A 72,089-nucleotide genomic window follows, 5' to 3' on the forward strand; every position below is an offset into this window, starting at 1 on the left:
AATGCATGTTTTTCAATCTTCATTTGTTCTCCATCAAAGCCACATAAGGGAGATGTTATCAGTGTAAAATTTTTAATTTTTGGTAAAGTCTTAATGAACAAAAGTTCAACAGCAGATTAACGGATGTTTCTTATTTGTATTTATTTATTTTTTTGCATGGCAGATGTTGGTAAGTAGGCCATAGTCACAGCATTACCCATCAGTACTTGTGCATTTATTTAGTCCAGGGGTGACCAAATCTGGTACAAGAAGGGCACTATCCTGCAGAGTTTAGCTCCAACCCTAATTAAACACACCTGAACCAGCTAATCAGAGGAGAGGAAGGGAGGCCCAGTATCTTGTATTGGGGGCCATTTCTATAGTTGTTTGCTTTGCCCCTGTAAATTATTGGTATTACCTTGCTGAGGCCCTAACTGGCTGCTCTAGGCTCACTAAAAAATATCCATTCAAGATGGTTTCACTCAGAGGTACCTTCAGTAGATCTGAGACAAAACAGCAGGACCGTTTGAACTTGAACACAGTTTATGACGGAAGATGATAAAAAGCTGTCAGTTCCCATCCTTCCGGCCTTTTCCTCCTAAAGAGATGGTCAACAGGGGAATAAAACGTCTCTTAATGGGGAAGAGTGAAGGTGAAAGCCAAGTGGTTATACTGGATCTCATGGTGTTAAACAGCAGGGGCAGGGCAGACAGCATGGTGTACATGTACTGACCAGACAGCTATGTAAAAAACATACAGTCAGTTAGCAACGGGGGTCTTTTGCTCTCAAGTTTCTGTTCATTTGTCAGGGTTGTGGTATATTGGACCTTACACATCCATAGGATCTGTTAGAGCTGTTGCTCATAGGAACCCTGGTTTGAATCTGGCTTCTGTCATGTCTTTCTACTATCTAATAAAGGTAAAAAGATCTGGAAATATCAAATTGTATAGCCATTTAACCTTGATTTAAACTTACTTTAAACAACAAAATGATTTTGGGGCGAATCATTATTATGCCACAAATGCTGCTTATTTAGCTTAAATTGAATTGATCCTGGATTGGTTTGTGTGAGTAATTATTTCAAAATGGCTGAACTATAAGTTTACTCCAGACTTCAGGCCACAGTGACATTAGCCTTTCAGAGTTGAGCTCTGATACGCTGCTGTAGTAAGTAGTGTTGGTAGCATGAAAAAAGCACAGGAAGTCTCCTGGAGCCACCGTCACGCTGAGAGGCAAACTTCATGGGGGCATAAAGAAAAAACAACCCTGTCAATCCAACTACATCACTCACCTTGGTGCTAGCGTCTAACAGCACTAATACTTCAGGAAGAGAATTCATAAATAAAACCCCATGTGCTAAATCTGTAATATCCGATCATGCCTTTGCATGGTAGAGCAAGTAAGGAGTGTGAAGGGAAATGTTAAAGAAAACCCCGGAGGTCCCTTACTATGAAACGGTCAGATGGAGGAGGGAATTATTTCACTAATATCCTAAACAGTGGCATAGCCTAGTTCAGATTTTTGTCTTATTTCATCTCAGTAATCTCATATTCGTGATGGGTGATGTGATGAAATTAAAAACGAAGCGTAAGATATGATTGTTGGATTGAAAATATTGTTCATTTGACCTTTATCTCATTCATGAGGTAGCAGCTCAATTCCAAGCCGAAACCCAAGAATATTGGGCAAAGTCTTCAAAGACGTGAAACCACATGAAAGAGTGCAATCAACAGTAATTAAACTCTCAAAAAAGTGCAGTTGAAAATGTTGGGGTAAAAAGTGCTCAATACAACTTAAACCAATAAGTTACTTAGTTTGCTAACAATGAACAAAGAGTGGAAGAGATTTCTGTTTTTAGAACTGAGGACAGTTGAGGAATACAAACACTCCTGGAAACTGTGGTGGTTTCTGTTTCTGATTTTATGAACAATTCAATATATTTTAATACACCACCATGGAGTGCAACTCTGAGCAAGAGCCATTCAGATGATAAAAAAGTCCGAGGTCAGTTTTCCAGGAATCAATACCCTCGTCTGGCATTGAAGGAAGGAGAATGAAGCATAATTCATTATAAATAGCATTTGGGAGATGATATAAGATATTAGCATCACATTTACCCAGTTCTCTTGGCCCTATTAATGTTGAATTTAATATGTTTGATGGCAAAGGATGCAACTGGAAATTCTGCTTAGCACAACAAATGTTTTTAATAAAATCTATACCTTCATTTGATCTCATTCAGAGGTTTATCCCCCCCCCCCCCCCCCCCCCACACACACACTTCCTCTGTATCTCTTTATATATCTTTCCTTCATGCTCCATTACATTTCTTTCCAACTTGCCATTTTCTGAAATATTGTTTTAGCTTCCTATTCTAGTTTAAGATGATGGCTTGCCAAGTTAAAGTAGTTATTCCACAGTCAAGCTACCTTTCTGAAGAAGCAATAGCTATACTATACAATATGCTACTAACAAAAAGTACTGCAGCTAACCAACAAACCATTGCTTGTTGGAGAAAATCGCTTCTCAATGAACATATACTAAAAAATATTGTTCTACTGTCATATTAATGTAAAAATAGGGACTTTAGTATTTCGCAACACTGCTTTAGTATGAAATTGTGGAATAGGGGCTATTCAAAATAATTTTTATTCTAGTAAATCTACTTTTGAATGGCTGTCAATGGAGAAAGAAATGTGTTTTTCTTTTTTTTTTCTTTTTTTTTTTTACACACTTTGTAGTTACAGCATAAACCAGTAGGAGCACTGGACCACGTTAAGCAGCCAAACCTTGAACTCTTGCTCATAACCTCATGGTTACTGACATATAACATTTGTGACAACTCACCCCTGTCTCCCTAATGTCATTTCTATATTATTTATCTGCAATTTCCGCGATCCATCCACTCTCTCTATCTCTTCCACTTTCCCTCTATCTCTCTCCCTGCAGATATAGCATTGCTGTTTCCTCATTGATTTTGGCTCTGACCTTCCTGTAACCTGCTGTAAATCAATCACCCTCTGTTCCGTGTGGCCCGCAGGCCTGCCGTGCGGATGGAAGAAATAAAATGAGGAAGGGAAAAATAAAGGAGTCGCTTATCCACTGACGTCCACAGGAACTGTTAACACAAGACAATGAGGTCACATGACCTCACAAGGCAAACGTTGAGCAGGTTTCCCATGGGTGAGGGTGTCCAAACAATGCCCAGTCTATAAATACACACCAGCTAACTGATAAAGCAATCTACGCCGTGTCTCAGTCAAGATAACGTCAACCGATTGGATTCGTAAATACTGTGCGCATGACTTTCCATCTCTTTCAGTATTGTTCATGTGGTTCAGTGGTTTAGATTAGAAGTGTGTTTACCAAGTCTCTGATGGTGGTGTATAATCAGAGCTGCATTGTACCTTCATGAGTCTTTATGAATGTTTCAGGTGTGAGCAGGTTATAGCATGTAGCATTTCATGCTGTAATGCAATAAAACTGCTCTATTTAAATATGTCATTCTGGGATCATTTTAGAACACTGATATGATGGAAGGATTTCAAGCTCAGATTACATTTATCAGCGTATTCACATAGTTATCTTTCAGGACATCAGTGTAAGCATTTTCTCTGTTTATTTATTTTTCTGGTGTCTTCACTTTTTTTTGCTTATTTATCATGTCTAAAGGATAAATTCAGCTAACGTAACCAGAGAGAGAAAGATGTTGCCTGTCTATACAGCATCACCTGATGGTTGTCAAATTTAGTAATTTGTTGAGAAGAAGTATGATATTGCTTTTCTCATCTGACTCATGATTGTCATGTTGTAGACAATAAAATGGGTAAACAAAATTCAGTTGTTTGAAACATCGAAAGAAACAACACAGGCTGCCTGGAAAAACATGCCTACATTTTACCTATACCTATAAACAACAATAACTTTTATTCTTTTTTAGCACAGACTATGATTACAGGGTCACACTGTAATCAAATTTCCTTGAACATGTTTTTGTAAATGAATACATTTTGACATGTGCAGTACATATACAGTAACCAGCTCCATATATACTGTATGTATATTCCGATGGCAAACTTGTTTGGTAGCTCATCTGGTACAGTGTTGTACTTGCAATGTGGCATGCTTGGGTACAAATCATACAAAGTCCTACAAGTCATGATTAAAAACTGAAATAAGCAAACCAAAATTTCATGCTGTACCAAAATGTCATCATATGTATTTTAGGGGGGCATATTAATAGGAATTTGTACAAATTACCACCCCTAAAACCTACCCCTCACAGAACTAGTACAAATTTGTATTTGCAAGAATTGGTCTTATCTGTGTTGTATCTGTATTTTCAAAGAAGCCTACTTGGTTTAGTGTTTAAGGAAATGGTGAGTAAACTTAACAAAAAAAGTACAAGTAATTTTATGCCAGGACATATTTTTTTCTTACAGTGAATTAACCTTTTTTCAACCAGTAGGCAACCACCCAAGCAAACTGGCTTTCTCCAGCATTATACTTCAGTCATGCATTATTCATATTTTCATTTAATGCCAGCTTACCCTTACCAAAAAGTAATATACTTCAAGTTTATTTTGCTAATTATACTTAAGTAAAGTTCAATTATATTTTAAAGTATATTTTATGTAGCAAGTGTACAAATATCGGTGTTCTAGTAGTATACTTGTAAGTGTACTGTTTCAATACTCCTTGGGGCTACATTCTAGTATACAAAAGTATACTTTAAGTATAACAGTAGCAAACTTTGAGTACACAACTAGTTTACCTCTATGTTTGTAGTTTGTACTGCAATTACTGTATACTAAAAGTGAGCTTAAAGGTATACTGATAGTTTACTAATTATTATAGTCTCAGTAAACTACTAGTTTAGTAGGTTTACAATGCAAGTATACTCATAAGTTTTATTTAAGTGAACTTTACATCATACTTTAAGTATATTACTATGTCCCTATTTAGGTTTTAATTTGTATATATTTTGTTATATGAATATCTGAACATACAAAACATAAATGGAGTCGATCAACACCCCAAAGCTTGACTGTAATTATTACCTCTTTATCAGTCAACATTTTTTTCCATAACGTTACAGTTTTGATGCTTTTTCATGTCAGATGATTGTGATAGATTACATGTGTTAGTATGGTTGTTTCTTTTTTTGTTCTTCACTTGTGTTTTTTTTTTTTTTTTTTTGAGATTCTGTACAGAAGATGTGTACTAGCACCCTCTACCATATAATAATGAAAACACAAATTCTAGGAGCACAAGTATACCCAGTGTTGGTAAGGTTAGTTTGGAAATGTAATAGGTTACAGATTACAAGTTACCCTGTTTAAAATGTAATAGTACTGTAACTTTTTCAATTACTTTATTAAAGTAATGTAACTAATTACTTTTGAGTACTTTTTGATTACTTTTCTAAATTTGTGAACATTATAATAAATAAAAGCATATATGTCCCCTCAAATACAGTTATCTAATAAGCATGTGTCATATGCTGTTTAATAAACTCCTGAAACATTGGTGTTTTTTTTTTTTTAAACTGCTGTCTCTTTATATATGATATGATGATAGTTTTCTCAAAATAAGTAAAATGCATGAAGTGACAGAGCAGTTCTAGAAATTATGTGTATGTGCTCGTGTACTCATATATTGAGACGGCAGAGGTTGATAACACTGCAAGCTTCAGTAGGCCTATGTTTTCCACTTTGCCACAGTCCATTTTAAATAAGCCTTGGCCAAGAAAAAACACCTGTGCTTTTAGATCATGTTTAGATATGGCTTCTTTTCTGACATATAGAGTTTTAGCTGGCAACGGTGAATGGCACGGTGGACGGTGGACGGTGTTCACCGACAATGTTTTCTGGACGTATTCTTGAGCCCAAGTTGTGATTTCCATTCCAGTAGCATTCCTGTATGTGATGCAGTGCCGTCTAAGGGCCTGAAGATCAAGGGCATCTAGTATGGTTTTCCGGCCTTGACCCTTACGCACAGAGATTTTTCCAGATTCGCTGAATCTTTGGATGATATTATGAACTGTAGATGATGACAACTTCAAACTCTTTGCAATTTTTCTTGGAGAAACTCCTTTCTGATATTGCTCCACTATTTTTCACCACAGCATTGGGGGAATTGGTGATCCTCTGCCCATCTTGACTTCTGAGAGACACTGACACTCTGAGAGGCTCTTTTTATACCCAATCATGTTGCCAATTGATATAATATGTTGCAAGTTGGTCCTCCAGCTGTTCCTTATATGTACATTTAACATGAAATCCAAAATGAGCCAATATTTTGCAAGACATTTCAAAATGTCTCACTTTCAACATTTGATATGTTATCTTTATTCTATTGTGAATAAAATTAACATTTAAAATAAAATTAAGTTTATGAGATTTGTAAATTATTCCATTCCTTTTTTACTCACAATTTGTAAAGTGTCCCAACTTTTTTGGAATCGGGTTTGTATACTAACTTATTTTTCGTAAGCCTATGAGAATTTGTTTACCCATCATTTACTCACCTTCACATTGTTCCAAACCTATATGACTTTCTTTCATAAGTGAAATGTTACAGGGACCCAAAAAGAGAGAGAAAATCACCATGATGTATCATATACATGCTCAGCAGCACTACTGTATTCTTCCAATAGCTTTTTCTGACTAACCAATTTTTTTTTTTTCTCAAAATCTCCCCTCTGGTTACCATTGATGATACCATTGTTTGGGTGAAAAAAACACTGACAAAATTCTCAAAATATATTAATACACAGGTTTGAAACAACAATAAAGTGTAACAATGGCAGAATTTTCACTCGTGTCCCAAGATTTTTAAAGTGCGTTAAAATATTATGTGAGGGAATTTAACCTACCAACTTGCTGGTAGAGAAAGCAAGACATACTGTACTGTATGAGGTAATATGACAGAGACACACAGGGATACATCAATTAAACTTTGATTAAAAACATAATGGAAATGCTACAGAATGCAATAATTTGTAGCCTACATTTCTAACACACAGGCACACACACATCTGGTTTGCCGGTGTCTGGTTCTGGTGGTGTTGTGCCTCAGTGGGGTGCGGGCGGCGTGCTGCTCCTCTGTGCAGTGATGAATGAGTGGAGATTTGGAGAGCGCTTTGGAAAAGAGAGCCGGAGTCCTTTCACATCCACTCCAAACACTGAAAGAGCAGCAGGCGCCCACAGAGAGGTTACAGTCCAAAGAAATCCACTCTGAGGAACCTCTGAGAGACATCAAAAACAACATCTCTCTCGTACGTCTACGTCTGTGTTCTGTTTTCATCCGAGTGTGTTTTGAAGTTTTGTGTTTTCATCGGTGTTTAAATAGAGTTTCCAGCAGAGAACGCTGGGTTTTTAAAACCCTCTCTCAGTGATTTAAACATCAGTTTACCTCAGACTGATTGAGCTCATTTATATGTTGATATAAAAGGAAAAAAATATTTATTTTATAGTGCAGCAGTTCAGAGCACCGTGTCCTGGAAACTTCCTTCTGAGTCAGAAATTGATCTCATTGACTGGATGGTGAAAAGCGGCTGTTCCATACCGGATTCCAGCCAGACCTGAATGTGAGTTTGGAGTCTAAAGGTCAAGAGCATTACTATGTATACCAATGGTAATGCTTCACCAGTCATTTTTATTAATATTATTATTATTATTGCCGCCAGCATAATTGCAATAAATGGCTAGTTCTCTGACCCTCGCGTTGTTCCAAAACCAAAAAACTTTATTTAATTTTAATGAAAATGAGAGCGTGTCCTTCCATTGAAACCCCATCACAACTTCAATGCTTCATAAAGTTCATGAAGACATAGTAAAACTAATCCATTTCACTCAAACGGTTTAATCCAAGTCTTCCGAAGTGAGGACTTTTTGTTTATGCAGTATTTAAACACTGATCAATGCACAAACACCAAATGTCCTTTCAGAATAAACCCTTCTTGCACTTCCTGCATTTCAAGAAAGCATGTCTGCACTTCTGTTGAATATATTTTATGTGTTGTAGTAGCAACAAAATAGATTTTTAACCATTAAAGGTGCAGTGTGTAATTTTTTGACTGTACTAAAGCATAACAATACTATAATATGTTTGCAGATATTTAGGAAAAACTATCATACTTGTTTCACTGCAAAACAATGCTACAGCCAATTATTTTGCTTTGAAACGTGGGTTCTGTGTCAGAACGTCTATTTTTGGTATGGACTGAGTGACTCCGCCTACTGCCAATTTACCCAATAGTATTTCGACAGCTTAGGTTGCCAGTTAAGGTAAAACACAGCGCACTGCAGCCATAGAAGCCAGCAAATGATCTGTGTTAGAGATTGCAGATTCTACCCAACCTATAAAGCGCAGTAAAAAGCTTTATGACCAGAAGAAAAATTAAAACACAGATAAATCAAATCATCAACTTAGAGTTCAAATCTTGTTGCCTTCCATTGTCAATTACACTCATTCTATTGCGTATTGCTCTATCTGGTAACCTGTGTGTTCGCTGAATCTGAGGAGAAGAAGGCAGGAGAAACGACTGTCTCCAATATTTTGAATTTAGACTGCAGTACCCATTTCAACCACTACAATTACATATTATTACATATGACACCTTTAAGCTGCCTGATTCGACTACCAATCTCACCGTCGAATATTCACGCGCTGTTATGGTTGTGCCATTCTGTCTATATGTGAGCGCTCAAATGTCTGATTTCACATAGAACTTGCGGTTTTCTCACAATAAGTTAATATGCAGCCTATTATGATAAAGCCGTGTATAAGAATCTGAAAAGAAAGAAGCTTCAAATAAATATTTTAAAGTGCGTGAATAATTCCAACCACCCCAATAGATTTATGTTTCACTTTTCATAATCCGTGACTGACAGAGGAGCATCTTTGCGGCTTTATTTATTTTTATTTATATATTGATTTAAAACTTAACCAAGACTCAAACTGACACAGACAGAGACTGGATTTTTTCGATCAGGTGGGGTTCAATATCGTGGATATATTATTTATTACCTGATATAAGATGCATTTGGTTCTGAGTCGCGCGCTTCATTGTACCTTTTAGTACTACAGTGATATCTCTTAAGCGCACAGCACAAGCAGGTCAAATGACAATGCAGAATATTAATAACTATGACTGTCACACCCATATGATTATAATGAGAACACACTTTATAATAAAATGCTGTAAATTTTTTGAGGTTAGCTGCCGTGTTTCTGCACATTGTTTTGTCAAGAACGCGTCCACAATAGTTCACATTCAGAGCCCCGCAGATATGTTCATGTACATTCGGCTCTTTTTAGAGATTATAAGTCTATAAGTCTTAATATTAATGTTATGTTGTATAAATAACAAAGCGTATTCTACATGAAATTATGAGTTTAATCCTATTGATTAAAAAGCTTCGACTGTCAGTCGAATATAAGCAAGATTTGAAAATTATGATTCGACTATGAAAATCCTTAGTCGGGGACACCCCTACTCCATTTATTGACTGTTTTTTAAGATTGACGTAAATGTTACTTATGTTTAAAAATCTAAAAGAAAACAAAAATACATTACCCTCTACACATGTTTTATACAAAGAGCTTTTGGAAAACTATATTACATCCACCCATCCTTAACCTAAACTATGATCTTAACACAGACCTTTCAATTACTGCTGCCTAGTTACCACTGTATTATTGAATAGCTCCGAAACCCACCAAATAAAAACACATATAAATTGTGTTACTAGGGCAATGTGTGAGTGGTTCAGACAAGAAAAAAACATACATTTCTGAAAGACACCTTTGCAAACACACTCGTAAATACTTCAACATTGTAAGCTCATATGTCTGGCATATTACTCATTATGTCTGGAGTGACTGAACTCTTTGTACCTGAATATCTCTTGTTTATCTGTTACGCAACCATCACAAACATACTGTTGTGAGACAAGCTTTCTTCCCCCAAGATTAATAGATAAACATGTTATTATCTAGCTTCAAGTTTCTAGGTCATCCTGAGAATGTACTAACAAACAGATCTTCAACCACTAAAAGGGCAGTTTACCCAAAAACTTGCATGTTGTCATACTCTCATTAAACATTTTTCTTTTCTCCTTGTCCACAGTGTGTACGCGTTACCCTTTGCAGTGTTACAGTATCCATGCCCTGAATCCACACCGCCACTGTCAAACTAGATTGGTGTGACAGTGGACCTTCAGCTCAGATGCCTCACAGATATTAAATTACTCTGATTAATGGTGAGTGCTTGCCATTGATTTCTACCTGGTGCTAAGGGTTTCACATCTCTCGTCTCCAGAGAGTGATAAAAATATCTCAAGTTTAAAATGCCATCCTGTGTGTGTCAACGGTCAGTGAAGCACAGTCTATAATGACTGCTTTACTGGGCTTCACCCAAATCACAGTAAGTATGTAGAATAAACGGATGAGCCACAAGAGGCCATGCATTACAGAGATATACCAGGGTTAGGGCATGCAGCAAAAGTGTGGTTTATTGCTTTTATAAAATGAGGGCAGCAGCATTATTCAATAAATAATTACATTCAAATATTTGATAGTCTGGTCCCTCTTCATTGTAAGTCTATGGGACTTACTTCAGCCAAAGTAATATAGTTTATTGGTCCCTCTTTATAGGCTCTACTCAAGTTAGATTAGGTATGTTAATAGATTCGACTAACATTATTTTTTATGGGCCTACTTATACTGACAGGCCTTTCACATTTTAATTTAATGTAATATGGCAATGTGGGAACATTTGAATGCTCTAGATTAGGAGAAAGTATTTTCAATAATTCTGAATGAATTCCTCATGGGCAGCATGGCCATCTCAAACCAGACAGTCAGAAACCCACATTTCCACATCAGAACTGGTGGACATCAAATAAACATCTCAAAGAGCAGCACATGTGCTTTTCTGCTGGAAGAAATTGGACCATTATGAAGTTTCTGGTTCAGAAATTGTCTTTTTTGTCCTCATTGTAAGAAGCAAATAGGATGGACCATGAATAACATAATAGTCCAATATTTTCCAGACATTCAAGGAATAAAAGAATATATTAAAATGAAGAGATTTATTCTTGGGAATGTGAAATGGGAGATTCCAGCCTTCCCTTTCATGGTTAATTAGTTTTCTTTGTCAAAAAATAAAAAAGAATTGATGTGCCCACTCTGAATTCTTTTTCCTGAAGATCTGCCCTGTCATTTTCAAATTCTTACAGAATACACACACTTCATTACCCATAGTTTTCTACCCATATACCGAGGCATGCAATCTTTCCAGAGCATTCTTTAGTTCCTCTGCTATCTGGAATGCAGGGGTCCCTGAGGCAGAGAAACGGTAAACCGCCAGCATCCGTTAATAATACGTTAAACCACCCAGTGCCTATAAATAATCCAGACCTGTCACGAACACAAGCCCTAGGAAAAGCATTTGCCAAAGTCTGAAGAACACTGTTAAACAAATCATCACAAAGCCTGTGATGGTACGAAAACATCTTCTCTGCTGTTATGCAGAGTTTCAGGGTTTCAGAGAGCTGTCAGATCAGTGGGCAGGTCCAATCCCGGAGCATGTCCAGTCTCTGGACTGTACTAAGGCTGTCAGCTCATTAGTGTCACATCTTATCAATCACTCCACAGAAACACAGGACTTGCCATCACTAATTACAATCAACAGATTTATTTCAAAATCTTCTGTGACTGGGCTTAGACAGAGGACGAGAAAGAGAGCCAGAGGATAAATTAAAGGGCGCTGATTAAAGCCCGCTGATGAATGTCCCTCCTGAAGCCATAAACACCACATACTACAACTAGAAACCTGACAAGGACACAAACTTTTACTGATAAAGACACCAGGGGACAGAGGAGATGAGACGACACAAGAAGCATAGAGGATTGAGAAGAGATGGCAAGAGGAAAGGAGAGACAAAGAGAAGGGAAAAAAAGAATAGATGAGAAAAGAAAGGTGAAAATGACAAGAAAAGAGGAGAGGTGTGACAAAAGTAAAAGAGTACAAGAGAAGGTGAAATTACAGAGATGAGATGAGATTTACATTTATTCATTTAGCTGACAATTTTATCCTAAGTGACTTACAATTGCTATATATGGGAGAGGTTGCACACCTCTGGAGCAACTAGGGGTTAAGTGTCTTGCTCAGGGACACATTGGTGTCTCACAGTGGATTCGAACCTGGGTCTCCCACACAACAGACGTTTGTCTTATCCACTGCGCTAACACCACCAGATGAGATGATATGAGATCAGATGAGATGAGATGAGATGAGATGGGATGGGATGAGATGGGATGGGATGAGATGAGATGAGATGAGATGAGATGAGATGAGATCGGATGAGATGAGATGAGATGGGATGAGATGAGATGGGATGAGATGGGATGAGATCGGATGAGATGAGATGAGATGAGATGAGATGGGATGAGATGAGATGGGATGGGATGAGATGAGATCGGATGAGATGGGATGAGATGAGATGAGATGAGATGAGATGAGATGAGATCGGATGAGATGAGATGAGATGAGATCGGATGAGATGAGATGAGATGAGATCAGATGAGATGAGATGAGATCGGATGAGATGAGATGAGATGGGATGAGATGAGATGGGATGAGATGGGATGAGATGAGATGAGATGAGATGAGATGAGATCGGATGAGATGAGATGAGATCGGATGAGATGAGATGAGATGAGATGAGATGAGATGGGATGAGATGAGATGGGATGGGATGAGATGAGATCGGATGAGATGGGATGAGATGAGATGAGATGAGATGAGATGAGATGAGATGAGATGGGATGAGATGAGATCGGATGAGATGAGATGAGATGAGATGAGATGAGATGGGATGGGATGGGATGGGATGAGATGGAATGGGATGAGATGGGATGAGATGGGATGAGATGAGATGGGATGAGATGGGATGAGATGGGATGAGATGAGATGAGATGAAATGAGATGAGATGAGATGGGATGAAATGAGATGAGATGAGATGAGATCGGATGAGATGAGATGAGATCGGATGAGATGAGATGAGATCAGATGAGATCAGATGAGATCAGATGAGATCAGATCAGATGAGATGACATGAGATCGGATGAGATGAGATGAGATGAGATGAGATGAGGTGAGATGAGATGAGATGGGATGGGATGAGATGAGATCGGATGAGATGAGATGAGATGGGATGAGATGAGATGAGATGAGATGGGATGAGATCGGATGAGATGAGATGAGATGAGATGAGATGGGATGAGATGAGATGGGATGAGATGGGATGGGATGAGATGAGATGGGATGAGATGAGATGGGATGAGATGGGATGAGATGAGATGGGATGAGATGGGATGAGATGGGATGAAATGAGATGAGATGGGATGGGATGAGATGAGATGGGATGGGATGAGATGGGACGAGATGGGATGAGATGAGATGGGATGAGATGGGATGAGATGGGATGAAATGAGATGAGATGGGATGAGATGAGATGAGATGAAATGAGATGAGATGAGATGAGATGAGATGAGATGAGATGAGATGAGATGGGATGAAATGAGATGAGATGAGATGAGATGAGATGAGATGGGATGAGATGAGATGGGATGAGATGGGATGAAATGAGATCGGATGAGATGGGATGGGATGGGATGAGATGGGATGGGATGGGATGGGATGACATCGGATGAGATGAGATGAGATGAGATGAGATGAGATGAGTTGAGATCAGATCAGATCAGATCAGATCAGATGAGATGGGATGGGATGAGATCGGATGAGATCGGATGAGATGAGATGAATTGAGATGAGATGAGATCGGATGAGATGAGATGAGATCGGATGAGATGAGATCAGATCAGATCAGATCAGATCAGATCAGATGAGATGACATGAGATCGGATGAGATGAGATGAGATGAGATGAGATGAGATGAGATGGGATATGCGATGCGATAGGGATACAAATGCAAGGACAGGACACTAGACAAGAAACATGGAGACCAGACAAGCTGAGAGGAGACAAGAAGAGAGAAAAGTCATAACAAGGTGAGAAGAGAAGAGCAGAGATGAGAATGAGATTAAATGAAATGGGAAAAGATTAGATTAAACAAGACAAGAGGAAAGATAAGGAGAAGAGAAAATGCAAGGATAGAGAATGAGAGGAGAGGAGAGGAGAGGAGAGGAGAGGAGAGGAGAGGAGAAAGAAGATGAGTGCAGAGACATGACAACATAAAGTGGAGAGTATATATGATGAAAGGAGAGAATGAGATGACTAAAGAGGACAGACAAGATGAGAAGAGGAGAAGAGAAGATGAAAGGAGAGGAAAAGAGTAGGTAAGAAAGGATGAATAAAATTGAGAGGAAAGAAGAGGCGCAGTGAACATTGAAGGTTCCTTGACATTCACAGTTTACATTCACTATTACTTTTCTTATTTACTAACAGGACCTCTGTGAGGGGCGAGGAACAATGCTTCTACTATTTAATCTTTGCCAGTGAAGACACTGTTGAACATACTGCAGGTGTGTGTGTGCAACATGAAGGTAGTGCAAACACAGCTGTTCAAACCAATCAGTGCTCAGGAATGTCTTTGTGTGTAATGGTTCATGGTCGCTGATTCTAAGCTCAATGGTTCAGAGTTAATTATTAAAGATGCAATTGGGTGAAATGTTCTCACCTGGATGTATTGTCAGTATGCGCACACACACACACACACAAACACGTATTGTTGGCTATTGCTACAAACATACCCATGCTACTTATGACTGGCTTTGTGGTTTAAATCTCACAGTATAAATAGCTAAATCTGTTCTTATATTTTCTGATCACTCTGGTTTGGTCAAACATATATTGTTAATGTGACTGATTTAAAGCAACAGCTGGACGATCAACACGAAGACACATAGAGTACATGAAGTGTCTTTAGAATGATCTATTTGACCAAACTATAACTTCAAAATGTGTGTGCATGTCCATCAAACAGATGGAGCTTAGCAGAAAAATAAGCACAATACTTCAGACTAAAATATGTATTTTAATGTATCATACAATTTGTGTATAATATATATATTTTTTTAATTCAGTCAACTTTTACATTAACTTAATAAAATTCCTTATAAAAAAAATAAAATAAAAAAAATGATAATAACGTTATAGAGAGGCCTGCATTTGTGTGTGTTATAAAATAACATTTTACCTCTAACCTGTTAATACTGGTTTACCTTTGCTTCTTTTTTATTTTCTATAATTTAGTGATTTTAAAATGTTCCACTTTACAACTGTGGACAAACAAGCTCTTTATATACCATAACACATACTACACCGTTTTGTCACATGTACAGCATACAAAAATAAATGTTTTTTGCAGAGATGCCACAGAATAATTTTGGGTTCCTAAAATATCCTTTCAGTAAAAAGTTACTGATACCTATTTTCGTTTTAATAATCTAAAGATCTCTTTGTGCAACCAATCAAAAAGTTCTATGGATGTTAATATTTGTGGTGTATGGACTGTATGTTTGTTTGAGCGTCTAAACCTGACCCAACAACCCTGACTCTGAGTTTGGGGTGGGACCATCTGTTTGACTGACCAATTTTTTTTTTTTATAAATTGATTTTGAAATTCCATTTGGTAATTTCCATTTCTGCAGTAGACGTGCAGAAAGTTTCAGCTATGGAGATTTTATAATACGTTAAAATACAAGAATTTTGATGTTTGCCATGTGTTTTAAGGAATTATATTCTAAAGATCTACCAATAGGGTAATATTGTATTACAGCTGTGGTTGCAATTTTTACAAGAACATACAACTGAACAACTAGAAAAAAAGGCTTCATAGAAAGCACATTTCCAGTGATACTATGTTTTTTGAAAATTTGATTGTGTGTTTCTGTAATGGCTGCCTGTACACACTTGTGCCTTTATGGTGGGTTGTTTTAATTTTTAAAAGTGCCTCTTAGCACAAATCTAATGTTTCAAGGGAAAACAGGAGCCGAGTGCAGGAGTGATGACATCAGCAGTATAAACAACAATCTCTCTCTCTCTCTCTCTCTCTCTGCAGGATGAGGTCTTGCCGTGTCCACGCTGCAGTGGTATCAGCTAACATTAATGACATCCTTAATCATTTATATGGGGGAAGTGAGAGGTCACATCCACTGATGGGAGTGTTTGCTAGAGAAAAGCAAATGAGAGCGACAGAGCAAGATAAAGAAGGAAAGAAAGCGAAAATAAGGGCGCATAAGATCTAAAAACAATCAAAATAGTAACAGAGATTAAAATACACTGTCCTCTCTCATTTCGCAGCTGCTAAACACTGTTTTTACTGTTTGCAACTTTAGAGAGAAGGGATAGGAAATTATGATGCAATTTGAAGCATTACAAAAAAGCTATTAAAACATTACTTAAAAAAGTAACAAAGTTCACTTTTTAAAAGTCATGAAAGCTTACTCTCATTAAGCACACTTAAGTAGCCTTTTATTTCAATAATATTATATTATCTGCAAGTACATCTTTTTTTTTTTTTTTAGCTTCACATTCAATACAATTACTGTTAGCACACTTATTTTTCTCAAGGTCAGTTTTGTACAAATTAGCATCAGGACTGAATGCATTAAACAGCATCCTTAATTAGTAAGTGAAGAGTAAAAATTGGTTGCATGAACCAAAGAATAACAGTTTCATGACATTAGACCAAATCAAGCCAAAATTATAAAGAGTTTTAACAATTTTGCTACATATTTGGACTATTAGGGGCTTGATACAAATTCACTCAGGAGCCATCAGACATAAATCACAGTTATGTTAACCAATAATTTGCATAGCCATCATCCCTAAAGTATAGCATTTGAAAATGGCTGATGGATTTTATTTCATTCTAGCATTAAACTTACAATGACAGCTGGTCAAACATGTCTATATTGATATAGTAGAGTGGCTAGTATATGAAGAATTCCCAAGCCAACATCTCCATTAGCTCCTGCGTTTAGAGCAGCCCAGAGCGTCTCCCTGCTTCAGTCTCATCACATCTCTGGATCTACAGGAGTGGAAACCCGGGTTTGTGTGCCAGATTTCTCCTCAGCACTGCATGTCTGCTAATTGAGCGGGTTAGTCGTGGCTAAGGGTCTCTCTGCGATGAGGCCAGAGCGCATAAAGACGGGTGCGGGTGGCCCAGGCCAAGCCAGCAGAAATCCAATGTGCGTCTTCCAAGCAGAGGAGAGCTGCTGAGCTCAGGTTGCATGGAGATGGGAGAACCGGCACACACGCCCAGAGAGACCCGATAACTCACCGCACTGCGTTCCGACGCACTGGCCTCATGGAAGAAAAGCTTATTCAAACTGGAACATGCTTGTTTTTGTTTGAAAGTGAGAATTCAAAGAAAGCTATGTAAATGCCATTACGGACCATGCCTTTTTTTTGTTCTGGTTTTATGCATTTTCCTAGTCCTTTAACATATTCATACAAAGAAGTCACATCAAAGTCAAAGACCATTAGGGGCTTGATACGAATTCACTCAGGTGCCGTCAGACATAAATCATTAACCAATAATCTGCATAGCTATCTTTACCTAAACATATCATTTTTGTGGCTTAACTCAGAAAGCACTTTACTGACCTTTAGATGGTATTTGAACTTGTTTTCATATTAAAATAACTATCAACAGAAATATATTTAGGTATTACAAACGTACTGTACCATTTTACCAAAAGGAAATATTCAGCAGTTCTTATATAAAAAATCAGGCCTGTAATTAATTAATTAGATATTAAAATATATTGCATTAAACTTTGTAAACACCTGCCCCACCCCAGACCTACAGAGGTCATCTTGCATTTAATACAGTTGACTTGTGTAGTAAATTAGCTCAAAGGGGAAATGCATATAAATAATTACAATTAATTAATGATTAATTACAATTATTTGTATGAGCTGCCAGTATTAAATGAAATTCCCATATACTCATCTGTTCGTCCAGTGAACATTTAGCGTAATTCATATCAACTCTAAGAAAGGATATTTTCGTGGCCACAGAAAACAACCTTTTTACATTAGCCTGATAATGCATTAGAGCATGTAGCAAGAATCTAAATCGTAATGAGACCATTAATTTGCCAGGCGGAATCAGAAACTCATGTAATTTGTGCACAAAAGTTAATTTAACTAAATAGTAACACAAATTAGTCTAACAAACAAACGATCACTCATACACGAGAAAGAGCAAATGAGATTTGTTGGATGACACCATCAGGAAACCCAGAGAATGAAGCTATGAAAAGAGTGACAGCCCCAGTAACCAATGCAGTCTGAGCCGGAAAGAGAATTGATTAGTTCATCTCTCGAGTCTTTGGGCTTTTCGAGTCGTTCGCTCATCACGTGACAGCCCCTATCCAGTCTGAGCCTGAAAGACACTTTATAACAACCAACTCTTTATTACCTTTGTTACCACATTCACTGTTGTGGAAAAGAACCGTCATGACATAAATTCACACATTTATAAACTGCTACAATTTGAGACCAGAAATACATCACGTAACAGTAAAAATAAATAACAATTATAATAATTCTAAGCACCTGTTTCTAAGGAAATTAATTTCTCAATCCAATGCTGTCATGTCACGTGACAAAAGAATGAATGGCTCAAAAGATGAACTAATCAATTCTCTTTCCAGCTCAGACAGCATAGGTTTAGTTTATGGGGCTGTCACATGATGAACAAACAACTCAAACCCAAAGACTTGATAAGAGGTGAGGTGAACTTATCATAGACTGAAGACCCAGGTAAAGAATGAATGAATCTTTTCTGTTTCTTATAGCATTATATTTTTGTATTTTTTTGTAGTGTGATAATGCGTTAATTACATTTTGCTAAAATGAACAAAATGACTTGAAAAAAAGATTTTTTCATTTTGCTGAACGAGACTCATAGGTCTGAGTCAGTAAAATCATCCGAATTTCTCATCACTAGATTGGGAGTTTCTTCCCAGTGGAAATGAAAAAGAGCTAAGAGAGATCGGCTGAGATCTTTGGATGATTGGTGAATGGAAAGTCAAGGCCGAAGCCTGGTGCAGACTCAAAGGTTGTAGAAGCATTCTAGCTTACATTCTCATCTTCTCAGAATCTAACAGAACCGCAGACTGAATGATTTTTTTTGGATCCAGAGTTGGGTATAACCCATTACACAGTAATGCATTACTGTCATTGAATTACTTTTCCTGGTAACGCAGTAAAGTAATGCATTACATTTTATCGTATTTCAATTTGTATGAATCAAAATGTTGCACTCTACGTATTTTAGTCTAGCATTTTAGTTATAGAAAATTTCAACAAGTGAATGTGAAACTGTATGTACTGTATGTGTGTATGCAAACAAAAAAAATAATTAAAAGTAAATGACTCATTAGAATGAGATAATCTTCTTAAGATTTATTTTACAAAACTAAAAAAAAAAAATAATAAAAAAAGTTTTGTAGTTATTGGGAATGTAGGGTATTAAAATAACAGGCTACTTGTGTAATTTTCCAGTCATTATTAAATTCATGAAAGAACTATGAGTTTTTTCTTTGTAGTGTATTTAATAGGTTTGATAAAGTAAACTTGAAAGTAACTTGAAAGTAAAGTAATTAGTAATCTGATTACTTTTTAAATGCAGTAATCAGTAATGTCATCAAATTACAATTTTATAGATGTAATTAGTCATTTGTAGTGGCTGACTTTTTTTTTTTTTTTTTTGTAAATTACCAATACTGGTTGGGCCGCAATCAGAAGATTTTAGCAGAAGAAGACCTGGGCAGAACTGTGTGTAAGCCTTTTAAGGTTTGAGAATATCTGCGCCTCTCAGGATGGGCTTGTCCAATGAGAAGGGTGAAATTTGAAATACTGGGGAGTTTTATGACACTTTGTGTGAGAGCATGATAATTTCTATATGGCACTTATTGGGTATTGATGGAAAATTACTAAAGTTTCTTAGAACAATGATATGTTGCATAGGTATAAACATATATTATACACTTTCAATTACATCATCCAAAAATGAATTCATAGAGACCAAACATGGTATATGTAAGGTTACATGAATGCATGGTTCTATCATTAGCATGCATAAAACATATTTAAGTATACAATACAAAAGACAATATACAAGAACAGCAATAATATACACAATTACCTGAAGGATATGTGTGTTAACACAAAGAAATTTTTTCCTATGAACTAATTAGAGAAGAGTCAATTTGTATGGCCATTATGTGTCTGTTTTAGAGGGACTTGAGTAAGAGCTGCTCTGCCCACATTCCTTGGAGCAATAAAACTAGTGTTATCAGATGATTTGTCTTTGGATCCCATGGAACCAGAGGCCTGTTTTGCCCTTTTGAGGAGTTATTTGCATTTCAGTGGAATGGGACCAGAGACCCTTATAGTTGGCCCTTTGGTTAGGTGATATTATTTGTTAAATATAACAAACAGTTGTGTGTGTGTGTGATTGGTTCAAACGCTACTCTGGTGACATAATATTGACTGTTTTTGAATCCAAATATTACCTCACCAGAGCTGGCCGAACCTCCAAGTGACACTCAGTGGTGTTTGGTTTCTGAAAAAAAAAAAAAAACGAACCGTTCGGTTCACCCCACACGGTTCGGCACACGCTGGGACGCGGTTCAAGTTAAACCTTAAAACTATTCACTCTTGATCAATGCGAATGCCATATGCTGGATTATGAGCAGTCATCACCCAGGTGCTGATAGCGCGTGCAGATAAGATCTGAACAGTATACGTTAATATGTGTTTAAACTAAACTCATTTAAGCTTTGCCAGTTTAAACATTTAAGAGTCAAAGGACGCGAGCTTGCGTGCGCAGTTAGAAGATTTGTGCATGCGCTCACCCGAAGCGCACAAACCCGCACCTCTGAACACGCGCAAATATAAGATCTCTCTGAAGTATTATGTTTAAATGGACAAATTCACACAAAAATTATGTCAAAATTCGCGTCTTGGTAAGTATCCTACAGCAGACATAGCATTTTATTAATCGAACAGCAACAACAAAGAAATCACCCACCGCTCTTGATTAAAAACATTTGATAACTTTAATAAAGAATAATCTTTAATTTATACAGTCCAATATACAATGCTTTTTTTTATATTTGATTAGCCTACTTTATTCCCGCAACGACACGTGATATCAGGGCGTGACGTGTAATGTTCGCGTTGAAAACGTTATGGAACGTTATACTTTCACTGAAGCAAGCGAACGATCTCTGCGCCAGCGCAGAAAGTGAGGAACTAACTGATCTCTGCTTCATTACAGTTTGCACATATTTTTTTGTTGTTGCAAACGTTGATCTTCCTTCAAAACAGCCGGTAAAAGAGTCGCTCGATAACGTGCTTCATCACTACGACACGGCATTAGATCTGGCTTTTGTTCACACATCGCTCATTCTGGGACTGACCCCGGCAATGTTACTAGGTCCCCGACCCGGAGACCGAATCATGCTTTCACACAGAAGGTGACCCGGCAATGTTCTGGCAATTTGCCGGGTCTGACATGCAGTGTGAAAGGGGCTTAAGTGTGTTGGAGCAGGGTTAGAATAGAACTCTGCAGGGCTGTGGCCTTCCAAGAACTCAGTTTGATGTATTTAAGTTAATAGTTATAACTTATTAATCTTGAAAACATATTGGTCAAGTTGCCAGACATATTTAAATATGTTGCTGTCCATTGAAAATGAAGAGACAATTTTATGTGTCTTTTAGAATGACATTTTGTCAAATGTTCCTGTAAATACATCCTATATAATTTAATATAATTAAATAACATACAACACAATCTCATATAACCTCACACCAGCTCAAAGGCACCCGTAGTCCAAAATCGTTTGATTTTAATTTATTTTTTTAATATGTTGAGAGTTAAATGCATATGCCAGCTGTGCACTGTTTTCCTGATTCCACAGGGGTAGTAGTGCCACCAGGGCTTGGGCCCGTCGTTGCTGCTTGCATTTTTAGACTGACATTTCATTTTAGGCCTTGACACTGAAACAGTTAAGAAACAGCGCATGTTTTAATACCAACAATCACTAATTGTGGTCAGGCTGTTAGCATGCCAGTGTCAGTGCAGATAGCAGGCCATATCTCATGAATCAAAGATCAGACCGATCATTTTCACCTGGTGGTGAGTCCATGTGCAGAATCTGTCCATTTATCTAGTGGTTTCTTTCTTTCACACGCTGTAAAGAATGTTTTGGGAATTCTCACGTCTATTCATTTGGAGAAATTAACATGTGCTTTGATAGGGGTTTCAGTATGGCCCTAAAGGATGAGGAAGCAGCCATGTTGGCTCTTTGTAAGGGGGGTAAATGCAGCTCTGTCTGTGAGACTCCACCAGTATTCAGAGCTCCACACAAAACCCTCTGACCTCTTTTGTCTACCCAGGACTACCAAGCCCGTTTGATTAGGGCCTTTTCTCTTCCTGCTCTGTTGTTTCTTCTTGTTTTAATTGACCGGTGGGACCAAGAGTAAGAAAAGGACGTCAGGGTGTCAACCTTAGTCGCCTCGTTTTCAGTCAGCATTTTCTTTTCTCTCTTTCTCTGGTGGGAATGCAACGCCCGCTCGTTCTGGTGGCTCTATTCCAATGGGAATCCCAGCTATAGCGTGCAGGGTTTAATAGATGTCAGACCTGCTTCGACCAGACCCCCTGTTCAGATTGTAACAATTAAACTCATTAGAGAGAAAAGCTGAACAGAGACACTGCCCATTTGATGAAGGTCAGCAAATGCGGTGAAATCTTTTTGGAGTTAATCACATAACAATTAAACTGTTCTTAATTCATGCAGATGCATATGTGGTGCCTCATTATAGGATATTGGTATTGATATGAGCACATTGCATCTTCAGTAGATTTTTTAGGTATACAAATGAACAGGATTAATTTTATACATGCTATTTAAGTTACATTCATTAACATAAGATTTCTGGGATTTCATGATGAGATATTGTAGATATTGTTGACTGTCTTTAGTCTGAATGTTGGTTTTACTGAAGGTAATGTGAACTCTAATTGGACTCTCCTAACTAACCTAATTTTCTTTTTATTTTGGATGGGTAGTTGAACTACAAACTGTTATATTACTCAAATATTTGGCAGAAAGGTCTACATAATGAAGGGGCAATTAGCTTTAGTTAGAGTATTCAACAAAAGTATTTGGATAAAAGTAAAAAAAAAAAAAAGAAATTATAGTTTTGTAAAAAAAAAAATATATATATACTAAATACTAAATCCTACTTTTATATATTAAAAGAAAGCCATTTCCAAATTTAAACTATGTTAAAAAAACACTTTGAACTGTGAAAATAAGAAGCAATTTTACATTCTTGTGCCAAGCTTTACATGTGCACGATTTCAAACTGGTCTTTTCAGAAACTTGATTATCTCTCCCTGAGTTTATATTAACTATTCCTCACCCAGTAAATCAAAACTTACTGGAAAATTAAATCCATCTTTTCTACAGAAGTTGGTAGTGGATTCTCTCCTGACGACACTTGACATGTCCAGAACATGACAAATGTTCAATCAGATGTTCTTTAACAGTTCTTTCAAGCCTGCCAGCTCAAGCTTGGCAATTCTTTCAGGATTATGCTGAACCAAATAGTTATTTCCAACCAAAAATAATAAATCATATATTATACATATAGATATGTGCATAAATATATATACACATACATGCAGCCATAACTTTATCCCAATGCCTCATCCAAACACACAACCCAGCAGATCTTTTAAATAATGCTGTAATACATCATATGAACACGCCATATTCAGTTTAGTATGTTTTGCCGAAGTGTCCTGCATTCTTTATTGTTTAGCCAGCAAGAACCACAGTGTTTTATTTATTAACTCATTTGGGGGAAAAAGGATAATGTACTTTTATAGCATGTTGCAACCACGTCATTTTAATGTGCTGTAATTCTTTTTAAATGTGCTCTTTTTTCATATTAATAATTCATCACTACAGTTTTTTCACATCAGAATCAGTTCCATTACACATGCTGTGCAGTAAAGGCACCTGACTGCTGCCTCTGCCCGCCCGAGCATGGTAACAGATGGCGTAAGTACTAATGCATGGCAGTAAATGGCTTTAAGTGACTCTGTGCATCAGGGGGCATAGCTGGCTCTGTCTGAGGTCGTTTACGTGTGTTTTAACGAGGCATTCACTGCCCCCCAGAGACAGACCTGATGGAGAAAGGCCTGAACAGGACCATTGACTACGCCAACTGCAGCTCGGACTAAAATCAACAGCAGAATTACATGCTTTAGTGAGCGAGCCCCCAATAAAACAGTCCTTAGAGACCGCCAGCCTGGCCCTCCTCCCTGTGCGACTCTGTCCCTCCAACAGGGAAAAAGAACCCAGTGTTGAATTCGCTTTCTTCTTTGCATTCCTTTACTCTGAAACCATGGCAATGCAGTCATCATAACCTTGAGCATCCAAAGAAAACAAAAGTCCACTTCAGTCAGAGAAACATAAAAATGCAACGTTTGCAGGAATAAGTCTCAATTAATGCTTCAAATGATTAGTTTATTATCCCTGTCCGTTGAACGTGAAGTCAATTAACGGAAGTTGGACCATGCTTGAGTGGAGCAAGTCCACTGAGACCCACCATTTCAAAACTCCTACTCTTTCTTCTTTGCTTACAGGTCCTTGTTAGGAACCTTGACCGATTCCTTTGGGAATATGTCCATTCTCCCTGATTAGGGTCTCTAACTATTCACGTATGGGTCTTATTTCATCTATAAGTGCGGTCCATTGTTCTTTTGGAAACCTTTCCCGTAGCGAGGACTAATTTCACTATTCTATTTGAGTCTTGTACACTTGCCTTTGAACCCCTTCGTGGTGTCTTTAGGGGGCTTATTAAAGGCCCAAGTCAGACCGTCTCTAGGGTGATCGAAAAAATCTGGACCAATTATCTGTGACCCACCATACAAAACGGAAAGAGGAAGAAAAATACATAAAAGAAGATACAGAGAGCGTGAAAGAGAGGGAGAGTTAATATAAAGCATTTAAAACACCACCAGAGGCTTTCATGATGAAATATGACTCTTGAGTCGAGGTGCTGGGAACTTTGTCTCTGCCTCCTGTGAATGGATAGATGAATTATGTGGTCAGCACTGCATTAAGACTCGATCTAGAGAAAGAAAGAGTGTGGAAAAGAGCACAGTCCTCAGAATGGATCTCCTGGTTTCCTAGTTTTCACACCCAGCAGTACAGTAATTGACTGAGTTTGCTGCTGTTTTTCTGCTCCACTGGGACAAACTAAAACTGTGGTGCTATTGTTATCATTGAACCCTGCACCAGGAGACATTTTGAGCCGCCCACAGAACAAGTCCACTTGCAAGCTAATAACTGATATAGTCTTTTATTGCAACATTGTGTCGTAGTCTTTTTCTTCAAATGGGAGACTCATTGTGTTGAGGATTTGGAATCTCCATGAGACTTGGTGAAATAATAGTCTAGCTGCACCAGGGGGCACATTACAATGACCCCTGAAACACCCAACAGCATCCTTTAGCCAGAATCAGTAAAAAACAAACAAACAAAAAAACTATCCAGGCTCATTGGAAATACGTGTTTCTACAGTACCTACATTTTGCAAAAAAATAATAATTTTAATGATAATAATAAATAAATAAAAATGTAGCTTATACATACAATTCACTGCAGTTTCCCGTTGAAATGAACACTGGGGTCAGAAAAATGCTTTTTATTTCTTTTCACACAAAATATGATTTACAGGACCAGAATTTGACATAGTTTTTGCACAATTCCTTGAACAACATTATGTTAAGACTTCAAAACAATTTAAACATGCTGCGAGACTGAAAACTGATACTTTTAAATGTTAGCGTTACATAAACAGCGTTACATAAACATTTTCAGGGTAGCTCACGCAATGCACTTGTGAGTTAAAGTGCTCCAGTATGAATCCTGTCAAACTATGGTTTGACAAAATGGCTGCAAAACGGCTGCATCAGCAAATATGTTTTTATATGTTTATATACAATTTTGTATTCATTAACACTATCGAGTAGGTTTAGGGTTGGGTTTGTTGTGGGGGTTTGTTATTTTTCCAACATGAACAAGCATTAGTGATGTGTCATTCGTGAACGAATCGTTCTTTTTGAATGAATCTTTTAGGTGAATGAATAGTTCTCGTTCACGTAATCCACTGACTCATATTTCTCGTTCACTGAAATTTCTCCCTCCACAGCAGCGCGGCACTATAAGCAGCGCATGCGCAGCTCGGTGAACCGGATATCTGTGAAATGTTTCCACTGTGTCCATTTCTTTTACTGTCTATGAATGTTTTATCTTGTCAAAGCATTACTCAACCTCGAGCCAATAGCCTTCGAGTGTGTGATGTAACGGAACATGTGATTTGTAGAATGTAGTGAACGAATACGTCCTTCACTGAATGCGTTTCTGCGAGTCTGAAAGAGATCTAGAGATCTTATCATTCATGAATGAAATTACTGATCTGATACCCATGTCGTTCGTGAACGAGCTGAATGATTTAGTAAATCTCGTTCGTGAATGAAATGAACTGGTACATAGAATGTCAATCTCTCAAAATGCAAAGCGCAGTTATAGGTACTGTTTCACATATGCTTGTTTACGTATTTAGCATACAGAACATAACTACACGTTTAATCCCAATTTATGAATGTGAATAAATAATATACGAACTGTCTGACCAATAAATTAAAATTTAATTAAGTGTCCCAAACTAAGCAAGCCAGAGGCGTCAGCGGCTAGGAACCAACATTCCATCGGTGACAGAATGGAGAAAAAACCTTGGGAGAAACCAGGCTCAGTTGGGGGGCCAGTTCTCCTCTGACCAGATGAAACCTGTAGTTCAATTCCAGGCTGCAGCAAAGTCAGATTGTGCAGAAGAATCATCTGTTTCCTGTGGTCTTGTCCCGGTGGCTGTCTAGGAGACAAGGTCTTGAGTGTGGATCTGTCTCTGGGGCTCATCTAGTTGTCCTGGTCTCCGCTGAGATTCAGGGCTGTGGAGGTCCTCTCTGGGTGCTGATCCACCAACTGGGCTGGATGCATACTGGATCCAGGAGACTGCAGTGACCATCTGACCTGGATGCAGACCTGTCTACTGTGACCTCAGAATAAGAGAGAAACAGACTAATATTAGCGTAGATGCCATTCTTAGAGCCATTCTTAGTTTTTAAGTACATAGTGTGTACTATGGGAAGTGTTCCCGGTTCTGGTTTTCCTATTTAATGCAGCCTAAAAAAAAAAGAATGTAAATTTTTAAAACTTTAACGGATTTGAATATTAGAAATGTGTTAGTGTGTTGTGTGTTAGCCAGGTTAAAGAAGGCTGGTCTTTAATCTAGATTTAAACTAACAGAGTGTGTCTGCCTCACGAACAATGTTAGGTAAGTAATCCAGAGTTTGGGAGCTAAGTAGGAAAAGGATCTGCTGCCCCCAGTTGATTTTAATATTCAAAATATTCGGAATTTAAAGGAAAGATTGCTATCAAATAGCACACCTAGGTTCCTAACTGATGACGAAGAACTAACTGAGCAGCCATCCAGTCTTAGACAGGCCCAGACCCCTCCCCCAGGACAGCATGCCAAAATATGTGACCCGTCACGGAAGCCAGTGACACAAGTCGGCAGCACAAATTTCGAGCAAAATGAGAAAAAAGCGTTTTTTTTGCAGAATCTGTTAGTTGAGATCACAAAGAAGCCTCTCCGTGTTTGAGATCGCAGTATTGGTATATTTAAAAGCGTACATTTTGAGGTTGAAATCGGCTTGTTTTTCGGAGATTCTAGCACGCAGTAGGGGCGTTTCATTGTCTGTGTGTATTTCCATACTGGATAAGCCGGCTTTTGTTTCTTTTGTTATTGCCCCCGCCCTCCGAGGGAAGCGTGGCTACTTATTATGCAGCGCTCTGGCCGGCTGTAGCTGATATCAAAATTCAATGAAGATGGACACCACAAAGATGAACGCAGACAAGCTGAACCGTGGCCGTTACACTGAAAATGTTTTGAATTGACGAAATATGACGAATAGAATATCAGACCTCTGTCATATGGCCAAAAATAAATGTAAAAAAAAAAAAAAAAAAAGCTTTTTGCATAGTTGTCTTTGACACATGAAAACTGTAACAATGTATTTTACAAGGTAACACGATGTAACCTTGCTCTCACTCGAAATGTGTCCCCACATTAAGTCCTTGAATTTGAGGATATTGGACCTGGAAAGTCCTTGAAAGGTTCTTGAATTTGAAGTTATCCAAGCTGTGGGAACGCTGTATTAACAACTATCCAAACTGTTTTAGACCTAAAAGAGTCTTTGTAGGCCTATGTTACCCTTAAATGTAAGAGAAAAGAACAGAATCAGAGATTAATTTTTTTTCTTACAGAAAATTGTACTTTGCATATTATACTATAAAAACACATAATTATAGTTGATTTTAGTTTATCATAGTTGATCATAACTAGAGATGAAATGGCATGAAAATTTTATTTCATGATTATAATGACCAAAATGATCACGTTATCACAGAATCCTGTTCAAAAAGTCCTAATGCTACACAATGAAATCAATTCACCAAGTTTTATGTAGAAAACTAGCAAATAGCAAATAAAATTAGCATCAATATGTACTTTTTGTTTACATAAACAGTAAAATAATAACATTAAAAATGATGGCCAGATTTTAAATGAGTGTCTTGCAACATTACCTACACTGCACAAGTTCAAATAGAGTTTTGACAAAAAAAGGTTTTATAAAAAGATAAAACTCACATATTTCAGCCTCTAAATCATTTTTATAAAAGTCAAAAAAGATAAATTACTGACATTTACAATGCACATTCTCCTATAATATTAATAATATGCGGTCCGATTTTTCCCGTTGTGGCTGTCGTTGCTATGCAACCATGCAGCTTTAAGGGGGAGCTTTACAGGGGGTATGGCTTATGTAAATGAGATGTAAATGAGCCCTATTGTCACTCCCAGCAGGTGAGAACAGGTGAGAACTGCACTATCTTTAGAGGCCATTTTTCACACTTTTGAGCTTTTTTGAGTGCCTACCTTCAAATGGCCACAACTTCTCCAAATATTATCAGATTTCCATGTGGAAAGCTTTGAGACTACACAGAATCTGTGAATAACTCAACAATGCCCCAGAACCGACTTGTATCCCTACTTTCCCGTGATTGGTCACATATGCTTACTATTCGCTTTCAAATTAGATGGGTAGTAAATTAGTAAGGGTGAAGTTTCTCCGGGCCATAGAGGAGTACAGAGCTGAGTATCATCAGCATAACAGTGAAAGCTAACACCGCTAACACAAAGTTTTCTTGTCTATTCAAGAAAATGTTGTGGTCAATATCATCAGATGTGATCAGATGATAAGAGCATCTCTAAAGAGAGCAGCCTCAGTACTATGATACGGTCTAAATCCTGACTGGAAATCCCCACAGAAGAAGGAATATAATGGTGAGGATACTACCTTTTCTAGTATCTTGGACAGAAAAGGAAGACTCGAGATCGGTCTGTAATACATGTCCATATCAACGTAATATAAATGTGTCTCGGTCACGTACTGAACATGCATTTTAGCACTACTCACTGGATATATCACTTTGAAACTTGTATGAAACATGCAGTAAGGTATGTAATGCACGTTGGGCAAGTCGTGGCCTAATGGTTAGTGAGTTTGTCTCCTAACACAAAGGTTGTGGGTTCGAGTCTTGCAGCTCAAATGATTGGCTAAAAAAGTTTTGCTGTTCCTTGAGCAAAGATAAAAGATTTCAATGTAATTCCAGGGAGGTCTTGGCAGTTCAGCCACTGCATTGAGATGAATGGGAATGCTGAAAGATAGCAGACCTTCTTGGTTCTTCGAGCGAGCCTCATGTTTAAGAGGACGTCTTCCTTTTCCTCAGTCCTGCTAGAATCCTTTCCGTGAAACATTCCCAATCCAAACACTCTTGAACTCCAGCAAACCATCTCATTCTGAACGGCAACTCTCGCCGCAAGCACCGTGCCATGACAAACACTCGTTTAATACACAGTCACTCCCACCAGCGCCGGCAGGAGCCGAGAGGCATTCTTCAAGATGAGTGAAACACATCCCTGGCATTTGTGAGTACAGCCGGGTCCAGGAACAGAGCTCCGGATGGTTCTGGCTCATATGTGGTTTCTTTATGGAGAAGGGCTCATCTGCCAGGCCTCTCTGTCCAAGCCTACACCAGCATTATGTGTTCATTAGGGAGCTGTCTCAAAGCCAAACGGCTCCTTCCAGGACCACGTGACGTATTGTGCATCTGGCGAGGGGATTTGTCGAAGGGAGTCTCTCTCATTCATCAGATATTTATCGCCTAGATTTAACAGCTTTCATATGAATATATTAATTGTGAAAACCCAGTGGTGGGATTATACATTACAATATTACGTAACTTCTGGCAAACATAGAGAAAGAGGAACCTAACAAGGGATCTAAAGAGGCTTATAAAGTCAAGACGCTCTCTGTGGCTTGTTTGATGGGTAGTGTTTGGGGGGGCGGAATCGAGGGGATGCATGATGTTATGTCTATTATTAGGTGAGAGAAATCTGAACCAGATTTTATGAAACAAAGTTGTGTGATGAGGCATGTCAGTGTGCATGTAGCAGAACATGATGCAGATTAAGTCATTGGCCCACTCCATAAACACACACACATACACACACTCCTCCAGAAGACAAATGCGCTCTTATGGAGGAGAATGGTGTTTATGACACGGTGGGATTAAACCTGGAATCGTTTCTGCTCAGGTTAAGTTGCTCTATTGAATACAGTTTAAAGCAGATTATATAAAGTTATCCAAAAATAAAAAAAACTATGTCATTATTAACTCACCAACATTTTGTTCTAAACCCATTTCACATTTGTTCTTTCATGGAACACCAGTGGAAATGTTTTGAAGATGTTCCCCTTTGCTCTTTTTAGAAAGAAAGTAAATTGGACAGAAAATCCAATATGATCTAAGAAGAATGAGGGGAAAAAAAATCAATAGATTTGACAACATTATCTTATGTATATCTAACTATGCGAAAATGCAAAGGAAAAACTTTTCTGTTTTTAGTACAATTGTTGCTATGTAAACATACTCTAAAATTGTGGAAAAACTTAAATAGAATTCAAATTAAAACAATAATCTAAATAAGTAAAATCAAATTCAAATAATGCACAAAAAATATAATTGTATATAAATAATACAAAAATATCACTGGTGTGCATGTGTGAGATTGCTCACAAAGAGAGGCAACAGAGTGTTGAAAAATAGAAAGTTATAAAAGAATGTGTGTGTGTGTGTGTGTGTGTGTGTGTATGTGTGTATGTGTATTTGTGTGTGTGTATGTGTGTATTGATAGGGTTTTTACCCTCCCCCTCCAATCCTCGAGCCCCACGTCGGCCATAATAAACCTCTACACACTGTGACACTTTAGACATGGAGATTATGACCCCCATAATTAAGGAGCAATGGGGGAGGTGCATATACACACACACAAACTTGAGTCAGTTTGTGGAAAGATTAATGGTATGAATGATCTGCGAATCAACAGAGCTTCTCTACAGGATTTATGGTTGTCTGCATTATAAAATGTAAATGTCTTAAATATGTCTGTGAGTGTATGAAGATGAAATTCCCACAGTAAAATCACACTTGCATCATTAACTGCCACTATAAACGTGTGTTTACAAGTCTGCCATTTCAGTTACCCACATCCATGAGTCTTTCTGATCCGAAACAACCTCTCTGACCTGCCCTCAGCGTTCCCGGTGCAGTGCGGCCGGTTCCCAGTCGCCCTCCTAAGCCATGAATATTGAGTTAGGATCTCACCTTCCTACACAAACAATGACTGAGACAACATCCTGGCCTGTATTTCACAAGTCTCTCAGAGATGCCCAGTGCATGTCACTACTTTTAACCCAACAGCTGGGATCGGAGCATCACTTTTCACCTATGAGCTCATTTCAGCCTCTCATTCCTCTCAAATCTTCCTTTTGCTGCTCTAATCCTCCCAGGGCCGCCGGGGCTGATCTCAGATCAGGTTTGAAGAGATTTTAAGCCTGTAAATGAGAAGTCAAGCTTACAGAGATCAGTGAGATTGTTTTGGGAAAGGGTTCTGGGGTGAAGAGAAGACCAGCTCACATAACTTGTTCTTATTTAATCTAGCCACATGTACTCCACGACGTCTGTTTACATATCTAACACAGAGCAATAATCAGCTAATTATACATATGATTAGACTAGAGATGTTAGTTGTAAAATATTCCATCTTACATTAAAAGTTTCAATGCATGTCTATTTTTTTTCTTACTGCTCCTAATCAAGGGAGTAGCTAACCACAAGTAGAAATGCTACACAGAAAACAAATATTCCCATAATCATATTTCCAAGTAAAATACTTTTTGCAATAGATTTCCAGTGAAAACTTTTTGTAACAACTCGTGGTGTTGTGTTAATGCAGATAGTGTTGGAAAGTGCAAGTGAATCAGTTTGTTTGGAAGCATCAAAGAAAGAAAATGAATGATAGAGTCCCTTCACAGGCATTTATAGTGATGTTACTTTTAACTGATATTTATTTGGTTAATTTTGTGAAAATTAAAAAAAAAAAAAAAATGTATGCATTTTAATAGTAATTGAGATGCTAATTATTTTTGTGGCAATAAATAAATAAATACATACATACACATACAGATAAATACATTTACACCCAAATTATACTTTTCTGATTTTTATTTTTTTAAACTTGTGTACTTTTGAAAGATTTGCTACAAAAAATATACTGTTTATCAATATAAAAATGCAGTATAGATATAACTGTTTTAAATATGAATATATTTTAACATTTATAAAAATAAAAAAAAAACTTATTCCTGTGATGCAAATCTGAAATTTCATCATCATCATTGTTTTTTGTTTGTTTGTTTGTTTGTTTGTTTTTTCAGTATTCTTTGATTAAAGCTGCGGTAGGGAACCTTTGATGCTCTAGCGGTTAATAAACAGAACTGCTTATTTTTTACCGGGAGCGGATGATTTTCTGCAAATGGCAATAGGACACTGGGAGGAGCCAGAGGAGCTTGATTTTTACACAGATTATCTGTCTCATATTATACTGTCAGGACATAATGACAGGTTTAATAAATATGTAAAAAAATATATTTTTACAAAAGTTACCTACTGCAGCTTTAATAGAACAACAATATTTATGTGTAGTATGTATTTATATTCTTTACTGTTACTAAGCAATTTATTATCTATGGTGAATAAAATAATCAATTTATTTAAAAGAAAATCTTATTGAATCCAAATGTTTGTGTACAGTACAGCAAAATATTACATTCAAATATAAATACAAATATTTTACTCCATTAATCATCTGGTGTTGATCGGCCATTTTAGAAATACAATTTAGACATTTTAAAAATCACTACTTCATGGGAATAATGTGAAACTATGTGGCCAATAAAAAAAATGAATGCAAAAAGCTATAAATAAATAAATAGTCACACGTGTTCTTCGTGGTCAAAAATGACTGCCTTTGGAAATTAATGGGAAATACAGAAAGAAAGAAAAAATACAAATCATTTTTTGGCTGTACAATTTAAAAATCATTCATGATGCAGAAAAAAAATGTGCAAAGCAATGAATGTGTGAAACTCTAAAATTTCAAGAGTGCAAAATAGACTCACTCCAACCACCCCCCACAGACACTCATAAATGAACTAGTGTGATGGTAACACAAAGCATGTTTCTGCAATTGCATGAAATAAAATCAATAATTCAGCCACAACGCAGTAAAAACACAGACACCAAGGAAGGGGTTACACTCTAAAACATCAAGAGTACAAAAACAGACACACACTCACTCACACACACTTATAGACAGGCACAAATGAACCGGTGTGGCTGTAACACTATGGCAAATTTGAGCCAGAAGACTCAAGTAAGAGGTTGAAATAAGAGTCAATAATCTCTGATAAAGCATTCCTGTTCATTCTGTTCCTTTTATATTTTTATTTATTTTATTTTAACTTTTACTTTTACACTGATTTGACCTCAAAAATTTGATTTTAGAGGCATTGTCTCTATTTTAACATGAAATACTGCAATAATTGAAAGTAAATTATATATATATTGTATATTTTTGTTTTATTTCCAATGGGAAAACATTTATCATAATTATTGCACACATTAATTAGTACCATAAAATTCTCTCAAATGCAAATGGATATATATATATATATATATATATATATATATGTGTGTGTGTGTGTGTGTGTGTGTGTGCGTGTGTGTGTGTGTGTGTATATATATTACTGAAAAAAAAAAAAAACATTCTAGATGTCCGGTCACTTTTGACCACGCAAATGTGACTAGAGGGTTAAATTGATAGAAGTTATCAAATCATTTCTTTTTATAGTATTCTACATCAAGTAAGTAATTGTTGTACTACATTTAATTTATACTCATAAAAACAATAAGAAACTGAATACAGTGCAAAAGAATGCAGTATTGAGAATCATCAAGAATGAATATTAAATGAAAAATAAATAAAAACGCACTGTAAAATAAAATCACACAAAGTCACGTTTCATTTGTTCGATGCAAAACAACTTCTTAGATACTTTTGATGAATAACTCGCTATCTTTCCTCAGCTCAGCTCACGCAGTGTCTGATATATGAAGTGAAGCTCTGTAACAGCCTGCTAATGCTGGAGGTGACCTCTGACCCCGCTCCTCTTGTCAGGGCATGGCTGGGTGTCGGACAGGGCATATAATGGCTTCCATGAAGGGTCTGGGAGGTCCCGCCGGCGTGCCTGATGGCCTGGCTCAGAGCAGGATGTTCATTTGGTGATGGGAGGCTAATGGCCTCCTGTCACTTGTCGTCAGGTTTGATTAGGAGCGCGGGCTGCTGTGTTGTCCCCGTTTATTAGTTTACAGAGTGATGAAATAGTCTGCGTTTCATTATGAAGGCTTTGGAAGAGATCTGCACGGCAATTTAGGGATGGCTTTCTCAGATGTGTGCACATACGCCGGCAAACGAATGCAGATATATACAAAAAGTTCAGTGCCGGCAAATTTATGATGATATTTAACTGAAAACAACAACGACTTGTTTCTGGATTCAATCCACAGTGGTGTGTAGTAACGCTCTCTCTCTCTCTAAAGATCTGCCTCTGGAAGCAATCCTGGGTAATTTAGGTGTAGCTTACAAGAACATGAAAACCAGGCCTAGCATTGGAGAGGCCATGTCTCATCACGGTCCTCTGTAAGTGGTGAGAACATCTATCGTGTCAAAGAACCAAGCTCCTTAAACCTCAACAGAAGGGAAAACAATCCAAGATGATGGTGAAAACTGAGAGTTTGGGCTTGTTTTTCCATCTTGGACCTCTTGTCTGTGAAATCCGAAGGTCAGATTTCCAATTGTGCAAACACAATTGTGTCGGATACGCAGTAATTTCTCAAAGCTGTGTGGGAGAAAGAGCAGTATGTGGTTTTGGGTTCTGGTACCCAATAAACTCCATATTGATCTTCACCACACATTGAGGAGCGGACATGAGGTCATCAAGTCAAGCCAATTACATTTATATGCTGCTTCGTAGGCCATTGTGAGTTACAAACACGCGATATGTAAGAGGTCATAGACCAATGACAACTTTAGGTCATGAACTAGGGTTAAAAACCTGACAGAACAGCTACGACATAAACAAGAGAAGACCTTCAGGTCACATTCAGTGACATGTGAGAAGAGTGAGAGATGACAAAGTTTTAAGACTCTCCAAAGCGTCCAGGGCATGCACACTGTAATAAATCAGCTTGAATTCACACTGACAGCAATATGCAGTGACAAAACAACTGGAAAACATTTACAATGAACGTCAGCGTTGACTATTTGAATTAACCTAAAGTATAGAAGCAGCAATGCCATGTGGTGACTACCAATGAGAGACAGTGGAGCTCATGTGATCTGCTGCCTGATATACACTCATATATATATATATATACCTCAATCATAGATTTCACTGTCAAAAACATTTCTAAATATATATTTTTAAGGTAAAAAGTAGGTTTTATAATTATAAAGATATTATTTATTTAATTATATATATATATATATATTTTTTTTTTTTTTTTTTGAGACACACCATGACATTTTACTACCTGAACTTACCATGCCTTGTTGGAAAAAGGTCAAATTGTAGAATTTTCCATGAGACTTACTGACTCATGTTAGGAGTGTTTAAGGGGTTACGGTCTATGATTTACTGTTTTATTAATTTATGTTTTCCCCTATTTACTCAGACAGTGACAACTATTAAACCGCATCTGTGTCAATACTCTTCTAGATCGTACGTTTTAACTGAGGTGTTCTATAGGCATAAATGGACATGTCACACATTTTGGCCATTCTGCTCAGGAGCAAAACTCATATGCAACTTTATTTTACCTATAGCTCTATTTAGACTGTGGCATTTGCAAGTTTTTCTTTCAAAATAAGTTACAGTACTTATAAAGTCAAGTCCAGGCAAAGTGATTCATTCAGTGATAATAATGTTCCCTCTGCTGGTTAGAGGAGGTACCACTGCTCCTTTAAAAACCTGAGAAAAAAACAAGAGATGACAAGTGGTAATACAACATTGATTCTGATTCAAAAATACTATATCCAATATCCATATTCTAGGCATATTCATCAATTATTTGCATGTGTGTAAGGCATATTCATGAATTATTTGCATCAAAGATGTTTCATAATTCTGATCCAACTGTCTAAACTCTTCAGGATCCCACGGCTCAAGCAATTTGACAAGGTCAGTTTGTTTTCTATTTCTGGGAAAAAACAACCAATTTCTAATGAAATCGTGCTGCTCTGGACAACAATAAATCCAGTGTGACTTAATATGTGACCTAAAGACATAAAGATCTTGATGATATTATTTGACTGATCCAACTTTTGAAGTCCATGTGTCTGCATCAGTTACGTCTGTGTGTCCCCGGTTTAAGGGCTTTGTTTATCTGTGTCAAACATGGACCAGATTCTGTCCAAGACAAATTCATTAGTGCGGGAGATGACATCAGACCGTCAGCCTTCTGGACTTACTTAGCCAACACATCGATGAGACTGGAGAGTGTTTTTGAAGACTAATGAAACTGTGTGACGTCTGCGGCCTGTATGAGGTAAGCCACTGTGAAGAGAGGGAGCTAGCCTGAAGAAACGTGTTTCCTTCTTCCAGACTTTTCACAAATGAACCCTTAATCACAAACAAACCAGGTCTTATTCCATCATGTTGTGCAGGATTTCACGCATTTAAAGCAGTGACAGAGATGAACGTGAATGTGGCAATGCTTTGTTGCATTGGTTTTTATACATATTGATGAAGTTTGGAAATGAAATGTCTTGTGAAATCTACCACCTATGCTAAAACTAACCAACAGTTAGGTGCTGTAAAGAACAGAAAATGTGAGAGGAAAACACATTTACTGAACCAGTGTATTTAGCTTGATTCTAAAAATAAGACCTTTTTATTTTATTTTTTGTAATCAAGTGTTGTGTCAAGCGTCTCACGAGACTCATACTTAAGTGCTGCAACACCGCACCAGGTGCGCCACCGAGCAAGTTTACTACGTCAGAAAAGTCATACATATGGAGAGGATCATGGGATACCAATCTTACACTGTACAAATGTCTTGAGGTGGTACTGTGCAAGAAACCATGCAAAAATACATTAAAAAACTTAACCTTTGTAGGTCATTTTGCAATTTTGCATTACTTATTTATTTAATTATTTATAGTCTGTGTGAAAAAATAGCTGTGTAACTAATCAGTCAAAAAAGAGACCAAAAATCATGTCTAATATCAATTCCAATTCATTTGTATAGATTGAAGATTGCATGATGGGATACATCTTGTGATCAGTGTGCTATTTTGCAAAATGGGATATTTTATGGACACAGGAAACTAGCATATCACGCACAGTATAGTAGATCTTAAACATTGCAGAAATGGTAGTTATATTAGCATGCTTTTCTGAAATTTGCATCTTAGCACATGTGCTCCATAATGACCTGCTACTGCCATCTGATGGATTACAAAATAACTGCAGAATGCTCCTCATTGATTAAGAGGGTTAATTGCTACTTTAGCTGATAATAAACGTGACAGGGAACGTTCTATGTATGAATGATTGTTTCAGTGAATTCTTAGAGCTCTGTAAGACACACTGGAAACAGCTCACAACCAATCTGCTCATGCATTACCATAAAAACACCATCCAAGCAGCGGAGCAGCAGTCTGTCATTTGCTCTGTAAACAATACAACCCGACCCAGATGGCCAAACCCAACAGCAGCCTTCAGCGAGGCATCAGACAAGAGTTTGTCACAGTCACTGCAAAGTTGGTGCATGAATGGAAGATTTAGACACCCTCGATAAACAGGCAAATTAAACAGGGTTTATTTTGACCGCAGTGTCTGGCGCTGCCAATGCGAACGTTACCGATGCATCTTTCTCAGATTCCATGGGCTATAAATTGGAATATAAAAACTTCTGTTTTGGTTCCGCCCTTGTAAAACACGGCTGGGTGATTCATCGCTGACGTGTCGAGCCTGTCATCGGCCAATCACACTGAGCGAGGCCCAGCGCTTTCACTGGCCAGTTAAAAGACGGCAGGTATTATTTTCAAAGTGAGTGCATGGGCTCGTGGGTCCTTTCTACAGCAGCTGGTCATAAAGGACATGGAGCAAGGGAAGACCAGCCAAACAACTACATATACCAGACGCACTGGACTAGATTTGGAAACTTGCTGTGCACCTATAGCTCTGTTCCAAAATCTAGTGAGCTGCCCTGCTGTCTGGTATTAACATAGGCAGCTGCCTGCTAAGACAGCATCGTAATTGCATTGGAGGCTCAATTTATAAATCAATTAGCAGCACCTTGCTAAGCTAATGATACAATTCTCAAACAAGAATAAAATTCATTAACCAAATATTGGTTTTAATTGACCATTGATTGGTTGATACTCCTATGTCCTGAATGAAATCTAATCTAAACATTTTCTTTGACTTGTTTTTTATTATTATTATTATTATTATTATTATTATTATGTCAAATTGTGGATGGTAGCATACACCTGAAATTCAGAAGATAAAATATATAAAATTCTGTATGTTTAACCCAAAGTTCATATTAGCCATGCATTTTTAAATTCATTGGGGTGTATATTGAATGTCACATGACCAAACCACAAAATTTGTGATATTACATCCGCTTAGAGAACTAACAGTAAGAAGCAGTATGAACAACTAACATCGGTATCTATATATTATCAAGGCAATAATCTAAACTAAAAAGTTTTTGTTATTGCAGTTTTATTTGATTTTAATATACAGATATTAGTGAGAAGGAGAAAAATAAAAAGTTTAGGTATCAGTCTGCATATGAAATGGACAACGGTTATGATCATCTTTGATAGCAGCACTGAAGGCATCATATACAGTAACCCCCAGATCTTCTGCAGATTTTATCTCATTGTCAATACTGAAAACACTACTTGAAGCTGCTATTAATATCTACTGTATGTATAGGATTCCAGATTAACCAATAACAAGGTATACAATAATAATATATTATAAGGCAGCTGTCTGTGAAGCATCTAACAAGCTTTGGAACACTTATCCTCAGATGGACAATATTTGATTCATACTAATCTAAACTTGAAAAAAAAGCTGAAAATCATGGAAAATTTGATGTCAATCTAAAAATGATCATTCCCACAAACTGAAGGCCTTGGCCATGGCATGTCGTTCCTCATAGCTTCTATCAGAGGCCTCTGGGAGAACCGTCACCATGCATCCGTACAAACACCGAGGCATGCAGTGAAATTTCCCTGGAAAAGACAGGCTCTGCACAAACACTGCGCAATTACACAGACAACACTGAATTTTGCACCTGCTCCGGACGATCGGAAGTTGGACAGCCCCGCACCTCTCTCAGCAGGCAAATGTCCTGCATAAACTTCACACCCAAGAAAAGTTTCGAAATAAGATTTGCAGATGGTCCAGATCCAATTATGAAATGAGAAGGGGCCGAGTATCCGCCCCTGAGGGACTGTTCGCTGGATAACCCCATCCGACTCTGATGACAATGAAGAAGGCGTTTTGGTGAGAGCAAAGGATGCTGATCAGCCAACCAGAGCCTGGCATTTCTCCTTTTCATCAACATAGATTTATATCACAACCAATCACCTCATGAGGCTCTGTTTGACACGAGTGGTCCCGGGAACCAGACAACCAAAACATTTGATCATCTTCGAGTGTTGAATACACACTGAAATCACTAGCACATGGTTCAAAGAAACACACACACACACAGGGTCTACAGTATTTCAGAAATCAAGAGCGCCACACACTCATGACCCTGCTGACACTGGGCCACTCAAAGATAGAGTGTATAAATAAACTGAAACCTGAGATGGACTTTGTTCTCAAAGGTACAAAAAAGAAATCATTCTAAGAAATGGATGTTCCATTCACCTCCTTCATATACATGTGTAAAAAAAAAAAAACAATCTTACAAAGATAATAAAAAAAATCTTGCTGTATCGTCTTGCTGTATTAGCAAATAATAAAAAATATTATATTATATTATATTATATTATATTACATTATATTATATTATATTATATTATATTATATTATATTATATTATATTATATTATATTATATTATATTATATTATATTATATTCCCATCAGTGTTTCAGTTTCAAAGACAAATTTAAGTCTAATCTTGTAAAATGCTTTAATATGTTTTGTAAGCTCTGGGAGATTTTTAAATATGTCAACAGCATTACCATGATTTGTATAGTAAATGATAATTAAAAATTCGTATTTTCAGACATATCAACATTAAATTCTATTTTGCATAAATATATTATAGGCCTAACTGTGATGCCAAGTGAAAATGCGAAACTGTCATCCCTAGTAATGTCAAGTTTATATAAGTGTATAAATATATTATATATATTATATACACACACACACACACACACACACACACACACACACACATATATATATATATATATATATATATATATATATATTTATTTATTTATTTATTTATTTTATTTTATTTTTTTTTTATTATTGACCACAAACCTTTTGCGAGTACAAGCTCATATGAAGTCCAGAGCAGGTCGTGTCTGTAAAATCGCAGTGAATTCATTGTGAGGATTCTGCCTGGTGAATCTGAAGCCCAACAGCTGCTGGTTCAGCTCAAATGTGTATTTTTGAATAAGTTACTATGTTTATGTAGGCTGACCTTCAACTACAAATATACAAGTGTATTTAGCTGCACGTTTGACAGATTTAACATCAGATGCACACACCAGAACTATGATTTATATGTTATTTTCACTGACCTATGTAGCTGTCCCTGAAAACCAGATCTTCTTTTATGTTTCACAGAAGAAAGAAAGTCATTCAGGTTTGGAACGACACAAGGGTAAGTACATTTAAGACAGAACTTTATTTTTGAGGTGAATGATCCCTATAAACTCTCTCAAAAGTATCTATGGCATGTAAAATAACTACTAAAAATATTTGAACACTCAAGCCACACTCAAAAATGCATAAATATCATTGACACAAACAAAATCTCAGTTCAGTGGCATTTCCAAGGACAACGTCAAACCCGTTGAATCAGAATCAGAAAGAGCTTTATTTGCCAACACAATACAATTCTGTAAACATAAATATATTATGCAATGCTTTACATACAGCCACCCAGTCATTATTGTAAAATAGATGCATAGGTTTATGTACTAGCAAAATGTACAGTTCTGCAATCATTATGTCCTTTCAATGTTCCCCAGTGCTGAAGCATTGGTAGCAAGCGTTTGGGTCTCTGGTGAAGTGATTATATGAGTCATGGACGTGAGGGGAAGCGGGCTGCCCTCTGCGCTCTGGGGGCGTAATGTGGTGGTATTAGTGCTGTGCGGAAGTGATTTACACTGTCCTTCTGCTGCAGTTTATTAAATCTGTCCTGCCTGCCAATTTGCAGGGTGCTGCAGGTGTCAGAGGAAAGTGTGAGGTGAGATGGAGGGGCTCAATGGTCCCATTATGAAAAGAACACGTGCAGCCAAAGAAACAAACATCCTGAGCAGACGTGCACATACACACACACACGTATAGTATAGCATTTCACACTCAGACGGCCATCTAAAATCAACTAATGAAAGTTATAAACAAACTGTCTCACACACACACACTCACATTCACAGTAACAATGCAGAAATGTGGTAATAATTAGGACCATGTGCTCGGAGCTTGACAGATGTATTAAAATGTAAACGTTTTCACACACTTTTACTTTTCACTCACACACAGAACCAAATACAGCGTTACCCGCACAAACCGACATTATTACCCACAATCCCACACATAGCTGGCCGAGGCCATGTTTAGTCAGGTGCTGATTTACTGTATACATGGAGATGCTTTAGTATTCTCCACACAATCATTAATAAAAACTGCATTTTGCTTTCCAAATATTTAGAGTGAGTTTTTGTTGGCTGGGTTTGGGTGTCAGAGACTGTAGTGATGGTAATAAAACTCACACACATCTGCATTTTGATCTTGGCACTGTCTTACCAAAGCTACTCAACAACAAAGTATATACTGGGCCTCGGTCATGAAACACGAGCAGAACAAATCTGCGTGAAAATTGTTCGTAATACCGTTCTTGGGTAAACCGCTTTATTTAACTGTGTGCAACAAATGACATAAGAAACGATTTACACAGATATTTGTTCAGCTTGTTTTATGAATGAGGCTCATTGTGTTTATGACCTCTGTCTGAGCAGGTAGCTAAAGTGACATGCCTTGAGTTTTAATTAAAAATGCTATACAGTATCAATGACAATACAGCTACAGCATTAGTCACATGCTTTGAAAGGCATATTACAGCATTGCAGGCATCTCTAGAAAATGCAAGAGCAATGGGAATAAAATCATCTGGTAATATTTTAACTAATTTTAGTTTTTAATATGTTCAGTTACCACCAATTACAGCTAGTCTTGCAATAGCCTATTTTTTCACCTCATTCATCAAAACAGTCAAAACTAAGGAAGCCCATTTCTGCCACATAGTGCTGTCCAAAGTACCGACAATACCATTCGGTACTGAATTTTTAAAAACGTTAATTTCCACTCCAAACAGATTCTGAAAAAGTGCTGATCAGGCCCTGCTCCAGAATCAAATCAGTGAGGGTGATTCCTAAATCAGGGAGGGTGCTGTAACCCATCCCAAAGCTGCTCTAGTGGATTGAGATCTGGTGACTGTGGAGGCCATTTAAAATCAAGACTCATCAGACCACGCAACGTTTTTCCAATCTTTTATTGTCTAATTTTGGTGAGCCTTTGGGTATTTTAGCCTCCATTCCTGTTCTTAGGTGACAGGAGCAGCAACCGGTGTGGTGTAAACCATCTGCTTCAGGGTTCGACATGTTGTGTGTTTAGAGATGGTATTCTGCATACCTTGGTTGTATTGCATACGACTGGTTATTTGAGTTACTGTTGCCTTTCTATCATCTCTATCAAGTCTGCCCATTCTCCTCTGACCTCTGACATCAACAAGGCATTTTCGTCCCCACACAACTGTCGCTCGCTGGATATTTTCTCTTCTTCGGACCATTCTCTGTAAACCCTAGAGATGGTTGTGTGTGAAAATCCCAGTAGACCAGCAGTTTTGAAATACTCTGAACAGTCCGTCTGGTACCAACAACCATTCCACGTTCAAAGTCACTTAAATCCCCTTTTTTTCCCCATTCTGATGCTCATTTTAAACTTCAGCAAGTATCTTCACCAAATCTAGATGCCAAAATACAGTTGCTGCCATGTGATTGGCTGATTAACAGTTTGTGTTACAAACAATTGAACAGGTGTACCTAGTAAAGTGGCCAGTGAGTGTATGTATGTATATATATTGCTATGGTGCAAATAACGCTTCATATATATTACTGAAAAGTGTCATCTCACGAAGTTACATAATTAAATTCTCTACACTACACAATTAATCTATCATTTACAGTACATCACATATGGTTATAATGAAATGATTTGTGCTTAACAGAAAACGTGAACAAAAACTGTGTGCAAGTGATTTGTGACTTTTTATCTCACAATTCTGACTTATAAACTCACAGTTTGCAGGGGGAAAAAAATAATTGTGAGATTTAATCTAATTAAGAGGAATTCACAATTCTTAGAAATTAAGTCACAATTGCAAGAAAAAAAGTCACAATTGCAAGATTTAAACTCATAATTCAGAGTGAAAGAAATAAGAATTGTGAGATATAAACAATTATGAGAAATACATTTGTATGAAATTTGTATCTCATTATTGATTGATTATTGATTTGTTTGTTGTTTTTCTCCGAGTTTTGAGATAATATCTCAAGTTATAAGTCGTAATTGTGAAAAAAGTCAGTCTTTTTTTCCACCGATTTGGACTTTATAACTTGCAATTGCGAGTTTATATCGCAATTATGAGAAAAGAAGATTGTGAGAAAAAAAAAAGTCACTATTACCTTGCCTCCATACAAAACATGGCTGTAAATTATTCATGGCTTCATGAATTGCTAAATCTTTGTGAATTAAAATAAGTAATTTCAACAAGTTTAACACACTGTCTGCACTGCAAGCAAGTGGTGAAAACTAGATATCTCTCACTATGTTGGAGAGTGATTGGAGTGTAGACAGCTTGATAATTATGGGAGTTTTAGATCTGTCTAGTTCACATTCTACTGTACTTCCTTCTGTGATTAACATTCTTGCCCTGTAGAGTGCTTTAGTTCTGCATTTAAAGCAGATGAAATGTCTGCTGTAATCTAACCAATATGCTGTCATTCTCCTGGAATGACGAGAGACAAAAAGCGTAAAAGTTGATAAAAGCTACCTAAGCACTGCTAAAGATTTGGGTGCTCATCAAACTACAGTAAAGTACTACAAATCTAGAAAACTCAACACATACTGTAGGAAACCACTGCTGCCAAACATTTTGAGACACGTCTCATGTTTGCCTATGTCTGGATGTCCCACAACACTTCTGGGAAACTATTCTGTGTACAGTTGAGATAAAACTTCTTCTGAAGGAACTTTGAATGCAAACATGCATCAAAACATTTGAAAGGAAATGTCAGTACAACATTTAATGACTTTAGAGGTTTAGCATGGTTGGGTGAAGCAACAAGAAAATCCATCAAGAAAATCCAGACATACTGATAAACTGATTTTTGGAGCAGGACGATCCTAAATTGGTCAGAAGTTGTATAAGCAACTACAGGAAAACATTTAAAGGGATCTACAAGTTACTAAATTCAAGTGTTCACTCAATGTATTCAATAAAATGATGAATGAGCGCATAATGAAGAAGAATGAATGTAATTCAACACGAGGAAATCAGAAAAACAACATTATCCTTTTTTCTGTGCATTTTTTTACATGGATTTTTAACTGTTAAACAAGTAAGAAAGTAGATTTGTATAAGTTGGCTGGTGACTCCCGGGACTATCCAATCAGATCCATTAAACACCTATCACATGGGAAGAAAGATGAGGAAAGACAAGGACAAGATAGAATACATCTTTCTGAGAACATCTCAGAAGCTGCGCAGTTATAAATCAAATTTAAGGATCCACCAGCATGAACCCTGAGACTGTGCTCTCGTTTGAAGAGACAAATGGATGGAAGCACAGATCAAGATGGATTGGGGGAAGGATGGATGCGTAGACAGAGGCAATGGCCTTGGTGAGCAAAGCTAGTACATCATGTCTACATCAAGTGTCCTATCATGCTGATGGTGACTGTGGCATTCAGAATGCGATCCATTTAAAAACATAACCATGGTTTAGACATGGTTTACCCCAAAAAGAGTCCGTTTCTGTCACAGCTATATACTGCCAGTATAGAAGAATCGGTCTCACTTTTATCCAAGCCATATTTCTCAATAATAATATTTATCTTAAACATAAGTCACGTTTAAGGCAAGCATTGCTATTACTTATACTGTATTTAACAATCTGAAAATTCCTTAAAAACTAAGTAGTACATTTTATTATATGACTCTTTTGTGGCACTGACATAATAATGCTATAATTTTCTCTATGCAGTAGGATCAACAGGACCTGGTGGACAAAAAAAAAGGTAAATAAATCTTAAAGGAGTCATATCTAAAGGCCAGAATCAAAGAAGCTTGGAGTTGACTTTTATGTGTGCACACCAAAAGCGAATACTTGCACCATGTTCGCTCTAGATAGCTAGTGGGATGTTTTTCGCGTCACTCTTGCAAGTAACATAAAAACAATAAAAACTGTTTTCTGATACAGACTGGAAGTGTCAATAAGCAAGGTGTAATGCAAATTTTCCACTTAAGCTGATAATTTTCAGCATGCAAGGAAGTCAGGGTAATCTAAAGTGAGTGGCAATGTAGCCATGAAATAACTTTTTAGGTATGAAAGTGAAATTCAGCCAAGTATGGTGACCCATACTCAGAATTTGTGCTCTGCATTTAACCCATCCGAAATGCACACACACAGAGCAGTGAACACACACACACACACACACACTGTGAGCACACACCCGGAGCACACACCCGGAGCAGTGGGCAGCCATTTATGCTGCGGCGCCCAGGGAGCAGTTGGGGGTTCAATGCCTTGCTCAAGGGCACCTAAGTCGTGGTATTGAAGGTAGAGAGAGAACTGTACATGCACTCCCCCCACCCACAATTCCTGCCGGCCCGGGACTCGAACTCACAACCTTTCGATTGGGAGTCCAACTCTCTAACCATTAGGCCACGACTTCCCAAAAGAGCCTGAAATTTTTCATTAACTAAACCTGAGAATTTTAGTTTGTGCTGTCATATTTTAATTAATCCAACTCACCCAGTGTCAAAACCCAAGGCTAGATGTGATTATGATTGAGGTAAATATCACATGTTCGTGGCAAATGCGTAACCCAATTTGGCACAATTTCCCGGCACAAATTCCCATCTATTCACATCTTTGCATTGACTTTGTATGTACTAGCACAAATAATTTGATTCACTTTTGATGTGCACACACCATTAGATTTGGCCTTACAAACATTCTAGCAACATGCTAAAAAACAAACTTTCAATTTTCTTTACAATTATGGTCACCTGGTCAGTGGCTTGTGTGAGCAGCTCCATAAAACTGGAAGCTATTCTCAATGATTTTAAAAGGTAGGATTTTCTTAGAAAGGAAAATCTGAGAGAGAAAAGAATTAGGCTTAAAAAATACATTATAAATATTTTACTGCTATTGTGTAAACAAGTAATCTAGAAAACATTAACCATAATCTGTTTATGAACACTTTAAAATGTAATATATAATCCAACTGAAACTAATGTTTACATATAATCCAGGTTATATTTTATCAGTTACTACCCAGCACTGCTAAAAACTTTTGTTCTTGTGCATTTTCCTCATTTTTTATCTATATATCCCTACAGCTACTTTCTTTCCAGGAGATATTTTTTACCTACTCCATTAAAAAAAAAAAAAACTCCTCAAGTCAGATAAAATCACTGTCTGTTCATTCGGTAGGTTTCGTTTCAAACCTCAGATCTTAACCTTGAGTTTAACCCTGACAGTTGATTGGTTGGTAATTAGCCATTAGCGAGTTAGCATTTAGTCTTATTACCAGGTTGTGCTTCTGAAGTCAGAGCCACCATATGATAAGCCTGTTTGTTTCAATTTAACTTTACATGAGCCAGGTGTCCTGAGCAGCTGCATTGGGGCCCACTTTAAATTCAAAACAGTCCAGCATCACACCGAACTCTACTCAGAGTATAAACTCTGTGCCTGTACTTATCATGACCACCTTGAATGGCTGTTTAAGCAACAAAAAAATCACCCACTCAACCAATGTGCTAGCATTTTGCTAAAACAAGTTTAAACCTTGCCATTTTGGTATGGTTTCAAACAAAACAACCATCCAATTTTCTTTTTTTTTTTTAAGTATATGGTGGACACATATGATGTTCAAGTACTTGATTAACATTGAGCATCATAACTGTCATGTGATTAAGGTGACCAAATAACCATGAGAAAACATCAAGACAAGTAGCCTGTAGTCTGGAGTTCACGCTTCATGTTGACCAATGGGGTGACCCAAGCCTGATGGATGTAACTGACAAATTTTGCATAGAACTAAAAGGAGATTAAAGAAACAATTGTATTATTATTATTGAAAGGGACTAAGATACATTTGATCTTTGGACAAATTATGACCCAAACCTCATGTTGATATGGAAATCCATCCAAGCAAAAGCTTTGCTTGCCTGAAGTCATCTTAATATTTCTCCTTCTAATGTTTTTAAGATGACTGGCAATGGGAACGCTTTGTCAGATTTCCAAAAGTGAGTAGCTTTGTTTTTTAAAAATTACTTAGATGGTTATCAGGACACTGACACATGGAAATTAAGGCAAAAATGTTTAGTGGCTTCAGGTTTCTTTTGTCTCACATAATTAAATTTTAACCCAAATCAATTTTTCATGCTTACTTCAACCTGTCAGGTTTATTTTGCAATAACATTTATACTTGTGCATTTGACAGATGCCTCTATCAAAAGCAGCGCTGGGTAGATTAAGTATAAATTAGTCTGTTACTGGTTATTATTGTACAACCCCAATTCCAGAGAAGTTGGGACGTTTTAGATAATCTGGGTTACACGTATTAGGTAATTGATTAATTGTAGATTATTTTTGGCCAAACAAATTTCTTATAAGACTTAAACTGGATTATTGTATACTATGTTTAATTAAGATGAAACACAGAATATATATTGCATTCTTTCTTATTAACATTATGAAATGCATTAAACATTACATTACAGCAGAGTTTCCCAAACTGTACTGTATATAAATGGTAGGTTAATTTAGAAAGGAATAACTGACAGAAAAAAGAAATTGGGGTGAATATATAAATTATTAATCATTTACAGCCACTGTGTAAATTATATATAATCATGAAATCCAAAAAATGTATTGTAATCTGATAATGTGTATTTTAAAATGTAATATAATCGAATAACAAGAAAACTAACAATGTAATCTAATATTTATCTGTCTCTATTATTCTGACCTCTCTGATGCCTAATGCTATATCCAAGACTTTTAAAGGTATGATTTTATCTTAGATATCAAATTGTAAAGACAAGTATACCAACATGCATAGCAGAGAGAGAAACCCCACCATAAATCTTCTGCGAAAGGTTTGAAAAGATCTTCTGAGTGAGTGCTCTTTATCCAAAATGGATATTTAAGATCAACTTCATTTTCTCCCCTAGACTCTGACACACACATTTTAAAGTTAAAAGTGACATTTTAAAATGTGTCCTTGGAGAGTGAATCTAAGTCTGATGTATGAGTTTAAAAAGCAGAGATAATCAGTAGGTTTGCTGGTATTTGGTTCTTAAATGACCAAAGCATTTCACGTATAAAGTCCTGTGATGTAAGCCAGAGAAACAGAGAAATCCTATTTAATTTGTCCAGCACAGTTTTGGTTAGGACTCCACTGAACTGTGGGACATGAAGAGTCACAGACCAGCAGGGCTGGATGATGGGGGGTATCTTTGAAGAAAAAGGCATAATAGAAAGTAACAGAGGGGGTGTTGAGGGGTAGTCATGAATTAAGCTGTGTGCTTCAAGGTGACCAAATGCTGCCAATTACCCCTCATAGCTGCCCATTTAGATTGAGCAAAGGGGTGAGAATCAGTGTCAAAGACAGGCGTAGTGAAGAGAGAAAGACTGAAACAGATGTGAGGGGGTGATTAAAATGAAAAGACATAATTATAGAGTTATGTTGAGATGGAAAACAGCATCAAAGACAGAAAGGGGTGGGTTCATGAGAAAAGTAATAGACTTGAGTCATACCAGTGATTCTTTTGAATCTTTTAAAAAATAAAGAAATTAAATATTTGCTTAATGACTCCTTCTTGTATGTTACAGCAATGTTTCAAAACCCTGTTCCTGAAGGCACATGAACAGTACACATATCCAAACTCTTTCTAGTCAAACACACCTGATTCAACTCATCAGGTCATTAGCAGAGACTGTGTATAAGGGAGGTATGCATATTCAGACTAAGGTTTGAAATAAATGACACAGATAAGTGAAATATCCTAAATGTGTACTGTTGGTGCCCCTCCAGGAACAGGGTTGGGAAAAACTGAGTTTCACTGCTAAATCAGTAAATAGCGTCCAATCATTCAGCAAACATATTATTCTGAAACAAGTGTTCCTATGGTAAAAATAGTTTGAACATCTACTCAAAGTCTGGGAAAAAGTTAACAGATAATAAAATAAACAGATCTGTTATGTTATGTTATTTTATCCACCATTTTGTAACAAAAAAAGACAACAGTAGTCTAAATAAATGAATCATGTGTTTCAATTAGGTCACAATGGCTGATTGGTCTGTTTTGGATTCAGTGCATTAAAACATTGGCTTGCTAAACAGTATGCAAGTATCAGGCGAGATGGCCATCTGAAGGATGCTAAAATCTTAACATTAGAACTGCAATGCCACTGTGCATGTCTGGTCCTGAAGCATTTCAGTCAACAACAGATCTTTAAATAAAGAAACAAATATATACCACTATTTTGTAGGGACTGACTTATCTACACAAGAAGTATAAGAATATTTATTGTACTTCTAGTGCTAGTTTCAGGCATCCAGATAGCTTCCAGTCACCGAAGGATATCACAGAATATAATGGCCACAAACTAAAAATTCATTTGCATGACTCATAAAATCAAACCACTTCATATTTTGAGGGAGCAAATTCTTAATATTGTTACTGCTGTGAGTCACTATATAAAGCACCGTCTGCTTTTGTTTGAGAACTAACCTGAAACATTCCAGCGAACAATGACAGCACTTCCTAAACTAATACATAGCATTATGACATGGTTCAGTATATTCCATATGTGATCGATTAAAATTATGACTGCAACATAAAACCATAAGATTTTAATTAAAGAGCTACTCTACTTTGTATTTCTCAATGGAAACACGGGTCAAAACTTTTTGTCAATATTCCACGACCAAAACGCAGCTAGAGAAAAGGAAGCGAGAGGTAAAGTGAGAGGATGAGCACTCTTTAAGGTTAATATCTGTAGGTTAAGCTCTCTCTGAAAGGCCTTGGGGACACTGTGTTTATTTGGATTGAAATCTCCTTCATGTAGCACCGCCAATTAGCCTACAAGGGGATGAAGCCCATGTTATGAATTCCTCCTTTTTTTCATTTCTTCTTTTTTGTCTAATTTCCTGCACTCAGACAGCAGTAACAGACAGCTCAGTTTCTCCATCTCCCTCTCTTCCCAGGTTCATTTTTACAGAGGGATCAGTGGCAGTGACCTCACCACAGGCATCCAATCAGAAAGAGACACACGATAGCAAAACACACTCTGCTCCAATTACAATGTGGAGGAAAACATAGGCAAGCCAGATAAAGTGATTATACTAGAATTTGCATTAGCGCCAGTGCCTGTGGCTCACCAGGTGGGACTGGGGTGACCTTTGGTCTGGTTCTGACTGGTCTGTTTGGTTTTGGGGGGTGGGGGTCAAAGGACCAGATAAAGAAACGCTTCAATTACATGTTCTTCTGGATTACCTGGGTCTGGTCTCTCTCTTCTCACATTTCATCTTACATTTCTCTAATCACAAAAGACCAACACACCTGTCAAGAATTAAAATGGCTATATTATAATGTCACCTTATATTAAGCACCAAAAACGCTCATGAAAATTTAAGTTGTTTTAAATGGATGTTTGACTGGATGGATGGATGGATGGATGGGAGACTGAATCCATTCCAAGGCGGATGGATGCTTTAATGGATGAACCATCACATGTACTGTATGAATTGATGAATGATAAATGTGAATGTACAGCAGGAACTAGATGGATGGATTAACAAAAGAATGGATTGGTGGATACATGTATGGATGAATATGCAAATGAATAGATGGAGGGAATAGATGTTTGAATTAACATATGGATGGATGGTGGATGGATGAAATGCACAAATTAAGAGATGGTAAATGCCTAAATGGATGTATGCACTGTTCAGTGGATGTTAACTGTATATGGATGGATCGACTGATTAAAAGATGGATGGGTGAATGTTTAGATGAATGAACGAATGGATAAATGGATGAATGAATAATAATAGGAATGCTTGACATTATGGATATATGGGTGAATTAATGTTTAAATGGATGGATTGGATGAATTGATGTTTAAATGAGCAGATTAATGAATAGATGGATAAATGTATGTATGGGTGGAGGACTGAATGAATGGATGGATGAATATTTAGAAGGATGGATGAATCCATAAATGCATGGTAAAGTGTATGGATGTTTAATGGGTTAATGGATGAAAATGTGAATGTAGAGCAAAATAGAAAAATAGATAAAACGTCTAAATGGTTATTAATATATTAATTTCATAATTACTGGCTTATCATTCTGCAGGGATTTCCTCAAAGCCATTTGATGAATTTATTGACAGATGTGTCCAACATCTGGGGCAGTAATTATTGGTAATAAGTTCCAGGCTCCAGACCGACTGAGAGCTTGTCTCAGGATGTTGATCTGCATGGACTGATCCTGACGTTCCTACTCTGACTCTCATTCACACACACAACGAAAGTTGAGAGTTCAAACTCAGAGAGAGTGTTTGATTCACAGTCCACCAAAATGAGACAGAACACACACAGAGACACACTGTCAAAATGTCACTCTCTCTACTTCTGCTGTATTTCAGGGGTCAGACCCCATCAGCTGTATATAATTACACTCATAATGAAGAGAATGAAGCTGCAAGCACACAGAGGTGAGACAGAGATATGACAGGGAAAGGGCTAGGGCTCACTTTAAATTAAATCTGTTCATTCAACAGCTGTCTAAATCCAAGAAAATGGGATTCTGAATGTCTATTTGTCAAGATTCCAGTTTCAATAATATCAAATCAGAAATAAAATTTGAAAACATAAATTTGGCTTCTTCGGCTAAAATCCGTTAGGCTAGTCCATCAATGTGCACTTTATCAAATGCGTTTGGCTCATGCTTTAACTTAATATACCAAAATAATCTACCATGGCTTATTGGAAATATGTGCCTCTATCTACATTTCTGAAAACTCAAAAAAACATTCCTATGAATGGTTGCAGTTTTTATTCCTTTTTACACAAAGTATGATTTTCAAGGACAGAGATACAGTATGATTAAGAAAGCCGTATTTTCCTACTTTGTGAATAGTTCATGCGATATGGTGTTTCATTTGGGAGCTGGAGCTCTCCAGGTAAGAATCTCGTGAAACCACAGTTCGACAAAACAGCTCAAGCCTGGCTTGTGACGATCGTGCACTAGGAAAACACGAGGAGAGGGGAAGATCCAATTGCAGGTATGTTTATTGACAAAAAGGGTAATCCAACACAAACAGTCTTAAGAGACAAACAAAGCAAAAGATGGTACCGGATGGAACGGACAGGAAACTTGGAGGACGAGAAGGCAAGGGTAAGTCTCGGGAGATGAGAACATAGTACACGAAGGGTAAGGACTCCATACAAACAACAGTGAAAGACAGGTATTTATAAGGAGACTAATGACAATAGATTTCCTGCACCTGTGCGATTAACTGGAGTGCAATTACTGTGAAGACAGGACCAGACTAGAGGAATTATAGTGCCTATGGTGAAGTGCCTAAGGAGAAGTGAGCTCACTAGTGGACACCCAGGAAATCAGAGACTTGATAGCGTGACATGGGTATAAGAACATTTAAATAATATGGTAACATGCTATTTTAAATTAATTATTCACTTTAGCATTCGTTAACACTATCATGTAGGTTTAGGGTTGGGTTTGGTGTAGGGGCAGTGTTGGGAAGGTTGCTATGGAAAAAAAACACTAAATAAAATGTGACAACTTATACGTAATGTAATTACTTAAATTACTTCACTAGTAAGGTGACTGATTACATTTGATTACTTTTCTAAATGCCTGACGTCTTTGTTACATGTGTTCCCTGAAGGAGGAAATGGAGATGTTACATCAGCAGTGACTGACGAATTGGGATATCAGCAGAGAGCCCAATCACCTTCGAGTGTTAACAAAACAAACCAATGAATGTTGGCGTGCAAGCTTTGCATCGTGCACCCGGTCCACGGCGTGGGTATATAAGGAGAACGCATGCAGTTACACATTCAGTTTTTTCCTGAGAAACCGAAACGATTTGCCGTGAAATGGTGCTACAGCAACTTTGGCAACATTATATCAGCAGTGACTGATGAATTGGGATCCCTATGAAAATGCTGACCCCCTCCAGTGCCCTGTGAAAGCCAGCAAGTCCCCCCACATCAGTTAGGCCATAATGGAAAGACACAGAATAGGGAAAGACACAGGCTCACCATGAGGGAATCCGTACCGTGAAAGAATACACATGTGGGATCACCCAAAGGGGGAAGTGTGGAAATGTGGAAAAACGTGCTGCTTATACTTTAAGGGAGAAGTATGGAGCCCCACATATGGCATGCAGGAAAAAAATAGTATGCGCACGATTTACCAAATTGAGGGAAGACAATAGTAATCGTGTGCACGTTTTAGAACACTGATGGTAAAATTTGTAAATTAGTAACGAATTTACTCATGAATTAGTAAATTGTGCGCACAATTTATTTATTTTTTCTTGCATGTTATGTGTGGGGCTCCGTAGAGAAGGGACAGAGCAGTGTAGAATAAAGGGAGTTTTTACGAAGCATTTATACGTAAAACTGCATCCCATAAACACAATCAAGCCTAGAAAGTCAACCACCCCTTTAACAAATACTTGCTCTTCAAAAATAGTCATATTTCCCCTCCAACAGCTCTGATATCAACTAAAATGAATGGAAACAATTATTGATTAAACTAAATTAGGTTCAAGCTAAGTATTAATTTTGGTAAAGAAACGTTTTTACTTTGATTACTTTGTAAGTTTTTACTGTGTAGTTATAGCTACACAGTAAAATATAGGAATCTATGGGATTCCCGCCATCGTTGAGAGCTGGAACAGATAGGTTCAGTTCTCTGGACAGCTTAAAGGACAGGAAATGTGTCTGTCTGAGAGTCCAGTCCCTGACAGAAAAGCTCAACGCTGTTCTTCTTGGGAAAAGGTGATTTACTAGGTGCTGCTGAGGGTCGTCTGAGGGTGGAAAATAGAAAATATCTGGAGGTTATGGATGGATGATTTGGTGTCGACATGTTTTAGGTTTGCTTTCCCTTTTTAAGACAAGCATCTGTGGTTGATGTAGAAAACTTAAGCAGTGTGTTTCTTTTTGTAAGGAAGTACATTAAAAATGCATTAAAAGGAATAGCTCACCCAACAAAGAATATTGCTACCATTTATTCACCCTCATGTTGTTCCAACCTGCATGACTTACTTTCTTATGTCGAACACAAAATGGAGACATTTTGCTCTTTCAGTAACTTGTTTATTAGTACAAGTAAATACAGCTTTCAGGCTCCAAACAACACTAACATAAAAGCAGTCCAGATGAATTGTGCAAAACAGAATGTCAATCAAATGTTGTGTATTCAAGTATATTGCATTACCATGCAGTGCATCAGTAAATATTGGTCAAAAAATGTAATTGTTTAAATTGTCTTTCCTAGCATCTCTGAAATCTACAAGACCCCCTAAAAGGGATATGGAAATGGCTGAATAGCAGTGCTTTTGAATTTGCTTGCAAAACTTTTACATTCCCGGATCAAACTTTGTATTCTTTTATGTAATCTTATTTGAGGTCTCACAAGTTCCCCTGAGTAACTTTGCATTTGTGCACAAAACGTTTGCACTCTATTGCAGTTTCGCTCACAAAACCAGTGAAGGAAATAATTTGAGATGGGAGGGAAAACTATATTTTAATGCAGTTTTTTCTGGAAAACACACACACACACAAAACTAATTATGAACAAATTTAAAGGCACTGAATTCTTTTTTTCTTCCTTTACATATATATTTTCTGTTTGCTGTATACATCTCACATCTATACAAATTAAAATTTGGCTCATAAAGATGTGTAAATTGCAGTCTAAAATTGTAATTATTATTTACACTATCTGAAGCTCAAAAATATTTTTCGCATTAATGTCTTTTCAATTATGCATGAAGATGCATCACTTTTGGTTTAAAAATTTCATTTCAACATTTATTTCAACATGATTCAATATGAAATGTTAGTCTTACTTTCCATTATAACTCTCAACTTTAAGAGTACTTGCACAAATTCAGTATAGCAGAAGATAAATTTCAACTTCAACAATGAATTCAATTTGGGTCAGTTACTCACACAAAGCTATCCTGTGACTTGTGGAGATAGAACATTTATAATTTTTGCGGTTCAGAGAGTGCGCTGATATCTTAAACACACATGCACTTGTTGGGAACGGTGGCTGTGGAAAGTACTGATGGGCCACCTGGTGGGATATTTCTTAGAGTAACAGTTTCTACTCAGAGGAGAGACAGAGGAACATCCTGTGAGGAAATCACCAAAACGCACTCATACAACCCCGGCGCACATGTCCGACGCATAAATCAATTCACAAATGATCTGCCGTGGAGAATGAGGCTAACACAGTAGAAAAACAAACAGAGCTGTGTAGCCCCTCAGCCAAACAGCGATTTGCTGTGGCTCTTTAGCGAAGCGATTTATGAGAACACACTGGTTCCTCGGGAGGATCATAATTCGGCCTCAGAGGACAAGATAACACAGAGCAGAGCAGAGAGGGGAAGGTGGAAGGGCGTAAAGAATCTTCTCTGGCTTTAGCAGAAGTAATGAAGGAATGCTGTTGCAGGATTGTTGCTCTTGAGTTTGAGCCAGACGGTGTTCAGGGATGTGGTCACACCGCTAAGAGTCTGTGCTACAATAAATGGATCATAACAACTGAATCCGCCTCTTGCTCTCCTTTTTTTCAAACTTTAACGCTCTTAAGGAACAGTCTGTCCTGTTCCTAAAACACACTTCTTATCAATTGATGTTTAACCCAAGTACCCTTCATAAGCACCAAACCACATGATTTCATTTATTTTTTATTATTTAAAGGGACATTATTACAGTGATTCACTATCAATACTGTGAGAGAAAGACACCCAAGGTTTCTCTTAAACTGAAGCCGTACTAACTATGAATACACACATATAATGCAAACAAAACTTATTTTGTATGCAATTATCTGCAATTAATTGTTTGACAGTGCTAATATTAAATATATTTATATAATAATATAAATGTATATAAATGTAAATATTTTCTAAATATACTGAATGTCTGTGTATTTACATTATATGAACATAATAAATAAACACAGTAAACATGCATATATTATGAAAGCATATACTTTTATTTTGGATGTGATTAATCATAATTAATCATTTGACAGCAGTAATTTTGATATATTTGAGAACCTAGTTACATTAAGGGGGATTAGTACAGTGAACCATTTTCAATTTCCTGGTTTTCCGCTTAAATTGGTCAAGAAATGTGATCTGATCTTCACCAAAGTCACAAATATCAACAATCGGATTATTTCTAAGATAATAAAATAAAACATATTTTATGTCTTTATTGAACACACCCATTAAACATACAAAGCAAGTGCTTCCTGTGGCAGTGTATTAATCCTACACAATGTCCAGGAATAATTTTGGACCATTTTTCCTTACAGAGCTGCTTCAGCTCACCAATATTCTTAAGACGCCTGGTTTGAATGGCTCTTGAGGTCATTCCACAGCATATTTATTGGGCTGAGGTCTGGCCTTGACTGGGCCACTCCAAAAGGTGGATTTTATTTCTCTGAAGCCATTCTGTTGTCAATTTACTCCAGTGTTTATGGTTATTATCCTGCTGCATCTTCTTCTGCAGCGTCTTCTGAGCTTCAGCTTGCAGGCACCTTGAGATTATCATGTAGGATATCTTGTTAAACTTGGGAATTTATTTTTCCCTCCACAATGGCAAGCGGTCCAGGTCCAGATGCAGCAAAGTAGCCTCTTCACCATACGTCACTGTTGAAATGATGTTTTCATGAATAGATCAATAGAGCTGCATTTTTTTTTCAAACAGTTATATTTGTCCACAAGACATTTTGCCAGTAGTGTTGTGGAGTGTCAAGGTGGTCTTTGGCAAACTTTAGGCATGCTACAATGTTTTGTTTGGAGAGCAGTGGCTTTCTTCCTGGTGTCCTTCCAATATTTTACATATGGTTGACTCGTTAACCAGCTTTAACGAATCCTTCAAGTCTTTAGATGTTACTCCAGGGTTCTTTTTCACCTCATTGAGCATTCTTTCTTGTGTCTTTAGAAAGATCTTTTCTAGGCACCCACTGCTATAGAAAGTAGCCAGGGTAGCATAACGTCCCCCTAGTTAGACAATTTGTCTATCCAACTGTAGACTGATGAATATCTATGAAAGTCTTTTAAATGACTCTGTAACCCTTTCCAGCTACATGCATATCAACAACTCTCGATCACAGGTCCTCTGGCATGGCTCACATCAGCTAATGCTGCTTGTAAATAGCACCCCCACCCCCTCAAAAAAAAAAAAAAGGTAAAAATAGTTAACTTATTTTTTCTTGCAATTTTATATATAGGTATGTAGATATATTTATAAGAAATAACTTATCCCATTTTTTATTAGGGATGCACTGATACACACATGTTTGGCAACTGAAATAATGCAGTCAAAAATACAGAAAATATAAGTAAATAAATAAATAAAACACCTTCTGTGTTTAGCCGAACAATTGAAAAGACCAAATAATTTCTACCGAACAATGATATTGTCGATGACGAGGTCAAATAGCCCCCACCATAGAAAGTGAGAGATGTGCTCTTTGTAAATGCAGCATACATCTCGGCAGTGTGGAGGTATATTAAAGTATCTGAGAAAGATTTGCCATTTGCAGACACTGTTTTGCTGAAGTATATAGAGTGCAGGCAGCTGCAAAACTGTACAGCACTACAAGTTTAATTTAACATTTAAATTCGAGACAGTCTGAACAGCATGCAGAGTACGAGAAAGACACGGTAACAGTGAAAAGTAAAGTTCCTCCTCCCAGTCCGAGCATGAGTACACCCACTCCATCTATGGCTGACTTCTTAGAAATGACAATTTTTTTTGCCAATGAGAGTGCCTAAACTAAAGGCATTACTAAAAAATTATGGAATTCATTGCCTTGGATGATCAACCATTTTAAGTTGTAGAGAACATTGGATTTCGCAAGCATATTGTCTATATTGAGCCCCGTTATTTCTCAGATGTGTGCTTACTTGAGATGTATATCATCAGTTCAACTCCAGTCCATAACTTCACATCATGCAAGCTCCACCAGTATGGTGAGTGCACAGTGGATTGACACAGAATGCAAACTACAAGAGGTCATGCTTCACTCACAAAAATTTAGGGCATCTCCTACAGCCGCAGCCATCTCCAAAGCATTGTCCAACATGTTTGATACTTGATGTATAGACCAATCTAAAGTGAATGTGGTAGTCAGTGACAATGCAAGAAATATGCCCAAAGCCTTGGAAAACAGTGATCTGAAAGGTATACGGTACAGGGCCCACACTATTCAACTAGCAGTCAATGACAGATTGTTGAGTCAGCACAGCATAAGCATACCAGAGGAAGTTAATCAAGAATGTTGTCTCTCTTCTCAATCCAATGCACATTATTAAGATTGTTACTTGGATGTAAAGAAAAAGCAGTGCACACAAGAAAATTTACAGGCTGAATTGGATTTGGGGAAGCCATTTGGTGATAGAGATGGTCAGGGGACACACAGCGCAGTAGAGGTCAGAGACAGCGACAGAAAAAAGGCCCATAAAACAGCACACAGCATCGCTGTATAACATATTTGTTGACATCTTCCAAGAGAAAAAACTAAAAGCAAGAAGAAGAGAAGAAGCTCTACAGCTCAGGAATGAGCAATTGGAGGACCAATCAAGGCCGCTTTCCCGAACTGGCAAAGATAGTACCCATGGGCAACTTGTAGATACAGGAAATGAATGAAAGATTTTATTTATATTTTGGTAACACCTTGTAAGTTTCCATTTGTTAACAACTAAATTAGTTCACATCAACTAATAATGAAAATACAGGGGTAATATGATGCAATATCAAGTTTCCTTTCTCTTTGGGGTGTTACAAGCTCTTGGTTCATAAAGAAGATCTGTAAAGTTGCAAAGACTAAAGTCTCAAGTCCAAAGAGATATACTTTATAAAAGTTAAGAGTCAACCACTCCAACCTAAATCTTTTTTGTTTCCTTTGTTTTCTTTTTTCAGCAGGGAAGACATACTATACAAATATTGCCACATTCTGGCAGTTTACTTTCAAATGGAAAAGTAGCATATCATTGCAATTTTTTTCAATTTATTATTATTATTTTTATTTATTTTTTTGTATATTTAAAAATTATCTACAACACTTGACTCATGACATTTATGCAGTTGTAACTCTGCATTGTTAATGCATTTCAGCATCATTAAACTGTCTTGTGTAGTCTCGCCTCTCTCCGCTCGTTGATCTCTTCTCTTCTCTGATCCCTTTCCTTGATGCTCCAATGTCTCTCAAGGGTCTCTTCAGAGTGACAGTCGAAGGATTCGCAGAGCACTTCACGGAGCCACAGAAATTGACCCAAGCTATGAAACATTTCCTTCCAAGGTGCTCCAGCTCCGCTGCTGCTTCTACTTGCCCTAAGTCTTTGCCGATGCAGCAGCCTGCAAAGCCAGCACCTGCCACCCCCGCCATTTAGCCTGCTAAGGCTCAGCAGACGCGAGGACGCTCCTGCTCAGTCAGATGCTATCTTCTTCCTAAGCGCCAGGGACCCCGACCCAAGATTGCGTTGGACCCAGCACCTCAGGTGTTTTCCTGATCTTCGGGGCAGGAAGAGGATGGAGGCAGGTCACACTATGGCCAGACCACATCCTAAGCAGCCTCTCTAATACCTCCTGACACCCTGTTCAACTCTGGGTATAGAGGAAAATGTGTTTTTTGTGCCCAAGCAATCAGTCGCTGTTATAGTGGAAAAATAAAGATAGCAAACTTTCTTTTCCATCACTCACAAGTATTCTGCCCCCGTGCGGCCAGTCACTCTAATTAATCCTACCCCACACCACGTGGGCAGAGCCCTGGCAGGCCATTCCCGGAGAGTCGAGATGGGTTAGTGGGGTAATAAAACGGGGATATTCACTCCAATTTGCTTGAAGACCCCCGCACTTCAGCGACATGGTCCCCACCATAGTGCAAAGCTAGGACACTCACTTCATGCATTCTGCTGGCAAAAGGAGATGTAGAAACAGTTTCTCCGTCCTCATCTCCATGAAAGATGGTGGCCTCTGGCCCATCCTCAATCTCAGATGCCTGAATCATGCCCACATGAAGAGGTTGTTCGAGATGACTACACTGAAACAGATCTTTGTGCAAATTTGCACAGGATACTGGTTCTTTTCCATGGACCTGAAGGATGCATACATTCACATTCAGATAGCTGCTGTCACAAGCGATTCTTGAGATTCGCTTTCGAGGGAATGGCTTATCAATACACAGTCCATCCCTTCGGGATCTCCATGGCCCCCCACACATTAACGAAGTGCATGTACCTGGCTCTCTCCCCTCGGAGACAGAGAATCTGAGATGGGAATCCGCATTCTCAACTACCTCAACAATTGGTTGTTCTGACCCAGTCAGAGGTAGAGCTAGTATCACACAGGACTCTCCTTCTCAGCCACCTAGAGCGCCTGGGACTCAGGGTCAGTTTTGCCAAGAGCGTGTTGTTCCCCAACCAATGAATATCATTCCTGGCAATTTTCGAAATTTGGTCGCTCCGGAACACTCTCTAGGCATATGGAGGCTGGCAACCTCTTTTAAGTTTGGTCCCACTCAATGAGTTTGGCCTGCTGGAATTGTAGAAGGACAATTGTCATGACCGATGCCTCCAAAAAAAGGTTGTGGAGCACTGTGAGAAGGCATACTAACTTTTTGGTCACTGGTCGAAGGCAGAGAATGGCTTCCATATCAACTGCCTGGAAATGCTAGCTGTGTGACAAGCCTTTCAGTTCTTCCTGACAGTCCTAAAAGGTCACCATGTGCTGATCCCGTCGGACAACATGTCAGTGTTGTCTTACATAAATCACCAAGGAGGCCTCTCCTCAAAGCTTCTTTAGACAACTAATTGGATTACGTATTTAGCAGGTGCCCTTTTATACTTCCGGGCACCCCATCTATGACATCCTGGGCCAGGTGCACAACGTGCTTCAAACACCGGTCATGCAGGCTGCATTCTCCAATGCGCCCCCTAGGGTGTGTAGCATCTCGTTCCCTCTCAGGGAACCATGGTTACATGCGTAAACCGAGATGATTTAATTCAATTCAAGTTTATTTGTATAGCTCTTTTTATGATACATTTTTTTTTCAAAGCAACTTACAGAAAATTAAGTTTCTACAATATTTAGTAGTAGCTTATCAGTGGTAACTGTCAGTTTATGTACATATGGCAGAAATGTATGGAAAAATAAATTAAAGACATAATCAAACAGACAATGAACTCGATTAACAGCAATTACTATATGATGCAATCAAACTTACAGCAAAATTTGGTAGTTCTTCGTAATTAAGTCTTATTTTACAACTTGTAACCAGCAGGTGGCACTTTCATAAAACCAAAGTTTTCCCACCAAATTGTGTTGGCTCTTACCAATTTCAATTTCAATCAGCCAAAATGTTTCAAAGATACAACCATGAATCAAATTTCACAACGTTATAATTCTGTGGGCTACCATTGACTCCAAGCCACAAGATATTGAATAATGTCCCACCTTTGATGAATCACTGTGATGACTTGTACTTCCAAAGCCTGAATGTGTGTGTGTGTGTGTGTGTGTGTGTGTGTGTGTGAGTGTCAATATAAAAAGAGAGAGTGCTTGGGTAAACCAGCACAAGCTGATAAATTAGTGTTGATAGGTAACCTTGACTGGAAATTGCTACCACTAACTCAACACCAAGGCGAGATCAAATGAAGTCCTGACGTGGAAAAATATGAATTCACTGTGTACCCTGCTCTCTCTACATTTATATGATTTTTGCACTGCCTTGAGATGACAAGTGTGTGTGTGATGGCTGGTGTGTGTGAAGCGATTACTGTCAGAACAGTTTTATACCGCAGCTGAACCGTGGAGGGTCTGTGTGGTAAGAACTGTGTTTGTGGAAGCAGCGGAGCCCTGGAAACTTCTGCTAGACTAGAGGAGAGATGACCGCTGTGTGTGTGTGGGGGGGGGGGGGGGGGGAAGAGGCTTTCTTCGCACAACAAATAGGATCAATCTTTTCAAGTTTCCTCTAAAAACACATCTCAAACCACTGACAGTGAACCACACTGACCTCAGCTGATGTTTGCTAATATGTGATGAAGGGTCTTTGTGTCTGGTGTTTGTGCAGGATATATGTGTGCTTTGGTCTGATTTATGAGGAGCAAATATTGTCCCATGTTGGGATTTCTTGAGTTTAGAGCACAGTCCTGTTTCTGTGACTGGAGCTAGAATCTCAAATCCACACAAATTAGTGAACTCATAGTTATTAGCATAGTATACAGATTACCATACTCATGCATACTGTTGTCAAACAGGTTTCTTGACATTCACTCATCTGCCATCAAACAGATAGTCCATGCAACTGGTTGAGACCATAGATGTGTAAAGGTAGATTAGCAGCTTCTGTGGCCCGCAAGATGTAAACCGTCCACCATATTGGAATGGTCAACACAGCTCTGTGAAGCCTCAAGAGTAAGTTGACTGTGGGTCGGCAATGTAGTTATACGCATTTATAAATAAATATTTCTGCAATAGACTTAACAGATGGATTTGTTAAACTAACACACATCAAGAAACATCAGCTAAAATACATTTAAAAGTTACTACAGTTTTAAAACTTGTAATATTGAGTTCATTCATAATAATAACAAAAACCAACACATTCTTACTTGTGAAATTTATTCCACTTTCTTCTGGAATTTAAGTTTTGGGTATTTTTTACAATCAGAGGCTGTGCAGTGTTGTGGCATTTTGGAAAACTCATTGATTTTTATTGTGAGTGACGAACCATTGATTGTTCCTTTGAGTGGTCGAATGTAGCATCTATTTATACATATCTATGGTTGAGTCAGTGTTGCTTTGTCACGTTCTGGGAACATTCTGATAATTTTATCATTTTATAAAAACTTCCAGTTTTTAAGTATTATTTTTTGTTTTGTTTTTGTTGCTATCAAATATTAAGACAACATTCCATTTTATCCCCATAATGTTAAGGGAAGTAACTTTTGAATGTAACATTTTCGTGCAAATGTTTTGAGAACATTGTCATAAACCACACTAGACTTGTATGCCATTATAGATGTCATTAAACTGAATACATCTGTATACTGTATGTACATACGCATACAATATGACCAATAAGAAAGGTTGATACAAACCCAAATACTATTTATCACAAACATAATTAAAGACCAGCTAATTCCGAATGAACATTCTGTGAAGATTACTGAAAGAACATGAGAGAATGTTTCTTGTTAGCATGGTGGTTATGATCAAGGACGTCTGTAATACAAAGTGGAGTGGAGATTAGCATTTTCATTCATTTTAAAATGACAGCTAGAGTGCAAATTCATAGTTCCTGGGTATAGAGGGAAAAAATGTAAGTGCATTTTTCACCCTTCAATTAAATAATGAAATATTTGCTTTTTGTATGTTTCTTGCAAAATTGTGTAATGTATAAATATGTATATTGCTATTAAAGGTCATATAAGTTAACTTAAAGAGAGTACAGTCTTGTGTGTTTATTAACACACACACTTTTACAGAAGCACACAAAGTAAAACATTTTACCACTGCATTTTTATTTGCATCATATTTCAATAATCTTGTATCATGCTTTAATAAAGTACACTTACGTGATGTGTTCACAAGTGGACTAAATAACATTAAGTACTAAGTTATTACAGTTTTATCTGTAGGGTGTTAATATATTTTAAAGTGGAACCTCAACGTTACAATTCTTTTAATACGACAATGTATTTCAACAAATTTTTATAAAAAATATTTATCATAAATGCTTGTGAGTTCATTTGGCATCACACTTCGAGCATATTTCAGAAACAATAGAAGCAATTGTAAATAACTGAAATGAAATACATATAAGTACTTAAAGCATCACAAAAGCACAGTGTTTACAGCAGTGAGAAGGAATCACACTTCAAATGGTTTATATATAAACGACTCTGATGGGGAATAGCAAGCTTTGCCCTTTCTTTAATAACCTTATCGGTATAGTTTATTCAACAATTAATAATTCTATCTTCTTTTACTCCCCCTCGTGCCATTTCAAAATTGTTTGACTTTGGAAAAGCTAGGCAGAATGGGAGCGACTGGCAGCTGCGGTCACCATTCATTTTCAATGCATCTTTAAAAAAGTAAATGGTGACTTTGTCTTAACATCTTCTTTTGTGTTCTACAGAAGAAAGAAAGTCAGATGTTTGATTCACCATGTGTGGAGGAGATAATGACAGAAAGTTTGGGTGGAACTATAGCTTTAAGAGCTCCTGCAAGATTGCTCTCTCTGTCATAGAGTGCCCTCTAGTGGTCAGAAAGATATGTGCTTTACAAAACATCTATAACATATAGTACAAAAGCTTGTGGCAGATTTTTTGTGATAAAAGCCTTATGCTTTCAGTCTTTGGGGTGTTTTGCGCCACAAAGAAACACAAGACTGGGAGCCTTGCTGACTAGATGTTGGTAACCAGACATTTAGCCACTGATTATCTAATTTACAAGCAACTGTTTGGTCACCAACATTCTTCAAAATATCTTCTTTCTTCTATCTTCAGCAGTAGACAGAAACTCATACAGGTCTGAATTTGAAGGTGAGTAAATGATCGCAGAATTTCATTAAAGTGCATTTTAAATCATAATGTTTTATTCACATTTGTCTTGTTTTAAAGAGTTACTTGGGTACTTTATTATAAATGTAACTGTAGACTGTTATTTATTGTGGCATTTATAGTTAATATATTCTGAAATTGCATCTTCATCATTACAAATGTTTATCTACAAATTTATAAAAAAAAAAAAAAATCAATTGAAATTGAAGCATATTTTATGTGCCTGTCAGTGCGTGTACAGTAGTGCTTTATATGTATCATATTTAATAGATAATGGTAAGTAATAGTGAGATTACGATGTACTGAAGTCTTAGGCAGGGCCGTGTTTGCTGGGCCCCGGTGCAGATTGTACCAGTGGGCCCTGTTTGATATTTAATTTGTATGTTCTTTATATTTATTTATCTGTCTTTACACACTATTTACACACTGTTTAAGTGTCCAGGTACAGAAACCAAATAATAAAATGTAAAATAGCACTGCAAAGTCTTCACTGTAAAATAAAATATACCAAAATGTATTCAGACACCTTTAACATTTCTCACATTATCACAGTTATTTGCTATAGTTTCGAAAATGGTAATAAAATATGACAAGAACTCGGAGTTAAACTGTCAGAACAAATAGATCTTGATAATATCAGATAACTTTGATTGAAAGATATGCAATTGATTATATTTAAACCAAAACTTCAGACATCTGTTAATTTGACAATATTTACACAACTATCAATACTTTGTTGATCGATTACCAAGCAATGCTTAATTTGGTCCAGTCTGTGGTGTGAAAAAGTTGCATTAGCAATTAAAGAAAAAGAATAAAAAAAAAACACTTAAGCAAGACATGGTCAGGTCAACGTGTCTGAATAGTTTTTGGTCGCAAAATGTAAATTTTTTATCAATTTCACTGGTAGTATAGTATGAAGAATGTTTGGGTATAATATGTCACAGTTGGCTTTATTTTGCTATCCTCACTTACTTAAATGAACTAGTTTCCTGCACACACTAGAAAAAAAATATATAAAAATATATATCTGGTGTCTGAATAATTTTGGGTTTGACTGTGGATTAATTCTTGTTAAAACTGCAAAGTAATCCAGTCAAGAGCCGTGAGTGATTTTCTGTCTTTCATCTTCTAGTATTAACATTAAAGACACCGACAGCAGAGCTAGTAAATTAGGCGCGGTCACTTTAAGAAACAATGCATCCAACAACTCTTTATTTTCACTTAAAGGCTATCTTTCAATTTAATTTTATAACTTAATTTATACAGAATATTGCATGAAAATGTAAATTTAAAAAGACATACATAAGAATACATATGTTTTACAACACCCACGGGCAGAAATTAAGAAAAAAAGTGCCTATTCAAAGCTATGCTCCAAAAACCCGCCTTTTCCCAGAGAACGCGTCATATGACGTAACGACAGGCAAACATAGGCGCTGCAGCCCTGTTTCTCAGTGTGGGTTTACGTAGTCTGAGAGGTGGAAACAGAAAATAGAGATTGTCGTTCTTGTTATTATAGTTATAGTAGGTTTGAGTTGTCACAATGGTGAATTCTTGTGTTTGTTTTGGATGCAACAACTCCAACTTGTCTGGCCATCGGGTCCACCGATTTCCAAACAAGAAACACAAAGATTTCCGTGCTTGGATACGTTTCGTCCAGGCAAAGAGAAGCAATTTCGCTGCCTCCTCGTTGACAAGACACACGGTGGTATGTGAAAAACACTTCACACCGGACAGCTACAACCAAGGAGATCTTATGGAATTTCGCATGGGATTTCGACGAAAAGAGTGGGTTAGGCTGGCAAATGGAGCTGTGCCATCGGTGCATGCAGGTCCACCTGCAAAATCTGGCGGGAGTGAAGAGTCTAACGTTAATGTTAGCACTAGGAGAGAATCTGCGCGTCGAAAAAGGGAGCTTTGCACAGTAACTTAAGTCTTATAATACCATTTATAAATTGTTGTATCGAAATGTAGCTCTGCATTTAATTTCTGCAAATGTATTTTTCTTGACGTTATAATGGTCTTGGCATGGCACGAAAGCCCGCCTAGCTGCCGTCAGCTTACTCTTGTTACACCCCGTGAGGCGGCACATGAGCCTCCTGACACTTATTTTATTGAGCTATTAAGACCAGGTTCCAGAAAATGTTATTTTTTTAATAAAAAAATTATGTGGTTGCATTCGCATATTACTACTCGGTTAAATTCACGCATGAATTTTCCTGCATTTAACTTGTTTTAGCGCCCGCCAAATAGATTTTTTTCCCAGTCTCTATTTGTTCAGTGAGTAATGTAGATGAACTGCTGCCCTTGTGACAGGGCGCATGTTTAACTGAAAGAATGAGCAGAGCGCGCGCACACTTTTCACCGTCTCCAAAACGCATCCAAGTAATTCTTGGTTTTCTTTGACTAATCGAAGCTGGTATCAAAAAGGCACATGCGAGAGAATGCAGCTCGGGACTACTTTGAAAAGATTTTAAAAAGATTAGCAGTCTTTTAAATAATACATGAATGGGGGATTTTCATGAAAGGACTACATTTTTTTTTTAAGTTCAAAGTTGTGATTTCTAAAGAGGTAATGTCTTCTGGGGGATCAAGGTTTTGGACAAAGGACCAATAGACGTCGACCTCCCTACAGCACACACTCTCCACTGCTGATGGCATAGCCTCACATCTACCACACAAGCACCTGTTAAACAAATGTGCTAAGATAAACTCACTCTCCTTCCCTCCTTGTAGCTTTAGTGGTTGGTGTAAGACCTTGTAAGAAATGACATGTAGACTACTTACTTCCTAAAAGTTGGGTAAATATGAACTGTAAAAAGACACACCCCCTGTACAGTATAGGCTGTCAATTAGATGCATTTATCTGCATGCCTTACAACCAGTATCCCTCCACGTGACAATAAAACATCCTTGTTACAATGACTGTATTTATATGAACAGCATATTCCCGTCCTAGCCGGAAGACTAACTGCTTTCATACAGGTACTCCACAGTACATGTGAGCTCATTTACATTATGTCCGTCGGAAATACTAAGAGGTGAGTCGTATAACAGCCGACTAAGTTCGGAATTCCAGCTGTCCGGTTATGTTGTTCAGATATACGGCCCAAACGCTTGACATCTGCAGAAACAGAACATGCGGACATCTAGATCTAAAAGTAGTTACTGATTAAACATCGGCTAGCAATTTCTACAAAATGTCACGATAAACTATGTTGTGTGGAAATGCACAGAATTTCTATCCCTATCCAAACTAGCTGACCGCCTACATCCTACAACATTCATTTAAAATCTGGGATCTAAATTAATTATTTTAAGACATGTTGCTGGCATAGATGGTGACAATCTACATGGGTGCTTGAAAAACAACAAAGTCGACAGCAATATTGCTAAATATGATTTATTAAAGATACTGCAATGTGATAAACATGGAGAAAACGTTAGCCACAATTAGCTATCGCCTGTGGTCACTCACCAAGACACCTGCCCAATTCTCAACTGATTCTCCTCACACCACAACTCTATCTCTCTCCTCTGTCCATTTACCCTTCCCCTTAACTCTCCCTGACCACTCTCTCGCCTAGGCGGCTCGAAATTATACGGCAATGGCCCATCGTAAGAGTTGACATTTATGCCAACTGCAACCTCTTCACTGTCTGACTCCATTACGAAGAGACGATGTTTACCTGCCGTTGCGTCACTTCCGATCAGAGCGTTTTTCACAACGGAAGTAATTTTAATCACAATTTCTTTTTAAAAACTGTTTTAATGCCAATTTATGATTAATTTCTTCATGCAAGTCCAGTTCCTACACTATTTATCTACACGTTCATTCACAATGATCTTCAACTTGAAAGATGGGCTTTAAGACATAACCACACAAACACGACATCGAACACAGTTTCCAAGACGGGTATCTTAACATATTTTGTATGTATTTGTTGGTACAAAAGCAAGAAGAAGCATGTTCGGTGTTTAAGCGGTTTTAGACGCGTCTCTGCGTGTGCCCTGAACGCCAGAACACCGCAGGCTTTTTCTGTTAGTTTAAACGCGATTTGTATTTGCTCGTTCAGGTGCAGGAGGACGCGAACTTCATGAAGGAGAGCTCAGTTCGGAGTTCCTGTCCATGAGACGCGGCTCTCCGCGTGCGGAGCGCGCGAGTAACCAGCCACTCAGTTGAGCTTCCCGCGTCATGATGAGCGTCTTTTCAGTCGGTTGAGATCGCCCTATGATCGTCACCACCTTTCACCCCACTAGAGATGGCCCTGGTCTTAGGTGAAAGCAAACAACTCATTTCATTTCATTTAAATTCAAACTATACTTTTTCATCTAATTGTAAATAACACACATTTAGGTGTCCGAAAGCATTACATTCGGTTTCACTCAAGTTTATTGTTTAAAGTGTATTAGTCCTGTATATAAGCATGCTACTTATTCTCGAGGGTGTTGTTGTACAGCCACCCAAATAACTTTTTTTTGATCCAGCACAACTGTATAACAAGCCAATTTGGCAAAACAGCTCCTGATATTTACTGGTATATCTATACAACATCCCATATAGAGTATTTTATCCATCTCAGCTGTGATGAATGCATGTCCTGCTATCTAAGGTGGAGACAGCAAACACACCCAAGATAAAGAATATAAATATGGTATATGCAATAACATGGTATTTCTGAAGTTAAGATATTATAACTACCTGATATTATATTGCACTGCCATATTACTTCATATTGTAAATGTGGAATGATTATTATGCGGCAAGCGGGGTGTATTTGAGTATCACACATTTGAAGTAATGTTAGGAATCTCCTGCTTGCATTACCGAGCTGATATATACAGTATACATACAAACACACACACACTGTAAAATGTGGTAACCTGCAGTTGGTACATTCAAGAGATGTTTCAGCCTGATCTTATGCTTACATTTAGTTTTGTTGGTGTAACCTTTTATTTTTGTTTTTTTGTAATGTTAAATAAAAACATGTTATTGGAATAAAATAAATGTAATTAGATGTTACTGCATGAGGCACAAGGCACATTAAAAAATGTCCAATGCATATACATACACACACACGTATGTGTGTATAATGTATATATAATGTATAGTGTGTGTGTGTGTGTTATATTATCAAATGAAATTTTTTGAAACATTTTGATTTAACATGTCTTGCATTGAAATGTACAGAAAACATGGTGATTTACTTTTAATTTAACATTTTATTTTCAGCCCTAAAATGTTTTGTCACGTGTGTTTTAAAGAATATCACATTTGTAGGGCTTTATTTAAGTCTAAATAAAAATGAATGCATTTCTTGGCCTTATTGCTGGATACCCTGTATCATATGCAATTGTGCAATATTTCATGTTGATCCGTTATCACACATTTACTGAATTAATGCACTTATTACACTGCTACTCAGTAATTAAGTAATGAATAAAATGGAACATTAAGTTATTATTCTATTACGTTGGAAGAAAAGCACACCGAGTGATAAAACATGACTACCCCAAGGTTTATAAATTTTCTACATTACATTTTAGCCCATAATGCAGCAGTTGTAATAAAAAATCATTCTGATCAAATCTGTTGTTTTATTGTGATGCCATCAGCTGTGTGTGTGTGTGTGTGTGTGTGTGTGTGTGTGCAGATGCTCATCACGCTCTGAGCACAGGTGCAGACGTCACACCGCATGGTTTCAAAGGTCAGAGGTGGCATGTCTACAAGGACCGTCCTTACGTGTTGGACTTTGTGAAAAATAATGCTATTAGAAGTGCATTTGCTTATCAGTTAATTAGTAACTCAACTTGATAGCTTAATTACCGTTTAAAACTGTAAAGAGTCATATGCTGTAAAGAGCTTTATAATGCTTTTATTTAAAACCTACATTTCAATTCTGTTGAAATGTAATTTTGTATAAACCCATGAGCAGGCTGCCTTGGGAATAGTTGCTTGGGAACACT

The sequence above is a fragment of the Carassius gibelio genome, chromosome B23 (genome assembly GCF_023724105.1).
Source record: "Carassius gibelio isolate Cgi1373 ecotype wild population from Czech Republic chromosome B23, carGib1.2-hapl.c, whole genome shotgun sequence".
Taxonomy (NCBI): domain Eukaryota; kingdom Metazoa; phylum Chordata; class Actinopteri; order Cypriniformes; family Cyprinidae; genus Carassius; species Carassius gibelio.